Below are 65,405 nucleotides of genomic sequence, written 5' to 3'. Positions count from 1 at the left end.
TCAATTTTATTTTATATAGCCCTTCTTACATCAGCTAATATCTCGAAGTGCTGTACAGAAACCCAGCCTAAAACCCCAAACAGCTAGTAATGCAGGTGTAGAAGCACGGTGGCTAGAAAAACTCCCTGAAAGGCGAAAGCCTAGGAAGAAACCTAGAGAGGAACCAGGCTACGAGGGGTGGCCAGTCCTCTTCTGGCTGTGCCGAGGTGGAGATTATAACAGAACCATGCCAAGATGTTCAAAATGTTCATAAGTGACAAAGCATGGTCAAATAATAATCAGAATAAATCTCAGTTGGCTTTTTCATAGCCGATCATTAAGAGAGTTGAAAACAGCAGGTCTGGGACAGGTAGGGGTTCCATAACCGCAGGCAGAACAGTTGAAACTGGAATAGCAGCAAGGCCAAGCAGGACTGGGGACAGCAAGGAGTCACCACGGCCGGTAGTCCCGACGTATGGTCCTAGGGCTCAGGTCTCTCAGTTGGCTTTCATGCGATCATTAAAGAGTTGAAAACAGCAGGTCTGGGACAGGTAGGGGGTTTCGTAGCCGCAGGCAGAACAGTTGAAAAACTGGAATAGCAGCAAGGCCAGGCGGACTGGGACAGCAAGGTGTCATCATGCCCGGTAGTCCTGACGTATGGTCCTAGGGCTCAGGTTCTCAGAGAGAAAGAGAGAACGAGAGAATTAGAGAGAGCATACTTAAATTCACACAGGACACTGGATAAGACAGGAGAAGTACTCGGGGTATAACCAACTAACCCCAGCCCCCCGACACATAAACTACTGCAGCATAAATACTGGAGGCTGAGACAGGAGCGGTCCGAGACACTGTGGCCCCATCCGAAGAAACCCCGGACAGGGTGAAACAGGAAGGATATAACCCCACCCACTCCGCCAAAGCACAGCCCCCGCACCACTAGAGGGATATCCCCAACCACCAACTTACAATCCTGAGACAAGGCTGAGTATAGCCCACAGAGGTCTCCACCACAGCACAAACCAAGGGGGGGGCGCCAACCCAGACAGGAAGATCACGTCAGTAACTCAACCCACTCCGTGACGCACCCCTCCCAGGACGGCATGAAAGAGCACCAGCATAGCCAGTGACTCAGCCCCTGCAACAGGGTTAGAGGCAGAGAACCCCAGTGGAGAGGGGAACCGGCCCGGCAGAGACAGCAAGGGCTGTTCGTTGCTCCAGCCTTTCCGTTCACCTTCACACTCCTGGGCCAGACTACACCAATCATATGACCTACTGAAGAGATAAGTCTTCAGTAAAGACTTAAAGGATTGAGACCGAGTCACTCTCTCACATGGGTAGGGCAGACTGTTCCATAAAAATGGAGATCTATAGGGAGAAAGCCCCTGCCTCCCGCTGTTTGCTTAGAAATTCTAGGGACAATTAGAGGCCTGCGTCTTGTGACCGTAGCGTACGTATTGGTATGTACGGCAGGACCAACTTTCGGAAAGATAGGTAGGAGCAAGCCCAGTAACGCTTTATAGGTTAACAGTAAAACCTGAAATCAGCCCTTGCCTTAACAGGAAGCCAGTGTAGGGGAAGCTAGCACTGGAGTAATATGATCAAATTTCTTGGTTCTAGTCAGGATTCTAGCAGCCGTTTAGCACTAACTGAAGTTTATTTAGTGCTTTATCCGGTAGCCGGAAAATAGAGATTGCAGTAGTCTAACCTAAAGTAACAAATGCATGGATTAATTTTTCTGCATCATTTTTTGGACAGAAAATCTCTGGATTTTTGCAATGTTATTGTAGATGGAAAAAAAGCTGTCCTTGAAACAGTCTTGATATGTTTAACAAAAGAGAGATCAGGGTCAAGAGCTAACACAGGTCCTTCACAGTTTTATTTGAGACGACTTTACAACCATCTAGATGAATTGTCAGATTTAACAAGAAGATCTCTTTGTTTCTGGGACCCAGAACAAGCATCTCTGTTTTTGTCCGAGTTTAAAAAGTAAAAGTTTTCAGCCATCCACTTCCTTATGTCTGAAACACAGGCTTCTAGCGAGGGCAATTTTGGGGGCTTCACCATGTTTCATTGAAATGTACAGCTGTGTGTCATCCGCGAATAGCAGTGAAAGTAACATTATGTTTTCGAATAACATCCCCAAGAGGTAAAATATATAGTGAAAACAATAGTGGTCCTAAAACGAACCTGAGGAACACCGAAATGTACAGAAGTTGATTTGTCTGGAGGACAGACCATTCACAGAGACAAACTGATATCTTTCCGACAGGTAGGATCTAAACCAGGCCAGAACTTGTCCGTGTAGACCAATGGTTTCCAGTCTCTCCAAAAGAATGTGGTGATCGATGGTGTCAAAGGGCAGCACTAAGGTCTAGTAGCACGAGGACAGATGCAGAGCCTCGGTCTGACGCCATTAAAAGGTCATTTACCACTTCACAAGTGCAATCTCAGTGCTATGATGGGGTCTAAAACCAGACTGAAGCATTTCGTCAATACATTGTTTGTCTTCAGAAAGGCAGTGAGGTTTCTGCGCAACAGCTTTTTTCTAAAATTTTTGAGAGGAATGGAAGATTCGATATAGGCCGATAGTTTTTTTATATTTTCCGGGTCAAGGTTTGGCTTTTTCAAGAGAGGCTTTATCACTGCCACTTTTAAGTGAGTTTGGTACACATCCGGTGGATAGAGAGCTGTTTATTATGTTCAACATAGGAGGGCCAAGCACCGGAAGCAGCTCCTTCAGCGAGTTTAGTAGGAATAGGATCCAGTATGCAGCTTGAAGGTTTAGAGGCCATGATTATTTTCATCATTGTGTCAAGAGATATAGTACTAAAACACTTAAGTGTCTCTCCCGATCCCAGGCCCTCGCAGAGCCAGCGCAGATCCAGGACAGCTAAGCCCTGGAGGAATACGCAGATTCAAAGAGGAGTCCGTAATTTGCTTTCTAATGGTCATGCATCTTTCCTCAAAGAAGTTCATGAATTTATCACTGCTGAAGTAAAGCCATCCTCTCTTGGGGAATGCTGCTTTTTAGTTAGCTTTGCAACAGTATCAAAAGAAATTTTGGATTGTTCTTATTTTCCTCCAATTAAGTTGGAAAAGTAGGATGATCGAGCAGCAGTGAGGGGCTCTTCGGTACTGCACGGTACTGTCTTTCCAAGCTAGGGTGGGAAGACCTTCCAGTTTGGTGTGGCGCCATTTTCCGTTCCAATTTCCTGAAGCTTGCTTCAAAGCTCGGGTATTTTCTGTATACCAGGAGCTAGTTTCTTATGACAAAATGTTTTTCGTTTTTAGGGTGCAACTGCATCTAGGGTATTGTGCGCAAGGTTAAATTGAGTTCCCCAGTTAAGTGGTTAACTGATTTTTGTCCTCCTGACGTCCTTGGGCAGGCAGAAGGAGTCTGGAAGGCATCAATGAATTTTTGTGTTGTTTGGAGAATTTATAGCACGACTTTTGATGCTCCTTGGTTGGGGTCTGAGCAGATTATTTGTTGCGATTGCAAATGTAATAAAATGGTGGTCCGATAGTCCAGGATTTTGTGGAAAAACATTAAGATCTACAACATTTATTCCATGGGACAAAACTAGGTCCAGAGTATGACTGTGGCAGTGAGTAGGTCCAGAGACATGTTGGAACAAAACCCACTGAGTCGATAATGGCTCCGAAAGACTTTTGGAGTGGGTCTGTGGACTTTCTCCATGTGAATATTAAAATCACCAAAAAATTAGAATATGATCTGCTATGACTACAAGGTCTGATAGGAATTCAGGAAACTCAGAGAGGAACGCTGTATATGGCCCAGGAGGCCTGTAAACAGTAGCTATAAAAGTGATTGAGTAGGCTGCATAGATTTCATTACTAGAAGCTCAAAAGATGAAAACGCCATTTTTTTTTTTGTAAATTGAAATTTGCTATCGTAAATGTTAGCAACACCTCCGCTTCTGCACTCTCATCAAACACCTCCGCCTTTGATGTTGGCGATTAGGCCTGGCTCCCAGTCGGCTTTCCAATTCATCCCAAAGGTGTTTGATGGTGTTGGGAGGTCAGGGCTCTGTGCAGGTCAGTCAAGTTCTTCCACACCGATCTCGACAAACCATTTTTGTATGGACCTCGCTTTGTGCATGGTGGCTTTATCATGCTGAAACAGGAAAGGGCCTTCCCCAAACTGACGCCACAAAGTTGGAAGCACAGAATTGTCTAGAATGTCATTGTATGCTGTAGCATTAAGATGTCCTTTTCACTGGAACTAAGGGGCCTAGCCCGAACCATGAAAAACAGCCCCAGACCATTATTCCTCCTCCAAAAAACTTTACGAAGTTGGCACTATGCATTGGGGCAGATAGCATTCTCCTGGCATTCCGGGCCAAACCTAGATTTGTCCGTCGGACTGCCAGATGGTGTGAAGCGTGATTCAGAGAACAAGTTTCCACTGCTCCAGAGTCCAATGGCGCGATCTTTACACCACTCGAGCTGACGCTTGGCATTGCGCATTGTGATCTTAGGCTTGTGTGCGGATGTTCGGCCATGGAAACCCATTTCCAACAGTTATTGTGCTGACGTTGCTTCCAGAGGCAGTTTGGAACTCGGTAGTGAGTGTTGCAAACAGCGGTCCTGTTCTGTGAGCTTGTGTGGCTGAGATTTCTGGGTGACCACTTTAAGGCTGAGCCGTTGTTGCTCCTAGACGTTTCCCACTTCACAATAACAGCACTTACAGTTGACCGGGCAGCTCTAGCAGGCAGAAAGGTGACGAACTGACTTATTGGAAAGGTGGCATCCTATGACGGTGCCATGTTGAAAGTCACTGAGCTCTTCAGTAAGGCCATTCTACTGCCAATATTTTTGTCTATGAGATTAAAGCATGGCTGTGTGCTCAACTTTTTATACACCTGTCAGCAACTGGTGTAGCTGAAATAGCAAAATCCCACTAATTTGAAGGGGTGTCCACATACTATTGTATATATAGTGTAGAATGAAGGCAGCAATCAGGCTGGTTAATAGAATGATGAATGCAGCGATCAGGCTGGTTAATAGAATGGTGAACGCAGCGATCAGGCTGGTTAATAGAATGGTGAGCACAGCGATCAGGCTGATTAATAGAATGGTGAGCGCAGCGATCAGGCTGGTGATACCCTGGTAACAGACACAGGCCTGGTTGCTGATTCCGTCTGGACCTCTCTCCACCCCGGTAAAGAGAGAATAATGTCTGGTTAATTAATTTTGACAGGAGGGTGAATGAAATGCCAACAGTCAAAGGCTATCCCTACTGACGTGTGGAAAACACTATTAAGTTATGAGTGAGAAAGACTTGCCAGACCTACAGAGTGAAATGTTATTTGAATCCCCAATTCTCTGTTCAGCTAAATCTATTCAAATATTAAGCCAACTTACCTCATTTAAACAGAACACAAAACCAACCCTGCATAAAAGTTGTCAGTGGGTATTATTTTGAAAGCATGAGAAAATGTATTATAAAAATGTATTTATTACATTTCTTAAGACACTTGCACACATGCTGATGGTGGGGAAGGCACTGCGGGCCGAAATGTTGATATACCCAATAAATCATTGGGCGTCTCTAGGGTGACTTTCTTTATTATTTTATCACAGGTTTGCATTGACAGGTGTGACTTGACAGGGATGCATTGACAGGTGTGACTTGACAGGGATGCATTGACAGGTGTGACTTGACAGGGATGCATTGACAGGTGTGACTTGGGCATCTCAGAGCTGACTGTGTACTCTATCTTTGTTGATGAACTCTCCACTTCTGGACCGGAGGACTCCCCTGCGACCAGCCTCCGTAGCAGCGTGCTCGGCCCAGATGGGAGCACGCCAGGGTGGTTGTGGTGGTGGTGCTCTAGCCTCTCCAGGACCCTGCCCAAATCCCACCTGACCTGCATGGAACATCGGTCCCCAGAGGTGCCCGGGGCCAGCCGCATTCCAAACACATAGATAGCGTCGATGTGTTCCGGCCCGCGGCCATGGCTTCCTGCAGGATGTTGAAGCCTTCATTGATCAGAGCGATAGAGACAGCGTTCTAGGATCTCCTCTGGGGGCGATGCTCCGGGCCACCAGGCGTGCTGCGCCCTGTATCAATCGATTGATAGATCGGTCAATTAATCAATCAGTCCACCCAACCACCCTCCCAACAACCCATCCACCCATACCGACCAACCTGGCAGGTAACCCCCATACCGACCAACCTGGCAGGTAACCCCCATACCGACCAACCTGGCAGGTAACCCCCATACCGACCAACCTGGCAGGTAACCCCCATACCGACCAACCTGGCAGGTAGCCTAGCAATTAAGATCGTTGGGTCAGTAACCGAAAGGTCGCTGGTTCGAATCCCTGAGCTGACTAGGTGTTGATGTACCCTTGAGCAAGGCACCTAAACCTAATACTTCCTGTAAGTCGCTTCTGGATAAGAGTCTGCTAAATGACTAAAATGTTAATGTAAATGTAAAGCCATCCATCCATTCACACAATTACATTTATTTTATAAAGCCCTTTTACATCAGCACTTTCCAGATATACAGATTTAAATCATTACAGATTTACCTGTAAGCCTCCAAGAAGATGTGTACCCAGGGGTCGGACCTCGCCACCCTGCCTCCAGGCCCATCATACTGGTACCATCCCCTCCCTGTCTTCTGGCCCAGCCGGCCTGCCTCACACACCTGGTCAGGTAGCGGGCTGTACCGTCGGCCCTGGCGTGTCCTGGATGGCTCCACCCTGGCCCTGTAAGCCCCGCCTCCTTCCTGATCCTCCAGCCCACGTCCAGCCCTGATAGGTCGGACATCCGAACACGCCCGGGGGAATCCAAACTCCTCCAGAGCCTCGATCCCACCTGCTGGGACGTGGCACCTTCCCCTCCAACAGGAAGTTGGCCTGTTCCAGGTAAGCTTCAACATCCTGTTACCCACAAACCCGGACAGTTGCCCACGGCGGCACTCCGGGACTTTCCCCATCCTCTGCCCAGCTGCATTGCCGTGGCAACCGCCTCCGGGACGAGCGTGGACCACACACCACCTCCAGCAGCTTCATGATGTGGGCCGGAGCAAAGAAGTGCATCCCCACCACCAGGGCAGGGCTCTTGTTGACCGCATAGCTGGTCCATGTCCAGGCCAGAGGTGTTGGAGCAGAGCAGGGTCCCAGGTCCACACACTGAGGCCAGATGCCTAAACACCTGTAGCTTCAGGGCCATGTTCTCAAACACCGCCTCGATCACCAACTCCACCTGAATGATTGATTGAGTTTATTTGAACATATACAGACAGTACATACATTTTAATACGTGTCTAGGATAACACAATATACTATTGTGGTACCTTAAAATACATTATATAATTACAATACATGATATAATACAGAAATAAAACGAGTTCTACCTCACTAACGTCCTGCAGGTTGGAGCTGAAGGTGATAACCCCTGGGGGTGTGGCCAGGCTTCGTCGCCCCGCCTCTCTCTGCAGCATCGCCGGAACAGCCTGACTGGCCTCTGCTAGCTGCTTCTCTTGGGTCTCCACGGCAACCACAGACATGCCCGTCAGAGCCAGCGCCACAACGATGCCCCGCCCCATGGTACCCAGCCCTGGAGACAAACAGACAGACAACACCAAGGACATACAGAGCTTTCAGAAAGGATTCACACCCCAGCCTGAATTTAAAATTGATTAAATTGAGATTTGTCGTCACTGGCCTACACACAATACCCCATAATGTCAAAGTGGAATTATGTTTTTAGAAATGTTTACAAATTAATTTAAAAAAATAAGCTGAAATGTCTTGAGTCAATAAGTATTCAACCCCTTTGTTATGGCAAGCCTAAATAAGTTCAGGAGTAAACATTTGCTTAACAAGTCACATAAATTGCATGGACTCAGTCTATGCAATAATAGTGTTTAACATGATTTTTGAATGACTACCTCATCTCTGTTCCCCACACATACAATTATCTGTAAGGTCCCTCAGTCGAGCAGTGAATTTCAAACAAAGATTCAACCACAAAAGACCAGGGAGGTTTTCCAATGACTCGCAAATAATGACACCTATTGGTAGATGGGTAAAAATAAAAAAAGCAGACATTGAATATCCCTTTGAGCATGGTGATGTTATTAATTATTCTTTGGATGTTGTATCAATACACCTAGTCACTACAAAGATACAGGCGTCCTTCCTAACTCAGTTGACAGAGAGGATGGAAACTGCTCAGGGATTTCACCATGAGACCAATGGTGACTTTAAAACAGTTACAGTTGAATGGCTGTGATAGGAGAAAACTGAGGATAGATCAACAACATTGTAGTTACTCCACAATACTAACCTAAATGACAGTGAAAAGAAGAACGCCTGTACAGAATACAAATATTCCAAAACAAGGCACCAATGTCATTTTATTTGATATAGTGTGTGTTTACCAGAAACGGTACTGGGATATAACGTTAAGATATAACGCTAGGATATAACGTTAAGATATAACGTTAAGATATAACGTTAAGATATAATGTTAAGATATAACGTTAGGATATAACGTTAAGATATAACGTTAAGTTATAACGTTAAGATATAACGTTAGGATATAACGTTAGGATATAACGTTAAGATATAACGTTAAGATATAACGTTAGGCCAACGAGACAGTGTCCAAGATCTATAATTCTCTGGTAGAATGCCCTGCTTTTATTTCGTCACACTCACAACCGTAAGATATTTTCTGTAATTAGCTCACCGTTAACTCGTAAATAATGATCTTGTTGTGAGTTTATTTTCCTGTACTAACGAATACAAATTAGCTAAAGTTAAGATGTTGTCAGCTATATGATGCCACCGGTACTAGAGATCCTGGTTCGAATCCAGTCTCTGTCGTAGCCGGCCGCGACCGGGAGACCCATGGGGCGGCGCACAATTGGCCCAGCGTCGTCCAGGGTAGGGGAGGGAATGGCCAGCAGGGATGTAGCTCAGTTGATAGAGCATGGTGTTTGCAACGCCAGGGTTGTGGGTTCGATTCCCATGGGGGGCCAGTATGAAAAAATAATGTATGCACTCACTAACTGTAAGTCGCTCTGGATAAGAGCGTCTGCTAAATGACTAAAATGTAATGTAAATGTAAATGTAAATGATATGGCCATTATTTGAACTGGCTAGCCAGCTAACTTAACGTAAGCTAGCTAGCCAACAAGCTAGAAATAAGCTATAAACAAACCAAAAGATTGTTTCAAAAGTTGCTTTTAGTTGCCTGGTTTGCTAGATTGACATATACTAAATTGAAAATACACCAGTTATGCTATTTTGGACCACCAGGTTGCTGATGTCATGCAGCCTGTCGTTTTTTGTGTTATACTTTTTTCATAACGACAACGACAAGTTTGATGTCGGACGACAATAGAATGTTCATGATGTCACTGCAACAACGGTCTACAGACATGTCGACAGACGTAGTATAAACCAGCCTTTAGTCTTGAAAACCTGGATTTAAGAGTAGACTTCAGTGAAATAGAGGTTACGACCTCACCAATGACAGCAGCTTTGCTGATGGTCCTGCCGGTGCTGTTGTTCCAGTTCGCCCCACTAGGCAGGCTCCACTTCCCCACCAGCCCTCTGGGAGAAGGCATACTGCAGAGCTCGGGCCTGGCCGCTGTTGAACAGGGTGGCCATCAGATCTCTCTCCTTCTCCATACCCTGGGTGTAAGGTAGGGTGGCAGCGCCGCTCAGTGCCTGAACACAGCCACCGGAGCCAGGGCACCCCGGAGCGCTGCCGACCTGGGCCATGACTTTGTCCAGGAGGGAGTCAACGTCTGGGGGGCAGGGACAGGAGGGTGCTCAGACGACGGGAGTCCAGGGGCTGACCTGAAACAAATCAAATCAAATCAAATGTTATTGGTCACATGCGCCGAATACAACAGGTGCAGACATTAAGTGAAATGCTTACTTACAGCCCTTAACCAACAGTGCATTTATTTTTAACAAAAAAAGTAAAAATAAAACAACAACAAATAAAGTGTTGAGAAAAAAAAAGAGCAGAAGTAAAAATAAAATAACAGTAGGGAGGCTATATATATACAGGGGGGTACCGGTGCAGAGTCAATGTGCGGGGGGCACCGGCTAGTTGAGGTAGTTGAGGTAATATGTACATGTGGGTAGAGTTAAAGTGACTATGCATAAATAATTAACAGAGTAGCAGCAGCAGTAAAAAAGGATGGGGTGGGGGGCAGTGCAAATAGTCCGGGTAGCCATGATTAGCTGTTCAGGAATCTTATGGCTTGGGGGTAGAAGCTGTTGAGAAGTCTTTTGGACCTAGACTTGGCACTCGGTACCGCTTTGCCGTCGTGTAGCAGAGAGAACAGTCTATGACTAGGGTGGCTGGAGTCTTTGACAATTTTGAGGGCCTTCCTCTGACACCGCCTGGTATAGAGGTCCTGGATGGCAGGAAAGCTTGGCCCCAGTGATGTACTGGGCCGTAGCACTTCTCTCTCTGTAGTGCCTTGGGTCGGAGGCCAAACAGTTGCCATACCAGGCGGTGATGCAACCAGTCAGGATGCTCTCGATGGTGCAGCTGTAGAATTTTTTGAGGATCTGAGGACCCATGCCAAATCTTTTCAGTCTCCTGAGGGGGAATAGGCTTTGTCATGCCCTCTTCACGACTGTCTTGGTGTGTTTGGACCATGATAGTTCATTGGTGATGTGGACACCAAGGAACTTGAAGCTCTCAACCTGTTCCACTACAGCCCTGTCGTATGAGAATGGGGGCGTGCTCAGTCCTCTTTTTTCCTGTAGTCCACAATCATCTCCATTGTCTTGGTCACGTTCGAGGGAGAGGTTGTTGTCCTGGCACTACACGGCCAGGTCTCTGACCTCCTCCTATAGGCTGTCTCATCGTTGTCGGTGATCAGGCCTACCACTGTTGTGTCTTCGGCAAACTTAATGATGGTGTTGGAGTCGTGCCTGGCCATGCAGTCATGGGTGAACAGAGAGTACAGGAGGGGGACTGAGCACGCACCCTGAGGGGCCCCCGTGTTGAGGATCAGTGTGGCAGATGTGTTGTTACCTACCCTTACCACCTGGGCCCCGTCAGGAAGTCCAGGATCCAGTTGCAGAGGGAGGTGTTTAGTCCCAGGATCCTTAGCTTAGTGATGAGCTTAGAGGGCACTATGGTGTTGAATGCTGAGCTGTAGTCAATGAATAGCATTCTCAGTAGGTGTTCCTCTTGTCCAGGTGGGAAAGGGCAGTGTGGGAGTGCAATAGAGATTGCATCATCTGTGGATCTGTTGGGGCGGTATGCAAATTGGAGTGGGTCTAGGGTTTCTGGGATAATGCTGTTGATGTGAGCCATGACCAGCCTTTCAAAGCACTTCATGGCTACAGACGTCAGTGCTACGGGTCGGTAGTCATTTAGGCAGGTTATCTTAGAGTCCTTGGGCACGGGGACTATGGTGGTCTGCTTGAAACATGTTGGTATTACAGACTCAGTCAGGGACATGTTGAAAATGTCAGTGAAGACACTTGCCAAGTTGGTCAGCACATGCTCGAGTCACGCCCTGGTAATCCGTCTGGCCCTGCGGCCTTGTGAATGTTGGACCTGCTTAAAAGTCTTACTCACATCGGCTACGGAGAGCGTGATCACATAGTCATCCGGAACAGCTGGTGCTCTCATGCATGCTTCAGTGTTGCTTGCCTCGAAGCCGAGCATAGAAGTGGTTTAGCTTCGCCTGGTAGGCTTGTGTCACTGGGCAGCTCGCGGCTGTGCTTCCCTTTGTAGTCTGTAATAGTTTTCAAGCCCTGCCACATCCGACGAGCCAGAGCCAGTGTAGTACGATTCAATCTTAGTCCTGTATTGACTCTTTGCCTGTTTGATGGTTCGTCGGAGGGCATAGCGGGATTTCTTATAATCGTCTGGGTTAGAGTCCCGCTCCTTGAAAGCGGCAGTTCTACCTTTAGCTCAGTGCGGATGTTTCCTGTAATCCATGGCTTCTGGTTGGGGATGTACGTACGGTCACTGTGGGGGACGACATCATCGATGCACTTATTGATGAAGCCAGTGACTGATGTGGTGTACTCCTCAATGCTGTCTGAAGTATCCCGGAACATGTTCCAGTCTGTGCTAGCAAAACAGTCCTGTAGCTTAGCATCTGCGTCATCTGACCACTTTTTTATTAACCGAAGTCACTGGTGCTTCCTGCTTTAGTTTTTGCTTATAAGCAGGAATCAGGAGGATAGAGTTATGGTCAGATTTGCCAAATGGAGGGCCGAGATAGAGCTTTGTATGCGTCTCTGTGTGTGGAGTAAAGGTGGTCTAGAGTTTTTTTTCCCTCTGGTTGCACATTTAACATGCTGGTAGAAATTAGGTAGAACTGATTTAAGTTTCCCTGCATTAAAGTCCCCGGCCACTAGGAGCGCTGCATCTGGATGAGCATTTTCCTGTTGATTTATGGCCTTGTACAACTCATTCAGTGCAATCTTAATGCCAGCATTGGTTTGTGGTGGTAAATAGACAGCTATGAAAAATATAGATGAAAACTCTCTTGGTAAATAGAGTGGTCTACAGCTTATCATAAAATACTCTACCTCAGGCGAGCAAAACCTCGAGACTTCCTTAGTATTTGATTTTGTGCACCAGCTGTTGAAACACACTCAATACAGATGAGACGGACTGAAACACAGAGATGAGACAGACTGAAACACAGAGATGAGACGGACTGAAACACAGAGATGAGATTTAAAACCCTGACAAGGTTAACCATACTGTTCAAGCTTTAGGCATTAACAAAGACAAAGTTATACGCTTCAGATATGGAGGCATGCTTTGCCCTCCTAATATTTTCATTGAAAAGAGCGCCACCATGTGGTGGTCTCCGATAGAGGTGCCGGTTTAAATATATAGGTACAACTGTCCCAGAGTCCCGGTAAGAGGACTGACAATGACCAGCAGGAGACAGAGATACAATCCACACTTTATTACCACACACCAAACAGACACAACCATGTCCACTTACATGGTCAAAGACACACTGAACACCGGTCAGGGAGTCCAGAGGCAGGATTGTTCATGTGGTCAAAGACACACTCAACACCGGTCAGGGAGTGCAGAGGCAGAATTGTTCATGTGGTCAAAAGACACACTCAACACCGGTCAGGGAGCACTGGTTGGAGAACCTGCTGTGGCACTGGAGACCACTGGAGTCTAGGTGACCACCGGAACCCCTGGAGTCTAGGTGACCACCGGAACCCCTGGAGTCTAGGTGACCATCGGAACCCCTGGAGTCTAGGGTGACCACCGGACCCCTGGAGTCCTAGGTGACCACCGACCCCTGGAGTCTAGGTGACCACCGGACCCCCTGGAGTCTAGGTGACCACCGGACCCCCAGGAGTCTAGGTGACCACCGGAACCCCCGGAGTCTAGGTGACCACCGGACCCCCTGGAGTCTAGGTGACCACCGGACCCCCTGGAGTCTAGGTGACCACCGGACCCCCTGGAGTCTAGGTGACCACCGGACCCCCCGGAGTCTAGGTGACCACCGGACCCCCTGGAGTCTAGGTGGCGGCAGAACTGACTAGCGGGCCGGTGGCTACAACATGAGTGAGAGGCAGCTGACCCCGGCAGCCATGGCACCCAAGGCATTTGAGGCTGCTGCATTGCCCTGGGATCAGTATGCGGGTGGTCAATCCATCATGCTCAGGGGCTTTGGGGTGCTGGTCAGGCGTTGGGGTGCTGCCAGTAGCCAGGCGTTGGGGTGCTGCCAGTAGCCAGGCGTTGGGGTGCTGCCAGTAGCCAGGCGTTGGGGTGCTGCCAGTAGCCAGGCGTTGGGGTGCTGCCAGTCGCCAGGCGTTGGGGTGCTGCCAGTCGCCAGGCGTTGGGGTGCTGCCAGTAGCCAGGCGTTGGGGTGCTGCCAGTCGCCAGGCGTTGGGGTGCTGCCAGTCGCCAGGCGTTGGGGTGCTGCCAGTAGCCAGGCGTTGAGTGCTGCCAGTCGCCAGGCGTTGGGGTGCTGCCAGTAGCCAGGCGTTGGGGTGCTGCCAGTAGCCAGGCGTTGAGGTGCTGCCAGTCGCCAGGCGTTAGGGTGCTGCCAGTAGCCAGGCGTTGGGGTGCTGCCAGTAGCCAGGCGTTGGGGTGCTGCCAGTAGCCAGGCGTTGGGGTGCTGCCAGTCGCCAGGCGTTGGGGTGCTGCCAGTAGCCAGGCGTTGGGGTGCTGCCAGTAGCCAGGCGTTGGGGTGCTGCCAGTCGCCAGGCGTTGGGGTGCTGCCAGTCGCCAGGCGTTGGGGTGCTGCCAGTAGCCAGACTAACCTCCCCTGTTATTGTAATGGTGAGTGTTAGCATGTCTTGGGGGTATGATATATCACTACATGACCAAAAGTATGTGGACACTTGCTCGTCGAACATCTTATTCCAAAATCATGCATTCGGGCTGGTAGCGTTCTCCTGGCATCCGCCAAACCCAGATTCTTCCGTTGGACTGCCAGATGGTGAAGCGTGATTCATCATTCCAGAGAACGAGTTTCCACTGCTCCAGAGTCCAATGGCGGCGAGCTTTACAACACTCCAGCCGACGCTTGGCATTGCACATGGTGATCTTAGGCTTGTGTGCGGATGTTCGGCCATGGAAACCCATTTCATGGAGCTTCTGACGAACAGTTCTTGTGCTGACGTTGGTTCCAGAGGCAGTCTATATATAGTGTATTTATAGTGTATTTAGTGTATATATAGTGTATTTAGTGTATATATAGTGTATTTATAGTGTATTTAGTGTATATATATTGTATTTAGTGTATATATAGTGTATTTAGTGTATATATAGTGTATTTATAGTGTATTTAGTGTATATATAGTGTATTTAGTGTATATATAGTGTATTTATAGTGTATTTGTGCATCTAACTTTCTTACTCATCATTATTCAGGATTCTCTGTAATCATGTTACCATTCTATTCTTATTTATAATTAGTTTTTTATTACTGTCACTTATTTTCTTTGGTGCGAATAAATAAAATAAAAGTGACTCCAAAATGACACAATACATTATTTAACTTTTTATTTAAAAAATGTACCCCCTTTTTCTCCCAAATGTTGATCTTGTCTCATCGCTGCAACTCCCCAACGGGCTCGGGAGAGGCGAAGGTCGAGTCATGCGTCCTCCGAAACATGACCCGGCAAACCAATGTGTCAGAGGAAACGCCGTTCACCTGACGACCGGTCAGCCTGCAGGCGCCCGGCCCGCCACAAGGAGTCGCTAGAGCGCGATGAGCCAAGTATACAACCAAAACAAACAAAAAATGTCACCGTCCCAATACTGTTGGAGCTCACTGTCCCGAAACTCTAAGGGGTTTCTACAATCATGTTGGTCCATTTTTACATTTAAAATCAATTCCTGCTTTCTTGGAGCCCCCTCAGCTACAGCATTGAGGAGCATTCACCCTAAACTCTACTGATTCCCACTCTGTAGCACTCCAACAGAGAACAATAACAGTGAATACGAGAGAAGAGGATGGACAGTTCTAAACCTGGTTAAAAGCCTCTTACATTCCTCTTCCTGTCTCCAGTGACATGGTGAGACAGTAATGGGATGAGATCCAGTGCAGCTCTGTTGAGTTAGATGCATCTCTGGCTCTGGGCCAGTTACATTTACATTTTAGTCATTTAGCAGACGCTCTTATCCAGAGCGACTTACAGTTAGTGGGTCATCATGGCCACCAAGCCTTAAAGGGACAGACTCATCTCTGGCTCTGGGCCAGTTAGTGGGTCATCATGGCCACCAAGCCTTAAAGGGACAGCCTCATCTCTGGCTCTGGGCCAGTTAGTGGGTCATCATGGCCACCAAGCCTTAAAGGGACAGCCTCATCTCTGGCTCTGGGCCAGTTAGTGGGTCATCATGGCCACCAAGCCTTAAAGGGACAGCCTCATCTCTGGCTCTGGGCCAGTTAGTGGGTCATCATGGCCACCAAGCCTTAAAGGGACAGACTCATCTCTGGCTCTGGGCCAGTTAGTGGGTCATCATGGCCACCAAGCCTTAAAGGGACAGCCTCATCTCTGGCTCTGGGCCAGTTAGTGGGTCATCATGGCCACCAAGCCTTAAAGGGACAGCCTCATCTCTGGCTCTGGGCCAGTAAGTGGGTCATCATGGCCACCAAGCCTTAAAGGAACAGACTCATCTCTGGCTCTGGGCCAGTTAGTGGGTCATCATGGCCACCAAGCCTTAAAGGGACAGCCTCATCTCTGGCTCTGGGCCAGTTAGTGGGTCATCATGGCCACCAAGCCTTAAAGGGACAGCCTCATCTCTGGCTCTGGGCCAGTTAGTGGGTCATCATGGCCACCAAGCCTTAAAGGGACAGCCTCATCTCTGGCTCTGGGCCAGTTAGTGGGTCATCATGGCCACCAAGCCTTAAAAGGGACAGCCTCATCTCTGGCTCTGGGCCAGTTAGTGGGTCATCATGGCCACCAAGCCTTAAAGGGACAGCCTCATCTCTGGCTCTGGGCCAGTTAGTGGGTCATCATGGCCACCAAGCCTTAAAGGGACAGCCTCATCTCTGGCTCTGGGCCAGTTAGTGGGTCATCATGGCCACCAAGCCATAAAGGGACAGCTTCATCTCTGGCTCTGGGCCAGTTAGTGGGTCATCATGGCCACCAAGCCATAAAGGGACAGCCTCATCTCTGGCTCTGGGCCAGTTAGTGGGTCATCATGGCCACCAAGCCTCATCTCTGGGTGACTATGGATGCATCCCAAATGGCACATTATTCCCTATATAGTGCACTACTTTAGACCAGAGAATGGCACCCTATTCACTATATAGTGCGCTACTTTAGACCAGAGAATGGCACCCTATTCACTATATAGTGCGCTACTTTAGACCAGAGAATGGCACCCTATTCACTATATAGCGCGCTACTTTAGACCAGAGAATGGCACCCTATTCCCTATATAGTGCGCTACTTTTGAGGCCCAGGACTGGGTTTGTTGTATTAGCTACAGAGGAGTTTGATCGTTGAAGCGTGGCGTGTCAAAAGTAGTGCACTATATAGGAAATAGGGCGCCATTTGGGACTCATCTCAGGTCCTATAACAGACTGGTTCTCTGAACATGCAGAGAGTATTACTCAGAGCACAACTGCTTAACTAAAGAAGGTTGGTCAAATATTATCCGAAGGCCACTGATTCCAACACCGCACCATCAAATATTATCCGAAGGCCACTGATTCCAACACCGCACCATCAAATATTATCCGAAGGCCACTGATTCCAACACTGCACCATCAAATATCATCCGAAGGCCACTGATTCCAACACTGCACCATCAAATATTATCCGAAGGCCACTGATTCCAACACTGCACCATCCAATATTATCCGAAGGCCACTGATTCCAACACTGCACCATCAAATATCATCCGAAGGCCACTGATTCCAACACTGCACCATCAAATATTATCCGAAGGCCACTGATTCCAACACCGCACCATCAAATATTATCCGAAGGCCACTGATTCCAACACCGCACCATCAAATATTATCCGAAGGCCACTGATTCCAACACTGCACCATCAAATATCATCCGAAGGCCACTGATTCCAACACTGCACCATCAAATATTATCCGAAGGCCACTGATTCCAACACTGCACCATCAAATATTATCCGAAGGCCACTGATTCCAACACTGCACCATCAAATATTATCCGAAGGCCACTGATTCCAACACTGCACCATCAAATATTATCCGAAGGCCACTGATTCCAACACTGCACCATCAAATATCATCCGAAGGCCACTGATTCCAACACTGCACCATCAAATATTATCCGAAGGCCACTGATTCCAACACCGCACCATCAAATATTATCCGAAGGCCACTGATTCCAACACCGCACCATCAAATATTATCCGAAGGCCACTGATTCCAACACTGCACCATCAAATATCATCCGAAGGCCACTGATTCCAACGACTGCACCATCAAATATTATCCGAAGGCCACTGATTCCAACACTGCACCATCAAATATTATCCGAAGGCCACTGATTCCAACACTGCACCATCAAATATCATCCGAAGGCCACTGATTCCAACACTGCACCATCAAATATTATCCGAAGGCCACTGATTCCAACACCGCACCATCGAATATTATCCGAAGGCCACTGATTCCAACACCGCACCATCAAATATCATCCGAAGGCCACTGATTCCAACACTGCACCATCAAATATCATCCGAAGGCCACTGATTCCAACACTGCACCATCAAATATTATCCGAAGGCCACTGATTCCAACACTGCACCATCAAATATTATCCGAAGGCCACTGATTCCAACACTGCACCATCAAATATCATCCGAAGGCCACTGATTCCAACACCGCACCATCAAATATTATCCGAAGGCCACTGATTCCAACACCGCACCATCAAATATTATCCGAAGGCCACTGATTCCAACACCGCACCATCAAATATTATCCGAAGGCCACTGATTCCAACACTGCACCATCAAATATCATCCGAAGGCCACTGATTCCAACACTGCACCATCAAATATTATCCGAAGGCCACTGATTCCAACACTGCACCATCAAATATTATCCGAAGGCCACTGATTCCAACACTGCACCATCAAATATCATCCGAAGGCCACTGATTCCAACACTGCACCATCAAATATTATCCGAAGGCCACTGATTCCAACACCGCGACCATCAAATATTATCCGAAGGCCACTGATTCCAACACCGCACCATCAAATATCATCCGAAGGCCACTGATTCCAACACTGCACCATCAAATATTATCCGAAGGCCACTGATTCCAACACCGCACCATCAAATATTATCCGAAGGCCACTGATTCCAACACCGCACCATCAAATATTATCCGAAGGCCACTGATTCCAACACTGCACCATCAAATATTATCCGAAGGCCACTGATTCCAACACCGCACCATCAAATATCAGACTGACCCCCTCCAAGCCCATCCCTACATACACACTGACCCCCTCCCATCTGAAGGCCACTCTGATTCCAATGTACTTTTAGGTGGTATTACTCATGCACTTAATCTGTAAATGGTTGGTCTGCGACGTGACGTGTGATTGGGTTGTACAGAGGGTAAAGGCTGGTTGTGCTGACAGATGTCACGACTAGCTTCTGTTAATCTTTCCTCTCAGACAGGGAGGAATCACACAGCTCAATGGAGAAAAATAAATCAGCTGTGTGTGTGTGTGAGGCAGAGAGAGAGAGAGAGAGAGAGAGAGAGAGAGAGAGAGAGAGAGAGAGAGAGAGAGAGAGAGAGAGAGAGAGAGAGAGAGAGAGAGAGAGAGAGAGAGAGCGTAGGAGAGGAAAAGAGAGACAGAGAGAGAGAGAGAGAGAGAGAGCGTAGGAGAGGAAAAGAGAGACAGAGAAATTGCCACCTGATAACATCAGGTTACTTTGAGCCTCTGCCTCTCTCATTGATGACTTCCTGTCAAAAGCTGGACAATCATCTTTCGTCTGCCAACCTTTGTTCGTCTAAAAGGTTATTGCTTCATCAGATAGAGAGCTGCTCCAACTAGACACCAGAGGACTGACCCCCTCCCAGCCCTCCCTACATACACACTGACCCCCTCCCAGCCCTCCCTACATACACACTGACCCCCTCCCAGCCCATCCCTAAATACACACTGACCCCCTCCCAGCCCTCCCTACATACACACTGACCCCCTCCCAGCCCATCCCCTCCCTATATCACACTGACCCCCTCCCAGCCCTCCCTACATACACACTGACCCCCTCCCAGCCCATCCCTACATACACACTGACCCCCTTCCCAGCCCTCCCTATATACACACTGACCCCCTCCCAGCCCATCCCTACATACACACTGACCCCCTCCCAGCCCTCCCTACATACACACCTGACCCCCTCCCAGCCCTCCCTATATACACACTGACCCCCTCCCAGCCCATCCCTACATACACACTGACCCCCTCCCAGCCCTCCCTATATACACACTGACCCCCTCCCAGCCCATCCCTACATACACACTGACCCCCCTCCCAGCCCATCCCTACATACACACTGACCCCCTCCCAGCCCTCCCTACATACACACTGACCCCCTCCCAGCCCTCCCTACATACACACTGACCCCTCCCAGCCCTCCCTACATACACACTGACCCCCTCCCTACATACACACTGACCCCCTCCCAGCCCTCCCTACATACACACTGACCCTCCCCAGCCCTCCCCTACATACACACTGACCCCCTCCCAGCCCTCCCCTACATACACACTGACCCCCTTCCCTACATACACACTGACCCCCTCCCAGCCCTCCCTACATACACACTGGACCCCCTCCCAGCCCATCCCTACATACACACTGACCCCTCCCAGCCCATCCCTACAACACACTGACCCTCCCAGCCCTCCCTACATACACACTGACCCCCTCCCCAGCCCTCCCTACATACACACTGACCCCCCCCCAGCCCATCCCTACATACACACTGACCCCCTCCCAGCCCATCCCTACATACACACTGACCCCCTCCCAACATACCTACTGACCCCCTCCCAGCCCATCCCATCCCTACATACACACTGACCCCCCTCCCAGCCCTCCCTACATACACACTGACCCCCTCCCAGCCCAGCCCATCCCTACATACACCTGACCCCCTCCAGCCCTCCCTATATACACACTGACCCCCTCCCAGCCATCCCTACATACACACTGACCCCCTCCCAGCCCAGCCCATCCCTACATACACACTGGACCCCCTCCCTATATACACACTGACCCCCTCCCAGCCCATCCCTACATACACACTGACCCCCTCCCAGCCCTCCCTACATACACACTGACCCCCTCCCAGCCCATCCCTACATACACACTGACCCCCTCCCAGCCCATCCCTACATACACACTGACCCCCTCCCAGCCCTCCCTACATACACACTGACCCCTCCCAGCCCTCCCTACATACACACTGACCCCCTCCCAGCCCTCCCTACATACACACTGACCCCCTTCCCAGCCCTCCCTACACACACACTGACCCCCTCCCAGCCCATCCCTACATACACACTGACCCCCCTCCCAGCCCATCCCTACACTACACACTGACCCCCTCCCAGCCCATCCCTACATACACACTGACCCCTCCCAGCCCATCCCTACATACACACTGACCCCCCTCCCAGCCCATCCCTACATACACACTGACCCCCTCCCTACATACACACTGACCCCCTCCCAGCCCTCCCTACATACACACTGACCCCCTCCCAGCCCTCCCTACATACAGTGGGGGAAAAAAAGTATTTAGTCAGCCACCAATTGTGCAAGTTCTCCCACTTAAAAAGATGAGAGGCCTGTAATTTTCATCATAGGTACACGTCAACTATGACAGACAAAATGAGAAAAAAAATCCAGAAAATCACAATTGTGGATTTTTTAATGAATTTATTTGCAAATTATGGTGGAAAATAAGTATTTGGTCAATAACAAAAGTTTCTCAATAGTTTGTTATATACCCTTTGTTGGCAATGACACAGGTGAAACGTTTTCTGTAAGTCTTCACAAGGTTTTCAACACACTGTTGCTGGTATTTTGGCCCATTCCTCCATGCAGATCTCCTCTAGAGCAGTGATGTTTTGGGGCTGACGCTGGGCAACACGGACTTTCAACTCCCTCCAAAGATTTTCTATGGGGTTGAGATCTGGAGACTGGCTAGGCCACTCCAGGACCTTGAAATGCTTCTTACGAAGCCACTCCTTCGTTGCCCGGGCGGTGTGTTTGGGATCATTGTCATGCTGAAAGACCCAGCCACGTTTCATCTTCAATGCCCTTGCTGATGGAAGGAGGTTTTCACTCAAAATGTCATGATACATGGCCCCATTCATTCTTTCCTTTACACGGATCAGTCGTCCTGGTCCCTTTGCAGAAAAACAGCCTCAAAGCATGATGTTTCCACCCCCATGCTTCACAGTAGGTATGGTGTTCTTTGGATGCAACTCAGCATTCTTTGTCCTTCAAACACGACGAGTTGAGTTTTTAACAAAAAGTTATATTTTGGTTTCATCTGACCATATGACATTCTCCCAATCCTCTTCTGGATCATCCAAATGCACTCTAGCAAACTTCAGACAGGCCTGGACATGTACTGGCTTAAGCAGGGGGACACGTCTGGCACTGCAGGATTTGAGTCCCTGGCGGCGTAGTGTGTTACTGATGGTAGGCTTTGTTACTTTGGTACTTTTGTCCCAGCTCTCTGCAGGTCATTCACTAGGTCCCCCCGTGTGGTTCTGGGATTTTTGCTCACCGTTCTTGTGATCATTTTGACCCCACGGGGTGAGATCTTGCGTGGAGCCCCAGATCGAGGGAGATTATCAGTGGTCTTGTATGTCTTCCATTTCCTAATAATTGCTCACACAGTTGATTTCTTCAAACCAAGCTGCTTACCTATTGCAGATTCAGTCTTCCCAGCCTGGTGCAGGTCTACAATTTTGTTTCTGGTTTCCTTTGACAGCTCTTTGGTCTTGACCATAGTGGAGTTTGGAGTGTGACTGTTTGAGGTTGTGGACAGGTGTCTTTTATACTGATAACAAGTTCAAACAGGTGCCATTAATACAGGTAACGAGTGGAGGACAGAGGAGCCTCTTAAAGAAGAAGTTACAGGTCTGTGAGAGCCAGAAATCTTGCTTGTTTGTAGGTGACCAAATACTTATTTTCCACCATAATTTGCAAATAAATTCATAAAAAATCCCCTACAATGTGATTTTCTGGATTTTTTCCTCATTTTGTCTGTCATAGTTGACGTGTACCTATGATGAAAATTACAGGCCTCTCTCATCTTTTTAAGTGGGAGAACTTGCACAATTGGTGGCTCACTAAATACTTTTTCCCCCCACTGTATTTCCCCCATCAGCCTCTTCCATCCTGTTCACTGGCAGGAAATTAAAGCCACTTTGACAGAAAGCACTTTGTTCGGTGCTCCCAGAAGGCAATAATACTGATGACACATTGTCCCACAGGACACTCCTGCACTGTGGCCATGGAAACCACACTAACTAGCGGGTGGTTTGTGTTTAAAAGCATAATTCAGTCTAGTCACAGGTGTTAAAGTATCATTCAGTCTAGTCACAGGTGTTAAAGCTCTGTTACCTATGAGAAGACTTGAGGGAAGGGGGAAATGGCATTCAGCTAAGTGATAATCAATTTACTGTGAAAGGGCATCATCAGTTTATTATCATTTGACACTATTCTAATCACAAAACATTAGGAGTTGCACCCCCACCGCCTGGTATAGAGGTCCTGGATGGCAGGAAGCTTGGCCCCAGTGATGTACTGGGCCGTACGCACTACCCTTTCTAGCGCCTTATGGTCGCCGAGCAGTTGCCATACCAGGCGGTGATGAAACCGGTCAGGATGCTCTCGATGGTGCAGCTGTATAACTTTTTGAGGATCTGAAACAGGTACAAAAGTATCTATATCCACAGTAAAACAAGTCCTATATCGACATAACCTGAAAGGCCGCTCAGCAAGGAAGAAGCCACTGCTCCAAACCACCATAGAAAAGCCAGACTACGGTTTGCAACTGCACATGGGGACAACGATCTTACTTTTTGGAGAAATGTCCTCTGGTCTGATTAAACAAAAATAGAACTGTTTGGCCATAATTACCATCGTTATGTTTGAAGGAAAAAAGAGGGTGGCTTGCAAGCCGAAGAACACCATCCCAACCGTGAAGAACGGGGGTGGCAGCATCATGCTGTGGGGGTGCTTTGCTGCAGGAGGGACTGGTGCACTTCACAAAATAGATGGTATCATGAGGAAGGAAAATTATGTGGATATATTGAAGCAACATCTCAAGACATCAGTCAGGAAGTTAAAGCTTGGTCGCAAATGGGTCTTCCAAATGGACAATGACCCCAAGCATACTTCCAAAGTTGTGGCAAAATGGCTTAAGGACAACAAAGTCAAGGTATTGGAGTGGCCATCACAAAGCCCTGACCTCAATCCTATAGACAATTTGTGGGCAGAACTGAAAAAGCGTGTGCGAGCAAGGAGGCCTACAAACCTGACTCAGTTACACCAGCTCTGTCAGGAGGAATGGGCCAAAATTCACCCAACTTATTGTGGGAAGCTTGTGGAAGGCTACCCGAAACGTTTGACCCAAGTTAAACAATTTAAAGGCAATGCTACCAAATACTAATTGAGTGTATGTAAACCTCTGACCCACTGGGAATGTGATGAAATAAATAAAAGCTGAAATAAATCACTCTCTACTATTATTCTGACATTTCACATTCTTAAAATAAAATGGTGATCCTAACTGACCTAAGACAGGGAATTTTTACTAGGATTGAATGTCAGGAAAACTGAAAAACTGAGTTTAAATGTATTTGGCTAATGTGTATGTAAACTTCCGACTTCAACTGTATATAGACCTGAGTTGTGTGTGTGTGTGTGTGTGTGTGTGTATTATGAATGCAGGGCTGAGTTGTAACCTTTGATAATACGTACATACAGTGGGGAAAAAAAGTATTTAGTCAGCCACCAATTGTGCAAGTTCTCCCACTTAAAAAGATGAGAGAGGCCTGTAATTTTCATCATAGGTACACGTCAAATATGAGAGACAAATTGTGGAAAAAAATTCCAGAAAATCACATTGTAGGATTTTTAAGGAATTTATTTGCAAATTATGGTGGAAAATAAGTATTTGGTCACCTACAAACAAGCAAGATTTCTGGCTCTCACAGACCTGTAACTTCTTCTTTAAGAGGCTCCTATGTCCTCCACTGTTAACTGTATTAATGGCACCTGTTTGAACTTGTTATCAGTATAAAAGACACCTGTCCACAACCTCAAACAGTCACACTCCAAACTCCACTATGGCCAAGACCAAAGAGCTGTCAAAGGACACCAGAAACAAAATTGTAGACCTGCACCAGGCTGGGAAGACTGAATCTGCAATAGGTAAGCAGCTTGGTTTGAAGAAATCAACTGTGGGAGCAATTATTAGGAAATGGAAGGCATACAAGACCACTGATAATCTCCCTCGATCTGGGGCTCCACGCAAGATCTCACCCCGTGGGGTCAAAATGATCACAAGACCGGTGAGCAAAAATCCCAGAACCACACGGGGGAACCTAGTGAATGACCTGCAGAGAGCTGGGACCAAAGTAACAAAGCCTACCATCAGTAACACACTACGCCGCCAGGGACATAAATCCTGCAGTGCCCTGCTTAAGCCAGTACATGTCCAGGCCCGTGCTAGAGTGCATTTGGATGATCCAGAAGAGGATTGGGAGAATGTCATATGGTCAGATGAAACCAAAATAGAACTTTTTGGTCAAAACTCAACTCATCGTGTTTTCGAGGACAAAGAATGCTGAGTTGCATCCAAAGAACACCATACCTACTGTGAAGCATGGGGGTGGAAACATCATGCTTTGGGGCTGTTTTTCTGCAAAGGGACCAGGACGACTGATCCGTGTAAAGGAAAGAATGAATGGGGCCATGTATCATGAGATTTTGAGTGAAAACCTCCTTCCATCAGCAAGGGCATTGAAGATGAAACGTGGCTGGGTCTTTCAGTATGACAATGATCCCAAACACACCGCCCGGGCAACGAAGAGTGGCTTCGTAAGAAGCATTTCAAGGTCCTGGAATGGCCTAGCCAGTCTCCAGATCTCAACCCCATAGAAAATCTTTGGAGGGAGTTGAAAGTCCGTGTTGCCCAGCGACAGCCCCAAAACATCACGCTCTAGAGGAGATCTGCATGGAGAAAGGGCCAAAATACCGTGTGTGAAAACCTTGTGAAGACTTACAGAAAACGTTTGACCTGTGTCATTGCCAACAAAGGGTATATAACAAAGTATTGAGAAACTTTTGTTATTGACCAAATACTTATTTTCCACCATAATTTGCAAATAAATTCATAAAAAATCCTACAATGTGATTTTCTGGATTTTTTTTCCTCATTTTGTCTGTCATAGTTGACGTGTACCTATGATGAAAATTACAGGCCTCTCTCATCTTTTTAAGTGGGAGAACTTTCACAATTGGTGGCTGACTAAATACTTTTTTTCCCCACTGTATTTCCCCTCCTCAGAATGACCTGCAACAAGAAACTCAGTACTGGGCACATAGGGTTCTGGTCTAAAGTAGTGCACTACTGATGATAGGGCTCTGGTCTAAAGTAGTGCACTATATAGGGAATAGGGTGCCATTCTCTGGTCTAAAGTAGTGCACTATATAGGGAATAGGGTGTCATTCTCTGGTCTAAAGTAGTGCACTACTGTTGATAGGGCTCTGGTCTAAAGTAGTGCACTATATAGGGAATAGGGTACCATTCTCTGGTCTAAAGTAGTGCACTATATAGGGAATAGGGTACCATTCTCTGGTCTAAAGTAGTGCACTATATAGGGAATAGGGTGCCATTCTCTGGTCTAAAGTAGTGCACTATATAGGGAATAGGGTACCATTCTCTGGTCTAAAGTAGTGCACTATATAGGGAATAGGGTGTCATTCTCTGGTCTAAAGTAGTGCACTACTGTTGATAGGGCTCTGGTCTAAAGTAGTGCACTATATAGGGAATAGGGTGTCATTCTCTGGTCTAAAGTAGTGCACTACTGTTGATAGGGCTCTGGTCTAAAGTAGTGCACTACTGTTGATAGGGCTCTGGTCTAAAGTAGTGCACTACTGTTGATAGGGCTCTGGTCTAAAGTAGTGCACTACTGTTGATAGGGCTCTGGTCTAAAGTAGTGCACTACTGTTGATAGGGCTCTGGTCTAAAGTAGTGCACTATATAGGGAATAGGGTGCCATTCTCTGGTCTAAAGTAGTGCACTATATAGGGAATAGGGTGCCATTCTCTGGTCTAAAGTAGTGCACCATATAGGGAATAGGGTGCCATTCTCTGGTCTAAAGTAGTGCACTATAGGGAATAGGGTGCCATTCTCTGGTCTAAAGTAGTGCACTATATAGGGAATAGGGTGCCATTCTCTGGTCTAAAGTAGTGCACTATATAGGGAATAGGGTGCCATTCTCTGGTCTAAAGTAGTGCACTATATAGGGAATAGGGTGCCATTCTCTGGTCTAAAGTAGTGCACTATATAGGGAATAGGGTGCCATTCTCTGGTCTAAAGTAGTGCACTATATAGGGAATAGGGTGCCATTCTCTGGTCTAAAGTAGTGCACCATATAGGGAATAGGGTACCATTTGGGACGGAACCCCAGTCCTAATGTCAGAGTGTACTGTAGGGCCATGGTGATTCATATTCTATCTGTGTCTTCCCTTTTCAACCTTCTAAATAACACACCAAAACATTGATCTATTTTCCTTCATGGTTTTAGCTGTGAAAGGTCACTAATAGAAAACGGAAAGGTGTCATAAATGTATTTTTTTTCGCACACATCCTTTCTGAATTTAAAAGTAATCATCTAGTTTTTCAAAAGTATCTGTAATCAGATCACAATATCTTTGCTTGAAACGTAACAGACTACAGTTACAGTTTTTTTGTATTCCCCAACCCATCACCCATCATGATGTCATCAACTCTTACCTGCAACGCTCCTGACGAAGTCCACGGCCAGGTCCACAGCGTTGCTATCGGTAACCTGATCTAGGATGCCCAGCTTCAGGGCCTCAGCAGCAGAGATATGGCGACCTGGGAAGGATACGACGGGTTACGACGGGTTACACAGGCAGCCCTGGGAAGGATACGACGGGTTACCACGGGTTACACAGGCAGCCCTGGGAAGGATACGACGGGTTACGACAGCCCAATTCTCATATTTTTGGTCCAATCACATTAGATATTTTCACATTACATATTTTTCGGATACACTATTCAGAAAGTATTCAGACCACTTGACTTTTTCCACATTTTGTTACGTTACAGCCTTAATCTAAAATGGATTTCAATTATTTTTTTCAACCTACACACAATACCCCATAATGACTAAGCAAACATTTTTTTTTTAGATATTTTTGCTAATTTATTAAGAATTAAAAACTGAAACATAATATTTACATAAGTATTCAGACCCTTTACTCAGTACCTTGTTGAAGCACCTTTGGCAGCGATTACAGCCTTGAGTCTTCTTGGGTATGACGCTACAAGCTTGGCACACCTGTATTTGGGGAGTTTCTCCCATTCTTCTCTGCAGATCCTCTCAAGCTCTGTCAGGTTGGATGGGGAGCGTCGCTGCACAGCTATTTTCAGGTCTCTCCAGAGATGTTAGATCAGGTTCAAGTCCAGGCTCTGGCTGAGCGACTCAAGGACATTCAGAGACTTGCCCCGAAGCCACTGCTGTGTTGTCTTGGCTGTGTGCTTAGGGTAGTTGTCCTGCTGGAAGGTGAACCTTCACCCCAGTCTGAGGTCCTGAGCGCTCTGGAGAAGGTTTTCATCAAGGATCTCTCTGTACTTTGCTCCATTCATCTTTGCCTCGATCCTGACTAGTCTCCCAGTCCCTGCCACTGAAAAACATCCCCACCGCATGACGCTGCCACCACCATGCTTCACAGTAGGGATGGTGCCAGGTTTCCTCCAGATGTGATGCTTGGCATTCAGGCCAAAGAATTCAATCTTGGTTTCATCAGACCAGAGAATCTTGCTTCTCATGGTCTGAGAGTCCTTTAGGTGCCTTTTGGCAAACTCCAAGCGGGCTGTCATGTGCCTTTAACTGAGGAGTGGCTTCCGTCTGGCCACTCTAGCATAAAGGCCTGAATGGTGGAGTGCTGCAGAGATGGTTGTCCTTCTGGAAGGTTCTCCCATCTCCACAGAGGAACTCTGGAGCTCTGTCAGAGTGACCATCGGGTTCTTGGTCACCTCCCTGACCAAGGCCCTTCTCCTCCGATTGCTCAGTTTGGTTGGGTGGCCAGCTCTAGGAAGAGTCTTGGTGGTTCCAAACTTCTTCCATTTAAGAATGATGGAGGCTACTGTGTTCTTGGGGACCTTCAATGCTGCATAAATGTTTTGGTACCCTTCCCCAGATCTGTGTCTCGACACAATCCTGTCTCGGAGCTCTACGGAGAATTCCTTCCACCGCATGGCTTGGTTTTTGCTCTGACATGCACTGTCAACTGTGGGACCTTATATAGACAGGTGTGTGCCTTTCCAAATCATGTCCAATCAATTGAATTTACCACAGGTGGACTCCAATCAAGTTGGAGAAACATATCAAGGATGATCAATGGAAACAGGATGCACCTGAGCTCAATTTCGAGTCTCATAGCAAAGGGTCTGAATACTTATGTAAATAAGGTATTTTTTATTTTTAATACATTTGCAAACATTTCTAAAAACCAGTTTTTGCTTTGGCATTATGGGGTATTGTGTGTAGATTGATGAGGGAAAAAATGTATTTAATCCATTTTAGAATAAGGCTGAAACATAACAAAATGTGGAAAAAGTCAAGGGGTCTGAATACTTTCGGAATGCACTGTATATACAAAAGTATGTTGACACTCCTTCACATTTGACAAACATTGGCAGTAGAATGGCCTTACTGAAGAGCTCAGTGACTTTCAATGTGGAAGCGTCATAGGATGCCACCTTTACAACAAGTCAGTTCATCAAATTTCTGCCCTGCTAGAGCTGCCCCGGTCAACTGTAAGTGATGTTATTGTGAAGTGGAAACGTCTAGGAGCAACAACGGCTCAGCCGCGAAGTGGTAGGCCACACAAGCTCATAGAACGGGACTGCCAAGTGCTAAAGCGCATAAAAATCATCTGTCCTCGGTTGCAACACTCACTACCAAGTTCCAAACTGCCTCTGGAAGCAATGTCAGCACAAGAACTGTTCGCCGGGAGTTTCATGAAATGGGTTTCCATGGCCAAGCAGCCGCACACAAGCCTAAGATCACCATGCGCAATGCCAAGCATCAGCTGGAGTGGTGTAAAGCTCGCCACCATTGAACTCTGGAGCAGTGGAAACACATTCTCTGGAGTGATGAATCACGCAGGCTTCACCATCTGACAGTCCGACGAACAAATCTGGCTTTGGAGAACGCTACCTGCCCCAATGCACTGCGCCAATGATTTTGGAATGAGATGTTTGATGAGCAGGTGTCCACATACTTTTGGTAATGTAGTGTACGAACAAATGATCAGAATTGGGTTGTAAACGCAGGGTCTTATTTTACAGCCCAGACCCTAATTCAGTCTTTTAAGGAATTAATCTGGCTTTAGGGTAAGTGTAAGAAAACTTCTAGTGACTACGTTTTCATTGCCAAGCAGGCCTAACAGCACGGACTAGAAAGGTGACTGCTCAATTGGTACAATGCTGACCCCTGCTGGAGATAAGGACAAAGTAAGTATCTGGCAGCACCCTTTAAAATAATAAATCCTGTAAGCATTTTATGTAAAACAATGCTAATTATATATTACGAATACAAACTGCACCCATTATGCATCTGTACATTGAATATGCAAAGACATGAGATTAAAATACATTTCCTGTGTGAGTCTGCGGTGTTCTATCATCTTACCTGTAGTGATGAGGTCGAGGGCAGCTGTTAACCCTATGAGTCTGGGTCTTACCTGTAGTGATGAGGTCGAGGGCAGCTGTTAACCCTATGAGTCTGGGTCTTACCTGTAGTGATGAGGTCGAGGGCAGCTGTTAACCCTATGAGTCTGGGTCTTACCTGTAGTGATGAGGTCGAGGGCAGCTGTTAACCCTATGAGTCTGGGTCTTACCTGTAGTGATGAGGTCGAGGGCAGCTGTTAACCCTATGAGTCTGGGTCTTACCTGTAGTGATGAGGTCGAGGGCAGCTGTTAACCCTATGAGTCTGGGTCTTACCTGTAGTGATGAGGTTTCGAGGGCAGCTGTTAACCCTATGAGTCTGGGTCTTACCTGTAGTGATGAGGTCGAGGGCAGCTGTTAACCCTATGAGTCTGGGTCTTACCTGTAGTGATGAGGTCGAGGGCAGCTGTTAACCCTATGAGTCTGGGTCTTACCTGTAGTGATGAGGTCGAGGGCAGCTGTTAACCCTATGAGTCTGGGTAGACGTTGTGTCCCTCCTGCAGCTGGCAGCAGACCCAGGGTCACCTCTGGAAGTCCTAGAAGAGCCTGAAAACAGTCATCAGTCATCACATTTAATAATAAAACATAGGATTTAAAAACACCTTTCAAAAAAACCCAAGGACATTGTACGGCAAAGATAAAAAAAAATATATATATATATATATATATATATATAAAATCAAACAATATAATTAAAATAGAAATAAAACCTACATAAACTACATGGCCAAAGGTATGTGGACACCCCTTCAAATTAGTGGATTCGGCTATTTCAGCCGCAACCGTTGCTGACAGGTGTATAAAATCGAGCACACAGCCAAAGCTGTCATCGAGGCAAAGGGTGGCTACTTTGAAGAATCTCAAATATAAAATATATTTTGATTTGTTTAGCACTTTTTTGGTTACTACATGATTCCATATGTGTTATGTGTTGATGTCTTCACTATTATTCTACAGTGTAGAAAATAGTAAAAAATAAAGAAAAACCCTTGAATGAGTAGGTGTGTCAAAAACTTTGACTGGTACTGTATGATCAGTCAGTCAGCTGGACGTATGATTACTCTGTCAAGTCAGCCAGTCATTTGAACGTTGACCCCTGAGAGAGAGACTCATGTAACTAACCTTGGAGTGTGCAATGCGATAGTGGCAGCCCAGTGCTAACTCCAGTCCTCCTCCCAGTGCTACCCCCTCGATAGCTGCCACCACAGGCTTGTCCACAGCCTCTATAGCATGGATCATGGGCACAAGGGGGGGCCCCAACATCGGCCCCGCAAACTCCCTGATGTCCGCCCCTGGTAGAAACAGACAAACCCCTGATCGCATTGTACAGTTGTATACCTGAATGAATATGCTTCATAATAAAACATATTTGAAACTGAGAAATAGACAAATCTCTGTATCAGTGCTGCTGGGAGACAAAGTTTGCGTCTCAAATGGCACTCTATTTCCTCATTTAGTGCACTACTTTTGACAAGAAGGGTAGTGCACTACTGTATATAGGGAATACAATTGGGACGCAGACAAACAGATCCAGACCTCTAGTCTAGACAGACCTACGGTGCGTCAAAAATGGCACCCTATTTCCTCACATAGTGCACTACTTTAGACCAGAGAATGGCACCCTATTTCCTCATATAGTGCACTACTTTAGACCAGAGAATGGCACCCTATTTCCTCATATAGTGCACTACTTTTGATACGGGCTCTGGTCAAAAGCAGTGCACTATATAGGGAATAAGCAGTGCACTATATAGGGAATAGGGTCCCATTTCAAACACTGCAGTATCCTGTACAATCTATAAGACCATTCTTACCTCCACAGAACCTCCCATTCTGTCCACAGATCACTACAGATGTCACCTTTGGGTCCTTCAGGGCCCTCTGCACCGTGTCTACTATGCCCTGTCGCACCGCTGCACTGGGGACACACAGAATCACATCAATATGGCAATATACCGTTCCAAAACTCACAGACAGACAGGTGCAGAATCATGTGAAGTTACCGTATATGTTACAAGACTACAGGAGTTCAATTTACATGATTAAGCATTTCATATTAGGCACACTTTAATAATAATATTATAATCTTAAAGCCTAAAGACAAGTATTTTTAACAAGGACATGACAGGTGCAAAAGATAAACAACTTCCTTTGTTGTCACCTTCGTAACACTTAAACCTACTAATCGACAGGAACATACACGTTTGTCCAACTTTCTACTGCGCGCAATATTATCCTGACCGTACCAAGTTATTTTTAACTCACCTGAGCGCATTGACAGGTGGATTCTGAAGAGTTATCAAAGCAACGGATCCCGGGAGCCGAGAGTATGTGGCCATTATTGTTCTGGAGAAAACTCACTCCAACTCCTCATATTCCGTGGTGCGTGCAGCTGATGTTGAACTTTAGTACTAGTGATATGGCATGTCGCCATCACCTTTACCACACATAGACTTCAGAAGTGAGTTTGTTGACTTGGTTGAGAAGGAAGTCTTTGGATAAGTTTTTATTTATTCAATAGGACACTGAGATTTTTCTCCAATTAGTGAAAACATAAATTACTTAAATAATAACTATTCACATAGTTTTAACCCTGTGTGTGTATTCCCTTTGCCATTTCCAATAAAATACACGTCTGGATGACTGCAATAGACTCACTGAAAGTGCTAAACGTGTTTAGAATGGTAATAACAATATGACCCCATGTTGTTCAACGATACAAACTTGAAACAAACGTTGCGTTGATAAAAAAAACGGATGTTACGTCACAGCTGTCCGTCTAGGCTCCCCCTTTTCCTCTTTGGTCCAGCGCTTGTTATTGTCCCCCTTCTGTCTCACCCGATACTCGGTTCCTGTATTGTGAAATACGTGTAGACCAGCTAGCTTCTTCTTTAACTATGCGGTCAATTGTGGGTTTAATAGCTGTAATTGGCGCCGCTACTTTCTATCTGTACATTCTGTCTTCTTACCTTCCGACCGGACCGCGACAACTCCCACCCAAAGCGACTGAAAATGAAGAAACGTCAGATATCGACATTAACAAGGACTTCAGAGGCGAAGTCAAAGAACACAGGTAGTTATTATGTAGGCTACAGTGTGTGGCTCTGACTCGTGCTTGCTAGCGACTTCAAATGAGTCAATGATTTCTTTCCATGCATCTTATCATCATTATTTTGGTCCAGGTACATCATTTATATTCAGGGTCGTTCCATGTCATTTCAGCAAGCCATGACACCCACCATTTCAGATTGTTCTGAAGTCGTTTCTGTAGTTAGAAACATAAGATAAGCATTCCTGCAACATTATTTTGTTGAAATATAATTTGATCTGAGTAATTAAGCTAATTGATTGCACCCATCTTGGCCATTTGAATTGATAGGATTCATATGATCAATAAATATAGTACCTAACATCTGATTTGGACCAAACTTTATTCTAACAATGAGTATGACATGAGGAATCCAAATAAATGGTCAAAAGCCACCCACTGATCCCCACGCATTTTTACATTTTACATTTTAGTCATTTAGCAGACGCTCTTATCCAGAGCGACTTACAGTTAGTGAGTGCATATATTTTGTATACATTTTCCACGCCAATCCCAACCCAACAACAAGTATAGAATATCCGTTTTCTATGTCTGACAAGTAGAATATGGAGCTGCGGCTTGTTTCTGCATCATATGTAATGTATTCTTAGTGAATTTGGTGATGTTTTCTTCCCCCTGTTCAAAGAAATTAGTAATTTAAGTTGTAGTCCCCTGTAGCTCAGTTGGTAGAGCATGGTGCTTTCAACGCCAGGGTTGTGGGTTCGTTTCCCACAGGGGGCCAGTATGAAAATGTATGTACTCACTAACTGTAAGTTTCTCTGGATAAGCGCGTCTGCTAAATGACTAAAATGTAAAAATGTTAGGTTTATGTCCCATCCTACATCCTGATATTATCAGGTTCTGACCACTAGATGGTGCTGTTCCTACAATTAGTTCATTAACCCCCCCCAATGCAAGTCAATGGTACCTATATTAGCATTTTCGTGCTTCATATCCCAATCATGTATAAGTAACATCATTTAGTTACACAATACATTTTTAGATACCTTAGGATGATTTGAACATGAAGCGGGAAAATACTAATATAGGTACCAAAGCCTGGTTGCTGTCATACCTTGTCAATAGACTGCTTAGAGGGTCAGGATGTAGGATGGGACGTAACAACTTCAACGACTCATTTCTCTCAACAGCAGAAAGAAAAACATCACCAAATTCACTGGGAACATGAATCCTGTAAATTAAAATGGCCAATTTGGATGCAATCAATTAACTTCCTTTCTCAGAGATCAAATTATATTTCAACAAAATAATGTTGCAGGAATGCTAATCTTCTCTGTTTCTAACAACAGAAACGATTTCAGAACAATCTGAGATGGTGGGTGTCAATCTGAGATGGTGGGTGTCAATCTGAGATGGTGGGTGTCAATCTGAGATGGTGGGTGTCAATCTGAGATGCTGGGTGTCAATCTGAGATGGTGGGTGTCAATCTGAGATGCTGGGTGTCAATCTGAGATGGTGGGTGTCAATCTGAGATGCTGGGTGTCAATCTGAGATGGTGGGTGTCAATTCTCTTTCTTGGGCTTTTTGAGGTGGAACGACCCATGCACCGATGAGTACCATGACTCATATACTGTAGTTGATTGATTGTCCTTTCATGTTCAAGTTCAGCCTCCCACTGTCACTCATACTGTAATGTGATTATTGGAATGCCTGTAAAGTTGAGAATGTTGAGAGTGCAACCTCATCCCCAAGCCCACCACTGCCTCCGCCCTCCAAGCCCCCATCGCCCTCATCAACCCCAGATCAGACAGGCCCTTGTCCCCCGACCGCCCTCATCAACCCCAGATCAGACAGGCCCTTGTCCCCCACCGCCCTCATCAACCCCAGATCAGACAGGCCCTTGTCCCCCCACCGCCTCATCAACCCCAGATCAGACAGGCCCTTGTCCCCACCGCCCTCATCAACCCCAGATCAGACAGGCCCTTGCCGCCAGCCACCCGCCCTCATCAACCCCAGATCAGACAGGCCCCTTGCCGCCAGCCACCCGCCCTCATCAACCCCAGATCAGACAGGCCTTTGCCGCCAGCCACCCGCCCTCATCAACCCCAGATCAGACAGGCCCTTGCCGCCAGCCACCCGCCCTCATCATCCCCAGATCAGACAGGCCCTTGTCCCCCACCGCCCTCATCAACCCCAGATCAGACAGGCCCTTGCCGCCAGCCACCCGCCCTCATCAACCCCAGATCAGACAGGCCCCTTGTCCCCCACCGCCCTCATCAACCCCAGATCAGACAGGCCCTTGTCCCCCACCGCCCTCATCAACCCCAGATCAGACAGGCCCTTGTCCCCCACCGCCCTCATCAACCCCAGATCAGACAGGCCCTTGTCCCCACCGCCCTCATCAACCCCAGATCAGACAGGCCCTTGTCCCCCACCGCCCTCATCAACCCCAGATCAGACAGGCCCTCGCCGCCAGCCACCCGCCCTCATCAACCCCAGATCAGACAGGCCCTTGCCGCCAGCCACCCGCCCTCATCAACCCCAGATCAGACAGGCCTTTGCCGCCAGCCACCCGCCCCCAGCCCCCAGATCAGACAGGCCCTTGCACGCCAGCCACCCGCCCCAGCCCCAGATCAGACAGGCCCTTGTCCCCCACCGCCCTCATCAACCCCAGATCAGACAGGCCCTTGTCCCCACCGCCCTCATCAACCCCAGATCAGACAGGCCCTTGTCCCCACCGCCCTCATCAACCCCAGATCAGACAGGCCCTTGTCCCCCACCGCCCTCATCATCCCCAGATCAGACAGGCCCTTGTCCCCCACCGCCCTCATCAACCCTAGATCAGACAGGCCCTTGCCGCCAGCCACCCGCCCTCATCAACCCCAGATCAGACAGGCCCTTGTCCCCCACCGCCCTCATCAACCCCAGATCAGACAGGCCCTTGTCCCCACCGCCCTCATCAACCCCAGATCAGACAGGCCCTTGTCCCCCACCGCCCTCATCAACCCCAGATCAGACAGGCCCTTGTCCCCGACCGCCCTCATCAACCCCAGATCAGACAGGCCCTTGTCCCCCACCGCCCTCATCAACCCCAGATCAGACAGGCCCTTGCCGCCAGCCACCCGCCCTCATCAACCCCAGATCAGACAGGCCCTTGTCCCCCACCGCCCTCATCAACCCCAGATCAGACAGGCCCTTGCCTCCAGCCACCCGCCCTCATCAACCCCAGATCAGACAGGCCCTTGTCCCCACCGCCCTCATCAACCCCAGATCAGACAGGCCCTTGTCCCCCACCGCCCTCATCAACCCCAGATCAGACAGGCCCTTGTCCCCCACCGCCCTCATCAACCCCAGATCAGACAGGCCCTTGCCGCCAGCCACCCGCCCTCATCAACCCCAGATCAGACAGGCCCTTGCCGCCAGCCACCCGCCCCTCATCAACCCCAGATCAGACAGGCCTTTGCCGCCAGCCACCCGCCCCAGCCCCAGATCAGACAGGCCCTTGCCGCCAGCCACCCGCCCCAGCCCCAGATCAGACCGGCCCTTGCCGCCAGCCACCCGCCCTCATCAACCCCAGATCAGACAGGCCCTTGCCTCCAGCCACCCGCCCTCATCAACCCCAGATCAGACAGGCCCTTGTCCCCCGACCGCCCTCATCAACCCCAGATCAGACAGGCCCTTGTCCCCCCACCGCCCTCATCAACCCCAGATCAGACAGGCCCTTGTCCCCCACCGCCCTCATCAACCCCAGATCAGACAGGCCCTTGTCCCCCACCGCCCTCATCAACCCCAGATCAGACAGGCCCTTGTCCCCCACCGCCCTCATCAACCCCAGATCAGACAGGCCCTTGCCGCCAGCCACCCGCCCTCATCAACCCCAGATCAGACAGGCCCTTGCCTCCAGCCACCCGCCCTCATCAACCCAAGATCAGACAGGCCCTTGTCCCCGACCGCCCTCATCAACCCCAGATCAGACAGGCCCTTGTCCCCCACCGCCCTCATCAACCCCAGATCAGACAGGCCCTTGTCCCCCACCGCCCTCATCAACCCCAGATCAGACAGGCCCTTGTCCCCCACCGCCCTCATCAACCCCAGATCAGACAGGCCCTTGTCCCCCACCGCCCTCATCAACCCCAGATCAGACAGGCCCTTGCCGCCAGCCACCCGCCCTCATCAACCCCAGATCAGACAGGCCCTTGTCCCCCACCGCCCTCATCAACCCCAGATCAGACAGGCCCTTGCCGCCAGCCACCCGCCCTCATCAACCCCAGATCAGACAGGCCCTTGTCCCCACCGCCCTCATCAACCCCAGATCAGACAGGCCCTTGCCTCCAGCCACCCGCCCTCATCAACCCCAGATCAGACAGGCCCTTGTCCCCCACCGCCCTCATCAACCCCAGATCAGACAGGCCCTTGTCCCCCACCGCCCTCATCAACCCCAGATCAGACAGGCCCTTGTCCCCCACCGCCCTCATCAACCCCAGATCAGACAGGCCCTTGCCGCCAGCCACCCGCCCTCATCAACCCCAGATCAGACAGGCCCTTGCCGCCAGCCACCCGCCCTCATCAACCCCAGATCAGACAGGCCTTTGCCGCCAGCCACCCGCCCCAGCCCCAGATCAGACAGGCCCTTGCCGCCAGCCACCCGCCCCAGCCCCAGATCAGACCGGCCCTTGCCGCCAGCCACCCGCCCTCATCAACCCCAGATCAGACAGGCCCTTGCCTCCAGCTACCCGCCCTCATCAACCCCCAGATCAGACAGGCCCTTGTCCCCGACCGCCCTCATCAACCCCAGATCAGACAGGCCCTTGTCCCCCACCGCCCTCATCAACCCCAGATCAGACAGGCCCTTGTCCCCCACCGCCCTCATCAACCCCAGATCAGACAGGCCCTTGTCCCCACCGCCCTCATCAACCCCAGATCAGACAGGCCCTTGTCCCCCACCGCCCCTCATCAACCCCAGATCAGACAGGCCCTTGCCGCCAGCCACCCGCCCTCATCAACCCCAGATCAGACAGGCCCTTGCCGCCAGCCACCCGCCCTCATCAACCCCAGATCAGACAGGCCTTTGTCCCCGACCGCCCTCATCAACCCCAGATCAGACAGGCCCTTGTCCCCCACCGCCCTCATCAACCCCAGATCAGACAGGCCCTTGTCCCCCACCGCCCTCATCAACCCCAGATCAGACAGGCCCTTGTCCCCCACCGCCCTCATCAACCCCAGATCAGACAGGCCCTTGTCCCCCACCGCCCTCATCAACCCCAGATCAGACAGGCCCTTGTCCCCCACCGCCCTCATCAACCCCAGATCAGACAGGCCCTTGTCCCCCACCGCCCTCATCAACCCCAGATCAGACAGGCCCTTGTCCCCCACCGCCCTCATCAACCCCAGATCAGACAGGCCCTTGCCGCCAGCCACCCGCCCTCATCAACCCCAGATCAGACAGGCCCTTGCCGCCAGCCACCCGCCCTCATCAACCCCAGATCAGACAGGCCCTTGCCTCCAGCCACCCGCCCTCATCAACCCCAGATCAGACAGGCCCTTGTCCCCGACCGCCCTCATCAACCCCAGATCAGACAGGCCCTTGTCCCCCACCGCCCTCATCAACCCCAGATCAGACAGGCCCTTGTCCCCCACCGCCCCACCGCCCTCATCAACCCCAGATCAGACAGGCCCTTGTCCCCACTGCCCTCATCAACCCCAGATCAGACAGGCCCTTGTCCCCCACCGCCCTCATCAACCCCAGATCAGACAGGCCCTTGTCCCCCACCGCCCTCATCAACCCTAGATCAGACAGGCCCTTGTCCCCCGACCGCCCTCATCATCCCCAGATCAGACAGGCCCTTGCCGCCAGCCACCCGCCCTCATCAACCCCAGATCAGACAGGCCCTTGCCGCCAGCCACCCACCCTCATCAACCCCAGATCAGACAGGCCCTTGCCGCCAGCCACCCGCCCTCATCAACCCCAGATCAGACAGGCCCTTGTCCCCCACCGCCCTCATCAACCCCAGATCAGACAGGCCCTTGCCGCCAGCCACCCGCCCCAGCCCCAGATCAGACAGGCCCTTGCCTCCAGCCACCCGCCCCAGCCCCAGATCAGACAGGCCCTTGCCTCCAGCCACCCGCCCCAGCCCCAGATCAGACAGGCCCTTGCCGCCAGCCACCCGCCCCAGCCCCAGATCAGACAGGCCCTTGCCTCCAGCCACCCGCCCCAGCCCCAGATCAGACAGGCCCTTGCCGCCAGCCACCCGCCCCAGCCCCAGATCAGACAGGCCCTTGCCGCCAGCCACCCGCCCTCATCAACCCCAGATCAGACAGGCCCTTGCCTCCAGCCACCCGCCCCAGCCCCAGATCAGACAGGCCCTTGCCTCCAGCCACCGCCCCAGCCCCAGATCAGACAGGCCCCTTGCCGCCAGCCACCCGCCCCAGCCCCAGATCAGACAGGCCCTTGCCTCCAGCCACCCGCCCCAGCCCTAGATCAGACAGGCCCTTGCCGCCCAGCCACCCGCCCCAGCCCCAGATCAGACAGGCCCTTGCCGCCAGCCACCCGCCCTCATCAACCCCAGATCAGACAGGCCCTTGCCGCCAGCCACCCGCCCCAGCCCCAGATCAGACCGGCCCTTGCCGCCAGCCACCCGCCCCAGCCCTCATGATACCATCTGTGTTGTGATCCCTCCTTTCAGGCTGAAGTTCCCCTCAGACCTGGTAGAGCTAAGAGAATTGTCAGAGCTGTTACAGTTCTACAAGACAGAACACACTGGATACGTCCTGCTTCTCTTCTGTAGCGCATATATCTACAAGCAGTCCTTCGCCATCCCTGGCTCCTCCTTCCTGGTACACACTCACTCATTCACTCACTCACTCATTCACTCACTCAGAAGCAGAAATTGTAGACAAACATCTCAATATACAGTACCAGTGAAAAGTGTGGACACATCTACTCATTAAGGGTTTTTCTTTATTTTTACTATTTTCTACATTGTAGAATAATAGTGAAGACATCAAAACTATGAAATATCACATATGGAATCATGTAGTAACCAAAAAAGTGTTAAACAAATAATCCAAATATATTTCAGATTGTTCAAATAGCCACCCTTTGCCTTGATGACAGCTTTGCACACTCTTGGCATTCTCTCAACCAGCTTCACCTGGAATGCTTTTCCAACAGTCTTGAAGGAGTTCCCACATATGCTGAGCACTTGTTAGCTGCTTTTCCTTCTAAATAAATCACAGACAGTGTCACCAGCAAAGCACCCCCACCACACCATAACACCTCCTCCTCCATGCTTTACGGTGGGAACTACACATGCGGAGATCATCCATTCACCCACACCGCGTCTCACAAAGACATGGCGGTTTGAACCAAAAATCTCAGATTTGGACTCCAGACCAAAGGACACATTTCCACCAGTCTAATGTCCATTGCTCGTGTTTCTTGGCCCAAGCAGGTCTCTTCTTCTTATTGGTGTCCTTTAGTAGTGGTTTCTTTGCAGCAATTCGACCATGAAGGCCTGATTCACACAGTCCCCTCTGAACAGTTGATGTTGACATGTGTCTGTTACTTGAAATTTGTGAAGCATTTATTTGGGCTGCAATTTCTGAGGCTGGTAACTAATGAACTTATCCTCTGCAGCAGTAACTCTGGGTCTTCCATTCCTGTGGCGGTCCTCATGAGAGCCAGTTTCATCATAGCGCTTGATGGTTTTTGCGACTGCAATTTAAGAAACTTTCAAAGTTCTTGAAATGTTCCATGTTGACTGACCTTCATGTCTTAAGAATTGATGGACTGTTGTTTCAATTTGCTTATTTGAGCTGTTCTTGCCATAATATGGACTTGGTCTTTTACCAAATAGGGCTATCCTCTGTATACCACCCCTACCTTGTCAGAACACAGCTGATTGGCTCAAACGCATTAAGAAGGAAAGAAATTCCACAAATTAAGTTTTAAGAAGGCACACCATACACAAAAATGTATGCACGCATGACTGTAAGTCGCTTTGGATAAAAGCGTCTGCTAAATGGCATATTATATTATTATTACACCTGTTAATTGAAATGCATTCCAGGTGACTACCTCATGAAGCTGGTTGAGAGAATGCCAAGCGTGTGCAAAGCTGTCATCAAGGCAAGGGTGGCTACTTTGAAGAATCTCAAATCGTTTAACACTTTTTTGGTTACTACATGATTCCATATGCGTTATTTCATAGTTTTGATGTCTTCACTATTATTCTACAATGTAGAAAATTGTTTTTTTTAAATAAAGAAAAAACCTGGAATGAGTAGGTGTGTCCAAACTTTTGACTGGTAGTGTACATTATAAAACATGTTTGTAATCATATAATCAGCTCTGATTGCTGTTGATTCCTCTCTGTCCTCTAAAGAACATCCTAGCGGGTGCCCTGTTCGGCCCATGGCAGGGCTTGGTGCTAGCCTGTGTTCTGACCACTGTGGGCTCCACCATGTGTTACCTCCTCTCCCAGGCCTTCGGGAAACGCTACATCACAAAACTCTTCCCTGGCCAGGTCTCCATGCTGCAGAGGAAGGTACGTAGTCTGCACAACCCCCACGTTTAACAGGTGAACTCCCGTCATCCCAAGTTATTACAAGTATATGTAGCCGATGTGAAATGGTTAGCTGATTAGCGTAGGCCGATGTGAAATGGTTAGCTAGTTAGCGTTGCCGATGTGAAATGGTTAGCTAGTTAGCGTAGCCGATGTGAAATGGTTAGCTAGTTAGCGTAGCCGATGTGAAATGGTTAGCTAGTTAGCGTAGCCGATGTGAAATGGTTAGCTAGTTAGCGTAGCCGATGTGAAATGGTTAGCTAGTTAGCGTTCTGGTGGCAGTGTTCAATCTGTGACTTCACCTGCTCTGAGACCTAGAAGTAGCTCGCTCAGCGGCGAGGCTCGTGGCTTTGGTAGAGTGATCTGTAGGATGCCAACACTGACATTTGGCTATATGACCACTGGGTGGTAGATACAGATATTAACCAGCTCTCTTTTCCTGCCCTGGTTCCCAGGTGGAGGAGAACCAGTCCTGTCTGTTCTTCTTCCTCCTCTTCCTCAGGTTCTTCCCCATGACTCCTAACTGGTTCCTCAACATGTCCGCCCCCATCGTCAACATCCCTGTCACGTTCTTCTTCTTCTCAGTCTTCATCGGTAAGCAGGAGCAGAAACTGATTCAGTCTTTTCCTTCATTGGTCCTTTATAGTCCTTGTCTTATTAATATTCAGAGACAATCTCTCTATGATCCGTGTCTTTAGAAATTAGGATTTTATTTAAAAGATCATAACAAATTTAGCAATGATTGATGTTATGTTTCTGTCCTCTGTGTGTCTCATGTCTTTCTGTCCTCTGTGTGTCTCATGTCTTTCTGGCTTCTGTGTGTATCATGTCTTTCTGTCCTCTGTGTGTCTCATGTCTTTCTGTCCCTCTGTGTGTCTCATTATGTTTCTGTCCCTCTGTGTGTCTCATTATGTTTCTGTCCTCTGTGTGTCTCATGTCTTTCTGTCCTCTTTGTGTCTCATGTCTTTCTGTCCTCTGTGTGTCTCATGTGTTTCTGTCCCTCTGTGTGTCTCATGTCTTTCTGTCCTCTGTGTGTCTCATTATGTTTCTGTCCTCTGTGTGTCTCATGTCTTTCTGTCCTCTGTGTGTCTCATGTCTTTCTGTCCTCTGTGTGTCTCATGTCTTTCTGTCCCTCTGTGTGTCTCATGTCTTTCTGTCCTCTGTGTGTCTCATGTGTTTCTGTCCTCTGTGTGTCTCATGTCTTTCTGTCCTCTGTGTGTCTCGTGTGTTTCTGTCCTCTGTGTGTCTCATGTCTTTCTGTCCTCTGTGTGTCTCATGTCTTTCTGTCCTCTGTGTGTCTCATGTCTTTCTGTCCCTCTGTGTGTCTCATGTCTTTCTGTCCTCTGTGTGTCTCATGTGTTTCTGTCCTCTGTGTGTCTCATGTCTTTCTGTCCTCTGTGTGTCTCGTGTGTTTCTGTCCTCTGTGTGTCTCATGTCTTTCTGTCCCTCTGTGTGTCTCATGTCTTTCTGTCCCTCTGTGTGTCTCATGTCTTTCTGTCCTCTGTGTGTCTCATGTCTTTCTGGCTTCTTTTCCCTCTGTCCCTCTGTGTGTCTCATGTCTTTCTGGCTTCTAATCCCTCCAGGCCTGATCCCATACAACTTCATCTGTGTCCAGGCGGGCTCCATGCTGTCTGAGGTGTCCTCTCTGGATGACCTGTTCTCCTGGGGCAAAGTGCTACAGCTGCTGGGTATAGCTTGCATGGCCCTGCTCCCCGGGACCCTCATCAGACACCACAGCCAGACATACCTCAAACTGGATAATGGAGTCAACAAGAAGACTCTGTGAGCGAGCAAGGGTTTCCCAGTCCTGTGGAAATAACAACAAATAGAGGATGAAGTTGTAGGATATAGGAGTGCCTTGGTATTTTTGGATAGTCTGTATCCTATAAGTTCAGCTTCCATTTTTTTGTTAAGGCTCAGTGAGCATCCTGGGTCAACCTGGGTCAGCCTGGGTCAGCCTGTCCATATTCCTGTCAGTGGGCTGGATGCAGGAGGAAACATTGATTCAGTGTGAGAGAGATGGGAACTGAGGTTTCCCACAGTAGATGACCTCACATCAGAAGGGAGATGAGTACGTCTGTGAGTACGTCTCCATGTTAGAGAATGTATGGACCGAGTCTGTGTCTGTGTAAAGGTATTTTAAGCCATTTTGTGTTTTTATGGGTGAAGGGAGTAGACATATTAATTAAAATAATAGTGTTGGTGTTGTTCTTGTTTGATGAAGATACTGTAATTGAGAGACATGTATTTTTGGATAGACTACATTCTGTTGTTGTTGTTGTTGTTGTTGTTGTTGGTACACACGTGCCTTTAGAAGTGCCCTGTGTCTCTGTTTTAAACAGCTAGCTACCTCAAAGCGGAAAAGGATGTCCTGTGAAGACCGTTGTAGAGAGGGAAGGGTTAGAGGTATGTAGGTTTTGTCGTGTGTGTTATTACAAAGGGAATTGAATATCTTTTTTTTTACAACATATTTTTTCTGAATTGTTCCACCTGTATCGTTTTACTGCTGCCTATCACTAAGGGCTGGTTTCAATCGCTGAAGGTCAGCGGTACAGCGTGATTGAAATTTAAAGGCAATGTTCCCGTTTTAGCAGGCTACATTCGCGGTAAACGCTGCATATGTCGGCTCAGTTGGAAATGACCTTTAAATTTAGACCGCGCAATCTGTAACGCTTCAGTGATACAGATTGAATAGAGTCCTAAGTCACAATGAAATCCAGTCACCTTTGGTTGAATGTTTGTGTAAATATAAGGGTTTCCTTTTCTAATTGTCAACAAGTTATCAATTGTGAGGAATCTGTATTTTTTAAAATCTATTGTCACTTTCAAAATGTAAATGTAGTTTGCTGTCTGGACATCTTATTTGTCAATAAAAATAACATGTAAACAACCGGAGGGGGTAGATCAGCTTTAATATCAAATCACATTTTATTTGTCACATGCGCCGAATACAACAGGTGTAGACCTTACAGTGAAATGCTTACTTACAAGCCCTCAACCAACAATGCAGTTTTAAGAATAATAAATGTTAAGTAAACAATAGATAATTAAAAAATAAAAGCAGTAAAAAAACAGTAGAAATAACAGTTGCGAGGCTATATACAGGGGGTACCGGTGCAGAGTCAATATACAGGCTATATACAGCTATATACAGGGGGTACCGGTACCGAGTCAATATACAGGCTATATACAGCTATATACAGGGGGTACCGGTACAGAGTCAATATACAGGCTATATACAGGGGGTACCGGTACAGAGTCAATATACAGGCTATATATAGCTATATAGAGGGGGGACCGGTACAGAGTCAATATACAGGCTATATACAGGGGGTACCTGTACAGAGTCAATATACAGGCTATATACAGCTATATACAGGGGGACCGGTACAGAGTCAATATACAGGCTATATACAGCTATATACAGGGGGACCGGTACAGAGTCAATATACAGGCTATATACAGCTATATACAGGGGGGTACCGGTACCGAGTCAATATACAGGCTATATACAGGCTATATACAGGGGGTACCTGTACAGAGTCAATATACAGGCTATATACAGCTATATACAGGGGGGACCGGTACAGAGTCAATATACAGGCTATATACAGCTATATACAGGGGGGACCGGTACAGAGTCAATATACAGGCTATATACAGGGGGTACCTGTACAGAGTCAATATACAGGCTATATACAGGGGGTACCGGGACAGAGTCAATATACAGGCTATATACAGCTATATACAGGGGGTACCGGTACAGAGTCAATATACAGGCTATATACAGCTATATACAGGGGGTACCCGAAGTCAATATACAGGCTATATACAGGCTATATACAGGGGGTACCTGTACAGAGTCAATATACAGGCTATATACAGCTATATACAGGGGGGACCGGTACAGAGTCAATATACAGGCTATATACAGCTATATTTACATTTACATTTTAGTCATTTGGCAGACGCTCTTATCCAGAGCGACTTACAGTTAGTGAATACATTTTTTTTTTTATACTGGCCCCCCGTGGGAATCGAACCCACAACCCTGGCGTTGCAAACGCCATGCTCTATCAACTGAGCTACATATACAGGGGGGACCGGTACAGAGTCAATATACAGGCTATATACAGCTATATACAGGGGTTACCGGTACAGAGTCAATATACAGGCTATATACAGGCTATATACAGGGGGTACCGGTACCGAGTCAATATACAGGCTATATACAGGGGGTACCGGTACAGAGTCAATATACAGGCTATATACAGGGGGTACCGGTACAGAGTCAATATACAGGCTATATACAGGGGGTACCGTACGGAGTCAATATACAGGCTATATACAGCTATATACAGGGGGTACCGGTACAGAGTCAATATACAGGCTATATACAGGGGTACCGTACAGAGTCAATATACAGGCTATATACAGCTATATACAGGGGGTACCGGTACAGAGTCAATATACAGGCTATATACAGGGGGTACCGGTACAGAGTCAATATACAGGCTATATACAGCTATATACAGGGGGTACCGGTACAGAGTCAATATACAGGCTATATACAGGGGGTACCGGTACAGAGTCAATATACAGGCTATATACAGCTATATACAGGGGGTACCGGTACAGAGTCAATATACAGGCTATATACAGGGGTACCAGTACAGAGTCAATATACAGGCTATATACAGGGGGTACCGGTACAGAGTCAATATACAGGCTATATACAGGCTATATACAGGGGGTACCAGTACAGAGTCAATATACAGGCTATATACAGCTATATACAGGGGGTACCAGTACAGAGTCAATATACAGGCTATATACAGCTATATACAGGGGGTACCAGTACAGAGTCAATATACAGGCTATATACAGGGGGTACCGGTACAGAGTCAATATACAGGCTATATACAGGCTATATACAGGGGGTACCGGTACAGAGTCAATATACAGGCTATATACAGGCTATATACAGGGGGTACCGGTACAGAGTCAATATACAGGCTATATACAGGGGGGACCGGTACAGAGTCAATATACAGGCTATATACAGGGGGACCGGTACAGAGTCAATATACAGGCTATATACAGCTATATACAGGGGGACGGTGCACGGTCAATATACAGGCTATATACAGCTATATACAGGGGGTACCGTGCACAGAGTCAATATACAGGCTATATCAGCTATATACAGGGGGTACCGGTACAGAGTCAATATACAGGCTATATACAGGGGGTACCGGTACAGAGTCAATATACAGGCTATATACAGGGGGTACCGATACAGAGTCAATATACAGGCTATATACAGGGGGTACCGTGCGAGTCAATATACAGGCTATATACAGCAATATACAGGGGGTACCGGTACAGAGTCAATATACAGGGGGGACCGGTACAGAGTCAATATACAGGCTATATACAGGGGGGACCGGTACAGAGTCAATATACAGGCTATATACAGGGGGGACCGTGCACAGAGTCAATATACAGGCTATATACAGGGGGGGACCGTACAGAGTCAATATACAGGCTATATACAGGCTATATACAGGGGGTACCGGTACAGAGTCAATATACAGGCTATATACAGGGGTACCGGTACAGAGTCAATATACAGGCTATATACAGGGGGTACCGGTACAGAGTCAATATACAGGCTATATACAGGGGGTACCGATACAGAGTCAATATACAGGCTATATACAGGGGGTACCGGTACCGAGTCAATATACAGGCTATATACAGCTATATACAGGGGGTACCGGTACCGAGTCAATATACAGGCTATATACAGCTATATACAGGGGGTACCGGTACAGAGTCAATATACAGGCTATATACAGGGGGTACCGGTACAGAGTCAATATACAGGCTATATACAGGGGGTACCGGTACACGAGTCAATATACAGGCTATATACAGCTATATACAGGGGGTACCGGTACCGAGTCAATATACAGGCTATATACAGCTATATACAGGGGGTACCGGTACCGAGTCAATATACAGGCTATATACAGCTATATACAGGGGGTAGAGGTACAGAGTCAATATACAGGCTATATACAGGGGGTACCGGTACAGAGTCAATATACAGGCTATATACAGGGGGTACCGGTACAGAGTCAATATACAGGCTATATACAGCTATATACAGGGGGTACCGGTACAGAGTCAATATACAGGCTATATACAGGCTATATACAGGGGGTACCGGTACAGAGTCAATATACAGGCTATATACAGCTATATACAGGGGGTACCGGTACAGAGTCAATATACAGGCTATATACAGGGGGTACCGGTACCGAGTCAATATACAGGCTATATACAGCAATATACAGGGGGTACCGGTACAGAGTCAATATACAGGGGGACCGTACAGAGTCAATATACAGGCTATATACAGGGGGGACCGTACAGAGTCAATATACAGGCTATATACAGGGGGACCGGTACAGAGTCAATATACAGGCTATATACAGGGGGGACGGTACAGAGTCAATATACAGGCTATATACAGGCTATATACAGGGGGTACCGTACAGAGTCAATATACAGGCTATATACAGGGGTACCGGTACAGAGTCAATATACAGGCTATATACAGGGGGTACCGGTACAGAGTCAATATACAGGCTATATACAGGGGGTACCGATACAGAGTCAATATACAGGCTATATACAGGGGGTACCGTACGAGTCAATATACAGGCTATATACAGCTATATACAGGGGGTACCGGTACCGAGTCAATATACAGGCTATATACAGCTATATACAGGGGGTACCGGTACAGAGTCAATATACAGGCTATATACAGGGGGTACCGGTACAGAGTCAATATACAGGCTATATACAGGGGGTACGGTACCGAGTCAATATACAGGCTATATACAGCTATATACAGGGGGTACCGTACCGAGTCAATATACAGGCTATATACAGCTATATACAGGGGTACCGGTACCGAGTCAATATACAGGCTATATACAGCTATATACAGGGGGTAGAGGTACAGAGTCAATATACAGGCTATATACAGGGGGTACCGGTACAGAGTCAATATACAGGCTATATACAGGGGGTACCGGTACAGAGTCAATATACAGGCTATATACAGCTATATACAGGGGGTACCGGTACAGAGTCAATATACAGGCTATATACAGGCTATATACAGGGGTACCGGTACAGAGTCAATATACAGGCTATATACAGCTATATACAGGGGGTACCGGTACAGAGTCAATATACAGGCTATATACAGGGGGTACCAGTACAGAGTCAATATACAGGCTATATACAGGGGGTACCAGTACAGAGTCAATATACAGGCTATATACAGCTATATACAGGGGGTACCGGTACAGAGTCAATATACAGGCTATATACAGCTATATACAGGGGTACGTACCGAGTCAATATACAGGCTATATACAGCTATATACAGGGGTACCGGTACAGAGTCAATATACAGGCTATATACAGGGGGTGCCGGTACAGAGTCAATATACAGGCTATATACAGGGGGTACCGGTACAGAGTCAATATACAGGCTATATACAGCTATATACAGGGGGTACCGGTACCAAGTCAATATACAGGCTATATACAGGGGGTACCGGTACAGAGTCAATATACAGGCTATATACAGGGGTACCGGTACAGAGTCAATATACAGGCTATATACAGCTATATACAGGGGGTACCGGTACAGAGTCAATATACAGGCTATATACAGCTATATACAGGGGGTACTGGTACCAAGTCAATATACAGGCTATATATAGCTATATACAGGGGGTACCGGTACAGAGTCAATATACAGGCTATATACAGGGGGTACCAGTACAGAGTCAATATACAGGCTATATACAGGGGGTACCGGTACAGAGTCAATATACAGGCTATATACAGCTATATACAGGGGGTACCGGTACAGAGTCAATATACAGGCTATATACAGGGGGTACCGGTACAGAGTCAATATACAGGCTATATACAGGGGGTACCGGTACAGAGTCAATATACAGGCTATATACAGGGGGACCGGTACAGAGTCAATATACAGGCTATATACAGGGGTACGGTACAGAGTCAATATACAGGCTATATACAGGGGGTACCGATACAGAGTCAATATACAGGCTATATACAGCTATATACAGGGGGACCGGTACAGAGTCAATATACAGGCTATATACAGGGGGTACCGGTACAGAGTCAATATACAGGCTATATACAGGGGGGACCGGTACAGAGTCAATATACAGGCTATATACAGCTATATACAGGGGGTACCGGTACAGAGTCAATATACAGGCTATATACAGCTATATACAGGGGGGTACCGGTACAGAGTCAATATACAGGCTATATACAGCTATATACAGGGGGTACCGGTACCGAGTCAATATACAGGCTATATACAGGGGGTACCGGTACAGAGTCAATATACAGGCTATATACAGCTATATACAGGGGGTACCGGTACAGAGTCAATATACAGGCTATATACAGCTATATACAGGGGGTACCGGTACAGAGTCAATATACAGGCTATATACAGCTATATACAGGGGGTACCAGTACAGAGTCAATATACAGGCTATATACAGGGGGTACCAGTACAGAGTCAATATACAGGCTATATACAGCTATATACAGGGGGTACCGGTACAGAGTCAATATACAGGCTATATACAGCTATATACAGGGGGTACCGGTACAGAGTCAATATACAGGCTATATACAGCTATATACAGGGGGTACCGGTACAGAGTCAATATACAGGCTATATACAGCTATATACAGGGGGTACCAGTACAGAGTCAATATACAGGCTATATACAGGGGGGTACCGGTGCAGAGTCAATGTACAGGCTATATACAGCTATATACAGGGGGTACCAGTACAGAGTCAATATACAGCTTATATACAGGGGGTACCGGTACAGAGTCAATATACAGGCTATATACAGCTATATACAGGGGGTACCGGTACAGAGTCAATATACAGCTATATACAGGGGTACCAGTACAGAGTCAATATACAGGCTATATACAGGGGGTACCGGTACAGAGTCAATATACAGGCTATATACAGGGGGTACCGGTACAGAGTCAATATACAGGCTATATACAGGGGGTACCGGTACAGAGTCAATATACAGGCTATATACAGGGGGTACCGGTACAGAGTCAATATACAGGCTATATCCAGGGGGTACCGGTACAGAGTCAATATACAGGCTATATACAGCTATATACAGGGGGTACCGGTACCGAGTCAATATACAGGCTATATACAGCTATATACAGGGGGTACCAGTACAGAGTCAATATACAGGCTATATACAGCTATATACAGGGGGTACCGGTACCGAGTCAATATACAGGCTATATGCAGCTATATACAGGGGGTACCGGTACAGAGTCTATATACAGGGGGTACCGGTACAGAGTCAATATACAGCTATATACAGGGGGTACCGGTACAGAGTCAATATACAGGCTATATACAGCTATATACAGTGGGGGAAAAAAGTATTTAGTCAGCCACCAATTGTGCAAGTTCTCCCACTTAAAAAGATGAGAGAGGCCTGTAATTTTCATTATAGGTACATGTCAACTATGACAGACAAATTGAGAAGAAAAAAATCCAGAAAATCACATTGTAGGATTTTTAATGAATTTATTTGCAAATTATGGTGGAAAATAAGTATTTGGTCACCTAAAAACTAGCAAGATTTCTGGCTCTCACAGACCTGTAACTTCTTCTTTAAGAGGCTCCTCTGTCCTCCACTCGTTACCTGTATTAATGGCACCTGTTTGAACTTGTTATCAGTATAAAGACACCTGTCCACAACCTCAAACAGTCACACTCCAAACTCCACTATGGCCAAGACCAAAGAGCTGTCAAAGGACACCAGAAACAAAATTGTAGACCTGCACCAGGCTGGGAAGACTGAATCTGCAATAGGTAAGCAGCTTGGTTTGAAGAAATCAACTGTGGGAGCAATTATTAGGAAATGGAAGACATACAAGACCACTGATAATCTCCCTCGATCTGGGGCTCCACGCAAGATCTCACCCTGTGGGGTCAAAATGATCACAAGAACGGTGAGCAAAAATCCCAGAACCACACGGGGGGACCTAGTGAATGACCTGCAGAGAGCTGGGACCAAAGTAACAAAGCCTACCATCAGTAACACTACGCCGCCAGGGACTCAAATCCTGCAGTGCCAGACGTGTCCCCCTGCTTAAGCCAGTACATGTCCAGGCCTGTCTGAAGCTTGCTAGTGTGCATTTGGATGATCCAGAAGAGGATTGGGAGAAATGTCATATGGTCAGATGAAACCAAAATAGAACTTTTGGTAAAAACTCAACTCGTTCGTGTTTGGAGGACAAAGAATGCTGAGTTGCATCCAAAGAACACCATACCTACTGTGAAGCATGGGGGGTGGAAACATCATGCTTTGGGGCTGTTTTTCTGCAAAGGGATCAGGACGGCTGATCCGTGTAAAGGAAAGAATGAATGGGGCCATGTATCGTGAGATTTTGAGTGAAAACCTCCTTCCATCAGCAAGGGCATTGAAGATGAAACGTGGCTGGGTCTTTCAGCATGACAATGATCCCAAACACACCGCCCGGGCAACGAAGGAGTGGCTTCGTAAGAAACATTTCAAGGTCCTGGAGTGGCCTAGCCAGTCTCCAGATCTCAACCCCATAGAAAATCTTTGGAGGGAGTTGAAAGTCTGTGTTCAGCGACAGCCCCAAAACATCACTGCTCTAGAGGAGATCTGCATGGAGGAATGGGCCAAAATACCAGCAACAGTGTGTGAAAACCTTGTGAAGACTTACAGAAAACGTTTGACCTGTGTCATTGCCAACAAAGGGTATATAACAAAGTATTGAGAAACTTTTTGTTATTGACCAAATACTTATTTTCCACCATAATTTGCAAATAAATTCATAAAAAATCCTACAATGTGATTTTCTGGATTTTTTTCTCATTTTGTCTGTCATAGTTGACGTGTACCTATGATGAAAATTACAGGCCTCTCTCATCTTTTTAAGTGGGAGAACTTGCACAATTGGTGGCTGACTAAATACTTTTTTTCCCCACTGTATATGTGCTTTTTTGAGCAGGGGGACCTTGCGGGCGCTGCAGGATTTCAGTCCAAGCTGCTTGGCGATGGTCTTGTAGCCCATTCCAGCCTTGTGTAGGTCTACAATCTTGTCCCTGACATCCTTGGAGAGCTCTTTGGTCTTGACCATGGTGGAGAGTTTGGAATCTGATTGATTGATTGCTTCTGTGGACAGTGTCTTTATACAGGTAACAAACTGAGATTAGGAACACTCCCTTTAAGAGTGTGCTCCTAATCTCAGCTCATTACCTGTATAAAAGACACCTGGGAGCCAGAAATCTTTCTGATTGAGAGGGGGTCAAATACTTATTTCCCTCATTAAAATGCAAATCAATTTATAACATTTTTGACATGCGTTTTTCTGGATTTTTTTGTTGTTATTCTGTCTCTCACTGTTCAAATAAACCTACCATTAAAATGATAGACTGATCATTTCTTTGTCAGTGGGCAAACTTACAAAATCAGCAGGGGATCAAATACTTTTTTTCCCTCACTGTATCTAGCTGCAAATGTGTAAATTTAGTGCGAGTCTAGTTGCTAGCCTGCCATTGGGTGTTTTAATGATGATGTATCATTGGTGTTTATGCGCGGCCTTGTCACTGCTCAGCCAGTCAAAATACGAGGATCGGTTTTTCTGAATGAACATTGTAGCTACTGAGCGAACAAAATTATACAATGTATTGACTCTGCTCATAAAAACATTATACAATGTATTGACTCTGTATTTTATGATCTAAAAAATACAAAATCACTGATACAACTGTATTTACTGTTAAGAAAATTGGCGCAATTGGCCCAGCGTCGTCCAGGGTAGGGGAGGGAATGGCCGGCAGGGATGTAGCTCAGTTGGTAGAGCATGGCGTTTGCAAAGCCAGGGTTGTGGGTTCGATTCCCACGGGGGGCCAGTATAAAAAAAAAAAAATGTATGCACTAACTGTAAGTCGCTCTGGATAAGAGCGTCTGCTAAAATGTAAATGTAGATAAGGTGATGGATTGTAATGCTGCTATTAGTTTAGAGAGTGCATACTATTTTTTTATATATAACCATAGCAGTTGTAGAACAGGTTTTTGTTAAGGCCTATTTATAATGTAATGAATTATTTGGATGATGCTACTCTCCAAAACTTTACTGAGAGGAAGAAGATTTTTTACAGACTTCTCTGGAGATGATATTTTCACTCTACTGAGTATGAAAGCTCATATTGCCTCAAAGGTTTTCTTTCAGACAATTCTTACGATAATGGTCATTCTGTGGGCCTGCTACCTGTTCCTCACTTACCTGTCCCTCTACCTGTCCTTCGATTTCCTGCGCAGCTTACGACAGGACAGTGGAAAGCAGAAAGTGACCTCAAGGATGCGTTGGAAGAGAAGAAGGGGACGGGCTGAAGGAGACACGAAGAGCCTTCCAACGCAGACACTAGCAGCTGAACTGACCTGGGCTCCCTGGGATCAGAATGATCAAGAAAGATCATGTCTGCTTCTTCTACCGGAAAAGCTCTATGGTTCAAATCCAAAAGAGAATCAATGGATTCAAATCAAAGCAGCAACAGAGATCTGGGGGAGTTGCTTGGTGGTACTCTATTGTATTTCAAATAAAAAATAAAATAAAATTTTATTTGTCACATGCGCCGAATACAACAGGTGTAGACCTTACCGTGAAATGCTTACTTACAAGACCTTAACCAACAACGCAGTTTTAAGAAAGAATACCCCCCCCCCCAAAAAAGGAAGAAAAAAAAGGTGATAAAATCAAATGCAAGAACAAGAGATGGGATCAATTGGACATATTTAAGATTTGGATATTGTTATGGGGGAACAATCATTGACAGTCTTAGAAGGCAAGTATGTGGCAAACATTACAAACAGTAGAGAACAAATGGGTTATAACTGTGTGCCTTTTAAATACACTACTGGTCAAACGTTTGGACACACCTACTCATTCAAGGGTTTTTCTTGATTTTTTAAAACTATTTTCTACATTGTAGAATAATAGTGAAGACATCAAAACTATGAAATAACACATGAACTTTTAAGAAGGCACACCTGTTCATTGAAAAGCATTCCAGGTGAAGCTGGTTGAGAGAATGCCAAGAGTGTGCAAAGCTGTCATCAAGGCGAAGGGTGGCTATTTGAAGAATCTCAAATCTCAAATATATTTTGATTTAACACTTTTTTGGTTACTACATGATTCCATATGTGTTATTTCACAGTTTTGATGTCTTCACTATTATTCTACAATGTAGAAAACAGTAAAAAAATAAAGAAAAACCCTTGAATGAGGTTGCCCATGAATCCCTATATGGTCATACAGGAGACACAGAGTACGTGCATGCAGTTGTGATGACGACTATACAAGATCTCACACTTTAAATCACATTGTACAACACTAGTAACAGACTTTATTGACGTGTCTGTCAGAGCGGGCGTAGGTGTGGTGTAGGAATCAGATGCAGGACACAGATGCTAGTCCAAAAATACTTTAGTAAAGTCCACAAAAAGAACGGCTACAAACAAAGCCAGGGGCACGAGAAAAATAACCCACACAGTGTATAAATGCAAAACACAGCAAACACGCACAACAAGGACTCCCTATCCAATACAACATAGAGCACTAACTGACTGGAAGCACCAGCTGACAAGGAACAACTACACACAACCACAAGACAGAACCAACGAGAACTTAAAGGACACATAATCAAGACAAAATGAGAAACAGGTGTACCAAAACAGACCAAACCAAACAAACACAGAAACAACGAACGGTGGCAGCTAGTACTCCGGAGATGACGACCGCCGAAGCCTGCCAGAACAAGGAGAAGGAGCAGCCTCGGCAGAAACCGTGACAGTGTCTCAATCTCAAGTTTCATAAACATTATTAAAATATATTGTCCTTTTTTATATGTCAGTAAAAATGGGATATGACTTCTGTTCTGACAGTTCTTCATCCAGTTACACCAGGCCACCTAGCGGACAAAATCAAACACTGAACTGTACTAGTGATGCCATGAAAACATACTTTCAGAAAGATTTAAAGATGTCATATACACTGAGATCGTGAAGGTGTTAACTACGTACCACATTCATACAGTAGGTTTATCTTGTGTATGTCCAGACGACTGGGTCCATCTCGCTGACCAATTGGAGTGTAGGGATCTGGTTTGGGGATGATGGTTGGTCCACCGTCCTCTGAGAAGGCATACCTGCATCAGAGATCGCAACCTTAGAAGAACACAGCCTTAGAACCGAAGATTAGAACACAACATTTTAACTGAACATTAGAATACAACCTTAGAACTGAACATTAGAACACAACCTTAGAACTGAACATTAGAACACAACCTTAGAACTGAACATTAGAACACAACCTTAGAACCGAATCATGGAACAGAAATAAGACTTCCCTGCTGGAGGGAGGAGGGCTGGTATCCAGGAGGAGGACTTGAGTCCTTCTTAGGCTCAGATACAGAGAAAATCGGCCGTCACTCCCCTCCGTTTTATTGGCAAATGTCCAGTCACTTGAGAACAAGATGGATAAGCGCCGTTCGAGAGTTTCCTACCAACGGGATGTGAAAAGCTGTAATATTATCTTCAGAAACTTGGCTGATATGGACATAAAACTCTAGGGTTTATCCATGCTTCGTCACGACCGGACAGCAGACTCAGGTAAAACCAAAGGGGGAGGGGTGTCCCTCTTTGTAAACAACAACTGGTGTGCTGCTTCAGGTGTGAAGGAAGTCTCCAGCATTTGCTCACCTGAACTAGAATACCTCATGGTAAGCTGCAGACCTTTTTTTATCTACCAAGAGAGTTTTCATCTGTAATCATCACTGCTGTCTACATCCCACCACAAAACAAGAATGGCACTAAGCAGGCACTCAACGAGCTGTACAGGGCCATAAACAAACAAGAAAACACACTCCCAGAGGCAGCGTTTCTAGTAGACAGAAACTTTAACGCAGGGAGAGTGAAATGTTTTTTACCCCACTTTTACCAAAACATCTCCTACACCACAAGAGGTGCTAACACTCTGGACCACTTTTACTCTACCCACAGAAATGCATACAAGACCCTCGCCCTCCCTTCGGCAAATCAGACCATGACTCCATCCTCCTGCTTCCTGTTTACAAGGAAAAACTCAAACAGGAAGTAATAGTGACACGCTCAGTACGGAAGTGGTCCGAAGAAGCAGATGCTAAGCTACAAGACTGCATCTCTAGCACAGACTGGAATATGTTCCGGGATTCATCCAATAACATTGAAGCGTTTACCACATCAGTCACAGGCTTCATCAATAAGTGCATCGACGACGTCGTCTCCACAGTGACCAGTACGTACTATAACCAAAAACCATGGATAACAGGCAGTAACCGCACCGGGCTAGAGCTACCGCTTTCAAGGAACGGGACACGGTCATGGACGCTTACAAGAAAGCCCACTATGACCTTCAACGAGCCATCAAACGTGGAAAAGGTCAATATAGGACTAAGAATCCTACTACACCAGCTCCGAGCTGCGCCAGATGTGGCAGGGTTTTGTGAATATACGGATTGCAAAGGGAAACCCAGCAGTGAGTTGCCCAGTGACGCAAACGTCCTAGACTAGGGGAATGCCTCCTATGCTTGCTTCAAGCAAACAACACTGAGCCAGGCATGAGAGCTCCTGCTGTCCCGGGATGGCTGTGATCACGCTCTCCGGGTGGCCGACGTGAGTAAGAATTTTAAACAGGTGAACACTAGCAAAGGGCGGAAACATCAGGGCACGTTCTCAGAGCATGCACAGACCAGCTGGCTTCACAGACATTTTCAACATCTCCTTGTCCCAGTCTGTAATCCCAACATGTTTCAAGCAGACCACCATTGTCCCTGTTCCTAAGAACTCAAAGGTAACCTCCCTAAATGACTATCGTCCCGTAGCACTCACATCTGTAACCATGAAATGCTTTGAAAGGCTGGTCATACGACATCAACGCCATCATCCCAGACACCCTGGACCCACAATAGATCCACAGACGACGCAATCTCTATTGCTCTCACACTGCCCTCACCCACCTAGATAAGAGGAATACCTATGTGAGAATGCTGTTCATGGACTACAGCTTAGTGTTAAACGTCATAGTGCCCTCCTAGGTCATCACCAAGCTCGGGACCCTGGGACTGAACACCTCCCCCTACAACTGGATCCTGGACTTTCTGACGGGCCGCCCCAGGTGGTGAGGGTAGGTAACATCACCTCCACCACGCTGACCCTGAACACGGGGCCCCACAGGGGTGTCCGCTGTACTCCCTGTGTGAGCGTTTTGGGTAGAGTCCAGTGAGTGTGCATGGAGTCAGTGTAACGGTAGACATGGCTCTTCGGTACCGTTTGCCGTGTGGTAGCAGAGAGAACAGTCTATGGCTTGGGTGGCTGGGGTCTTTGAAAAATGTCTGGCCGTTCCTCTGACACCGCCTGGTATAGAGGTCCTGGATGGCAGGGAGCTCAGCCCCAGTGATGTACTGGGCCGTACGCAGCACCCTCTGTAGTGCCTTTTTGAGGATCTGAGGGGCCATGCTAAATCGTTTTAACCTTCTGAGGGGGAAGATGCGCTGTCTTGCCTTCTTCATGACTGTGTTGGTGTGAGGCGACCATGTTAAGTCCTTGGTGATGTGGACAGCGAGGAACTTGAAGCTCTCGACCCGCTCCACTACAGCCCCGTCGATGTGGGTCGGGGAGTGCCCTCTGTTTCCTACCTACATTTACATACTACCTCCACTACCGCGTACCCCTCCTTGCACATTGACTCGGTACCGTTACTCCTTGTATATAGCCTCATTATTGATATTTGTGTTACAATGTTCATACTTTTTAACTCTGCATTGTTGGGAAAGGGATCGTAAGTAAGCATTTCACGGTAAAGTCTAAACCTGTTGTATTCGGCGCATGTGACCAAAAAAATGGATAGGATAATTTTTTTAAAACAATTTTAAAGAATGGAACCTCAGAACACAATCTTAGCTACTTCCTGTAGGCTGGCCCCATGAAGTGAGTGACCAATGAATAGTCTATCACCCCCTAAACCAACTCACCTGCCATAGTGCATGATGGAGCTGTAGTCATAGACAGTATTGAGGTTGTTGGTCTGGTACTTCTTAAAGTTATGCACCTGACCTGTTTATAGGGACATACATAATTTCAGTCTATATGTCATCCTACGTACAGTAATTACATGAATAGAGAGAGAGAGGATCCCCTGTAGCTCAGCTGGTAGAGCATGGCGCTGGCAATGCCAGGGTTGTGGGTTCGATTCCCACTGGGGACCAGTATGAAAAAGTATGAACAATATATGCACTCACTAGTGTAAGTGGCTCTGGATAAGAGCGTCTGCTAAATGACTAAAATGTAAATGTCCCAGGTGAAGTATTGATAGAACACTGACCCTGCATGATGTTTTCCCATATAATAGAAACATAGTGATCCCGATCAGAGCGGGACTGCTCGTGCACAAAGCCCAGAGCGTGCATGAGTTCATGGGAGGCGATGCCAGACCACATGCACCCAGGGGACTGCAGGGAGAGGGGCTGGGCTCCTTCAGTCCTACCCAGGAATGACCAGCAGCTAGTGGTACGAAAAGGCAGAGACACGTTCAGCAAAATATAATATTACTGGATTAGCCTGGTCCAAGTCTGTTTGTGCTGTCTTGCCACAGTTATCAAGACAGCACAAACAGATCTGGGACCAGGCTGTCACTGCATATCTTACATGAAGCAACTGGAACTAGAAGCAAGATGTTTCAGAATGTATCCTAAGAATATGTCCATTGAGTTCCGAACCAACGTATAAGATACAACACTGACCCAAACCTGGGCTGTATATCCAGGAAGTTGGCTTCATGGCTGCGAGGAACAAACTTCACACACGTTTCAGACAAGATGTCCAGCATTCCCATCTCTATGGTGATTCTATCCATGTCATCTGTCAATCAGAATTAAACTCCGACTGTTACTAATTGCCTACTAAGCACAAACTAATGATTGACATTAAAAGTGTGAAGTTAGTGTACATCAGTTCACAATTTGTCATAAAGAAGTCATTTTCAATGGGAGTCATAACCCGACTCTAACTTTACAACTTGGTGATAGTTACCTAATTCACCTACTACCAATGTACAGATACTTGGTGATATCTACCTAATTCACCTACTACCAATGTACAGATACTTGGTGATATCTACCTAATTCACCTACTACCAATGTACAGATACTTGGTGATAGCTAAGTAGGTATGGGGTGGCAGGTAGCTTAGTGGGTAAGAGCGTTGTGCCAGTAACTGAAAGGTCGCTGGTTCTAATCCCAGAGCCGACTAGGTGAAAAATCTGTCGATGTGCCCTTAAGCAAGGCACTTAACCCTAATTGCTCCTGTAAGTCGCTCTGGATAAGAGCGTCTGCTAAATGACTAAAATGTAAACTGTATAGCTACCTAATTCACCTACTACCAATGTACAGATACTTGTCATGGATAAATTAGACAAAACAGAGGAATGTAACAGAGACTTGCCATATTGTGGAGAAATAATGTAGGGGACATAGACAAATCCATCCACTGCCTTGGGCCAGAGGCAGGAGTTACCAGGGCAGGTTATGGCGCTGCGGCTCTGTGTGCTGTAGGAGCTGGCAATGTCTCCTTCCCTGAAGGACAGGCCTCGGGCTCTAGGGCTGCCCCGCCCTGGCAGAGAGACATGATCACCACGTTACTGCTGACCGGTACTGCACTAAAACCACGTTACTGCTGACCGGTACTGCACTAAAACCACGTTACTGCTGACAGGTACTGCACTAAAACCACGTTACTGCTGACAGGTTGTTAGATTAATTTGTATTTTAAGAATAATGACTAAAGGATTTCACCCCAAATACAGTATAAATGTGTGAACTGTATTAGAATTATAATGTATTGTCAACCTACTAACAGAGGGGGGCGGGACTAAACATTCCAGGGTGAAGGGGACTGAGAAAACGGGTTACAGGGGGCCTCCTAGAGGTGGGCGGAGCAGGGTGCCTTGGGGTGTCGAGGTATAAAACAGGAGGGTATGGGTTTTGGGCGCCAGAGCTCTCCATGAATAAACATACAGATAATCCTTGTTGGTTGTGGACCTTGAATCATTTATGATTAAAACCAGAGCCTTACAACCTCTGGTAATGATTCAAGCTTAGGTTGAATTAGAAATAGAAATTCTCGTAACACAGGTACGGTACTAAAACCCCTTACAGTCCCTCTCACAAACACCTGGAACGAGTCCCAATGGCACCCTATTCCCTATATAGTGCACTACTTTAGACCAGAGAATGGCACCCTATTCCCTATATAGTGCACTACTTTAGACCAGAGAATGGCACCCTATTCCCTATATAGTGCACTACTTTAGACCAGGGTCCAAAGAGATTAGCGTGCCATTTCAGACAGAGCCCAGGCCCTTCAAGCTGAATCCAGAGCTGGAGGAGGGTTTCATACATTATACATGTACAGTATATCTCCTTCCCTGTAAACTCCTACCCCAAATACAGTATATCTCCTTCCCTGTAAACTCCTACCCCAAATACAGTATATCTCCTTCCCTGTAAACTCCTACCCCAAATACAGTATATCTCCTTCCCTGTAAACTCCTACCCCAAATACAGTATATCTCCTTCCCTATAAACTCCTACCCCGAACTAAGCAACTAATACTATACTTACTCCCATTGGATCTCAGGATCCTGTCCATTGCATTCATTTCTTCTGGACCTCTAAGCACCTCTATTTTAAAAGGATAATAGATAAGTGTTAATAACTGTTAATACAAACAAAATCAAGTTAATGGAAACATTTCAAGAATTTACCTGAGTATTCTCTTCTCAACCTCCTTTTCATTTCTTGCATCACTGATGAATTCTGTGGTAATAAATGTTCCTTTTAGAAAGTATCACGTGAGAGAGGACCTCTACAGTAATATTCATTCTGAACTTAATTCAGCGCTTACCTGGATAGGTAGAGTGCAGGTTTGGGTCATCAACCCCAAGATGATTCCTAGAGAGATCATGACTTCCATGTCCCAGACCGATCTTTAATCCTGATACAGGTCCTAACACCACACCTATATAGACCTCTACCCCCTCACCTCCTGAGGTCTGCACTGATTGGTTACATGTTCTGATGTTACAGGATGAATCATATCCCAGAACTTTGATCCCTTGTCTGCCCCTCGTGTCGTCCTATGACATTAACACAAATCCATTGATGGCACTTAACAACGTCCTCCAGCTATACCCCGTACTTTTACACAGGACATTCAGCACTTTCAGAGACGAGCCATTTAAAGGTGTTGTCCCAGAACTGATATATTAAAAACAGGTAAACAGTCATTTCTCAGACTTTGTGTGACACAACAACATGTGATGTGATATACAGAAGAACAGCTGCTACCAAGTTGTCAATCAATCTTTATTTAAATGCTCCATTTATCTGACACCAGAGATTGTATTCAGTGGGATGTTTCACTGTTTGATTAATAATCCTCCAGGGTTTCTGTCAAAAGTGAGAGAGAGGAATCAGAAAGGTCATGAGGACACATCTAGTGATCATACCTTTGTTCTATATTGACAACCTTTGAAAACGAATACAAAATAATAACTCATTTTAAAAAATAACTTTGCCTCAAATGTGAAGGAAATATTGTTTGCTACCAACCACAGTTGTAGAGTTTGTTAATCTTCATCTTGTCCAGTTCACTGAGACCGGTCCTCTGCCCCAGAATGTTCCGGTTGTTCCTCTTAGGGATAATGGTCGGATCTCCATCTTCTGAATAGGCATACCTGTATTTACACAGAAACGTCATTGTAAGACTACCTTCACATATAACTCCATCTGATAATAGTGAGTTAATGAAATAACTTCCTTGCTACATACATTCCAAAGTGCATGATGGAGCCGAAGTCATAGGGAGTGTCCAGATTGTTGGTTTTGAACTTCTCAAAGTTCCGTACGCGATCTGTTGCCGGAGAACACATTTCAGTTGATTGAATATACCAAATGAACATTAAAAACGACCCCAACCATAGTGTCAACAGCCTCACGTCTGTCTCACCCTTCCAGATGTTCTCCCACAGGACAGTGACATAGTTGTCCCGGTCGGCGCGGGAATGTTCGTGCACAAAGCCCAGGGCATGCATGAGTTCGTGGGAGGCCACCCCAGACCACATACAGTCAGGAGACTGTAGAGATACCGTCTGTCTGCCACCACGCTGCCCTAGGTACGACCAACACCTAAACAACAACAACAACAACAACAACAACAACAACAGTACACACAGTCCTTATCTAAAAGGGGAGACAAGGGGCGTCTGTAATGCCACACTATGTCTCACAGAAATCTATGACCAGAAGTAGTGCACTACATAGGGAATAAGGACCATCGATTCATAGATTCAGACAAACTCATCATCACATTACAAAGTGGTTCTTCTCTCACCCTGACTTAGGCTGGATATCCAGGAAGTCCCGCTGATGCGTCCATGGAACAAAACGCACACAGGTTCCTCTCTCCACCTTCTCCATACCAGACTTGATTATCCTCTCATCCAAATCACCTGTGGAGGGAAAGGGAGAAACACATTCAAGAAGAAGAAGAAGACTGAGGAGGAGAAGAAGTTCAATCAGTCAACAAAACATCCCTATTGTGTGAATATTCACCTCCAGCCCACATAGTATATATTTATACACACACACAACATATTAGTGTAAAGGTACAGGACCAACTATATTTCCTCTCTCTCTCTCTCTCTCTCTCTCTCTCTCTCTCTCTCTCTCTCTCTCTCTCTCTCTCTCTCTCTCTCTCTCTCTCTCTCTCTCTCTCTCTCCTCTCTCTCTCTCTCTCTCTCTCTCTCTCTCTCTCTCTTCTCTCTCTCTCTCTCTCTCTCTCTCTCTCTCTCTCTCTCTCTCTCTCTCTCTCTCTCGCTCTCTCTCTCGCTCTCTCTCTCTCTCTGAACACCTACTCATTCAAGGGTTTTCTTTTATTTTTACTATTTTCTACATTGTAGAATAATAGTGAAGACATCAAAACTATGAAATAACACATATGGAATCAATGTAGTAACCCAAAAAGTGTTAAACAAATCAAAACATATTTTATATTTGAGATTCTTCAAATAGCCACCCTTTGCCTTGATGACAGCTTTGCACACTCTTGGCATTATCTCAACCAGCTTCATGAGGTAGTCACCTGGAATGCATTTCAATTAACAGGTGTGCCTTCTTAAAAGTTAATTTATGGAATGTATTTACTTCTTAATAAGTTTGAGCCAATCAGTTGTGTTGTGACAAGGTAGGGGGGGTATACAGAAGATAGCCCTATTTGGTAAAAGCGCTATGATGAAACTGGCTCTCATGAGGACCGCCACAGGAATGGAAGACCCAGAGTTACCTCTGCTGCAGAGGATAAGTTCATTGGTTACCAGCCTCAGAAATTGCAGCCCAAATAAATGCTTCACAGAGTTCAAATAACAGACACATCTCAACATCAACTGTTCAGAGGGGACTGTGTGAATCAGGCCTTCATGGTCGAATTGCTGCAAAGAAACCACTACTAAAGGACACCAATAAGAAGAAGAGACTTGCTTGGGCCAAGAAACACGAGCAATGGACATTAGACCAGTGGAAATGTGTCCTTTGTTCTGGAGTCCAAAGGAGGAGGTGTTATGGTGTGGGGGTGCTTTGCTGGTGACACTGTCCGTGATTTATTTAGAATTCAAGGCACACTTTACCAGCATGGCTACCACAGAATTCTGCAGCGAAACACCATCCCATCTGGTTTGGGCTTAGTGGGAATATCATTTGTTTTTCAACAGGACAATGACCAAACACACCTCCAGGCTGTGTAAGGGCTATTTTACCAAGAAGCAGAGTGATGGAGTGCTGCATCAGATGACCTGGCCTCCACAATCCCCTGACCTCAATCCAATTGAGATGGTTTGGGATGAGTCGGACGGCAGAGTGAAGGAAAAGCAGCCAACAAGTGCTCACCATATGTGGGAACTCCTTCAAGACTATTGGAAAAGCATTCCAGGTGAAGCTGGTTGACCCCCCTTGGCATTTTTCTTATTTTGTTGCCTTACAACCTGTAATTAAAATGGATTTTGTATCA

General features: G+C 46.9%; 2 protein-coding genes, 2 non-coding genes and 2 pseudogenes across 4 annotated transcripts; 3 read left to right on the top strand and 3 right to left on the bottom strand.

Annotated features, from left to right (window-relative positions):
- Positions 1 to 5,552: 5,552 nt before the first annotated feature.
- On the bottom strand, positions 5,553 to 33,200 carry LOC121561915 (annotated as a pseudogene).
- A 72-nt stretch (positions 33,201 to 33,272) lies between these two features.
- On the top strand, positions 33,273 to 44,954 carry LOC121561909 (transmembrane protein 41A-A). The gene is made up of 5 exons (XM_041874335.2): positions 33,273 to 33,544; positions 40,204 to 40,354; positions 41,905 to 42,066; positions 42,540 to 42,678; positions 43,668 to 44,954. Exons 1-5 carry the CDS (start codon positions 33,369 to 33,371, stop codon positions 43,868 to 43,870), a joined length of 831 nt encoding a protein of 276 aa, XP_041730269.1. The 5' UTR covers positions 33,273 to 33,368; the 3' UTR covers positions 43,871 to 44,954.
- On the top strand, positions 34,227 to 34,300 carry trnae-uuc. Its single transcript has one exon. It is a non-coding gene; the product is annotated as a tRNA-Glu (tRNA).
- An 11,180-nt stretch (positions 44,955 to 56,134) lies between the features above and the next one.
- LOC121561916 (high choriolytic enzyme 2-like) lies at positions 56,135 to 62,000 on the bottom strand. The gene is made up of 7 exons (XM_041874340.1): positions 61,964 to 62,000; positions 60,786 to 60,953; positions 60,086 to 60,203; positions 59,668 to 59,846; positions 59,318 to 59,399; positions 56,331 to 56,455; positions 56,135 to 56,218 (listed from the first exon to the last, which is right to left on the bottom strand). The coding sequence occupies exons 1-7, from the start codon at positions 61,998 to 62,000 to the stop codon at positions 56,205 to 56,207; spliced, it is 723 nt and encodes a 240-aa protein (XP_041730274.1). The 3' UTR covers positions 56,135 to 56,204.
- Positions 59,478 to 59,558, top strand: trnaa-ggc. The gene has a single exon. It is a non-coding gene; the product is annotated as a tRNA-Ala (tRNA).
- Positions 62,001 to 62,709: 709 nt separating the features above from the next.
- LOC121561914 overlaps positions 62,710 to 65,405 on the bottom strand; it is an 11,552-nt pseudogene continuing 8,856 nt past the window's right edge.

Source organism: Coregonus clupeaformis, unplaced genomic scaffold (assembly GCF_020615455.1).
Source record: "Coregonus clupeaformis isolate EN_2021a unplaced genomic scaffold, ASM2061545v1 scaf1300, whole genome shotgun sequence".
Lineage (NCBI taxonomy): Eukaryota > Metazoa > Chordata > Actinopteri > Salmoniformes > Salmonidae > Coregonus > Coregonus clupeaformis.
Note: the sequence above shows the minus strand (reverse complement) of the source record. Positions and strands in the feature narration are given on the sequence as shown.

Bases quoted from the DNA above. Each gene is read 5' to 3' on its own strand.
- LOC121561909 (XM_041874335.2), top strand. From the start codon at position 33,369: ATGCGGTCAATTGTGGGTTTAATAGCTGTAATTGGCGCCGCTACTTTC. The intron at 42,067-42,539 runs GTACGTAGTCTG...CCTGGTTCCCAG, and splicing joins TCTCCATGCTGCAGAGGAAG to GTGGAGGAGAACCAGTCCTG. The intron at 42,679-43,667 runs GTAAGCAGGAGC...TAATCCCTCCAG, and splicing joins CTTCTTCTCAGTCTTCATCG to GCCTGATCCCATACAACTTC.
- LOC121561916 (XM_041874340.1), bottom strand. From the start codon at position 62,000: ATGAATGCAATGGACAGGATCCTGAGATCCAATGGGA. The intron at 59,847-60,085 runs GTCAGTGTTGTA...TCGTACCACTAG, and splicing joins GATATACAGCCCAGGTTTGG to CTGCTGGTCATTCCTGGGTA. The intron at 59,400-59,667 runs GTCAGTGTTCTA...CCCTATAAACAG, and splicing joins ATGGGAAAACATCATGCAGG to GTCAGGTGCATAACTTTAAG.